The sequence below is a fragment of the Sphaerodactylus townsendi genome, linkage group LG05 (genome assembly GCF_021028975.2).
Source record: "Sphaerodactylus townsendi isolate TG3544 linkage group LG05, MPM_Stown_v2.3, whole genome shotgun sequence".
NCBI classification, from domain to species: domain Eukaryota; kingdom Metazoa; phylum Chordata; class Lepidosauria; order Squamata; family Sphaerodactylidae; genus Sphaerodactylus; species Sphaerodactylus townsendi.
Window position 1 is genome coordinate 20,721,121 of NC_059429.1, and position 70,587 is coordinate 20,791,707.

At 62.8% G+C, this 70,587-nt stretch overlaps 1 protein-coding gene across 1 annotated transcript; it reads right to left on the minus strand.

Moving 5' to 3' along the window:
- Positions 1-28,571: 28,571 nt before the first annotated feature.
- On the minus strand, positions 28,572-50,434 carry LOC125433302 (ADAMTS-like protein 5). The gene is made up of 10 exons (XM_048497805.1): positions 50,275-50,434; positions 48,418-48,478; positions 45,423-45,531; positions 44,997-45,124; positions 42,649-42,772; positions 40,958-41,041; positions 38,686-38,849; positions 37,720-37,975; positions 30,818-30,889; positions 28,572-28,723 (listed from the first exon to the last, which is right to left on the minus strand). The coding sequence occupies exons 2-10, from the start codon at positions 48,460-48,462 to the stop codon at positions 28,572-28,574; spliced, it is 1,134 nt and encodes a 377-aa protein (XP_048353762.1). The 5' UTR covers positions 48,463-48,478; positions 50,275-50,434.
- Positions 50,435-70,587: the final 20,153 nt, after the last annotated feature.

Consider the following 70,587-nt stretch of genomic DNA (forward strand, 5'->3'; position numbering starts at 1 on the left):
ATTTAGCTAAATGGAACTTCCATGCTCAAAAGCACTCTATCAGCTTGGGGGGCTAACAGTAGACGTTTGCTGTTGCTTTCACATCCTGTATACCTGCTGCCCATTGCTGGAGACAGCATGCTGCACTAGATAGACCTTTGGTCAGATCCTGCAATGTTCTTTTTTAATGACATTCTGTTGTTTTTGTGATTTAAGAAGAAGAAGAGTTTGGATTTATATCCCCCCTTTCTCTCCTGTAGGAGACTCAAAGGGGCTTACAATCTCCTTACCCTTCCCCCCTCACAACAAACACCCTGTGAGGTAGGTGGGGCTGAGAGAGCTCCGAGAAGCTGTGACTAGCCCAAGGTCACCCAGCTGGCGTGCGTGGGAGTGCACAAGTTAATTGAATTCCCCAGATAAACCTCCACATCTCAGGTGGCAGAGCGGGGAATCAAACCCGGTTCCTCCAGATTTGATACACGAGCTCTTAACCTCCTACGCCACTGCTGCTCCAAGGAAGTGGTCCAAGGAACACAAGCCTGTACCTTCACCCTTCCATGAATGCAAAGCAAATGCCTAGAAGACAGGCCTCTGCTGTGGAATATTAGGAATGAGAATAAATTTAACAGCATATGCAAAGTGGTATCCCCAAGTTTATGTCCTTCGCAGTTGGGCTAGGAGGCAGGCTTTTTCCAAAGACAAGCCGGGTTGGCATGAGCTACTGGTAGTGTACCTCACACTTGAAGGGGTATGCGGGGCACGTTGCTTTGGATCAAGCTCCTCAGACTAATTAAGCACTGCATCATCATCATCATCCAATCCATCATGCTAAGTAGCATATCGGGCAACAAGCGCTCTCCAGCATTCCCTATCTCGGGCGAGTGTTTCAGCCTCTTCCCATGCAATAATCAATGCCTTCAGGTCTTGCTTGAATGTTCTCCTCCAGGTGTTTCGGGGGCATCCTTGCTGTCGTTTGGCATCAGGAGGTATCCACCTCATTGCCATCTTTGGGATCCAGTTGTTCTCCATGTCAGGGAGGAAATCTGTCATTTTCTCCTTACAGGACTTAATTCCCCACCGCCATAACAAATATTTGAGTTTACAGACACCTCATTGACATCTGGAACAGAAGGATTCGTTTATAATTATTGCAACAGTATCCTAATTCAGGACTTACTGCTGTTGAGCACTGGGGTGGTTGTACAACCCTAGCCCACGCTTATAAGGCAGTAAGCCACACTGAGATTGGGAGGACAAAGCATCCATAAAATCAAGCTGCCAAAGATGTAGTGCTTTACTTCTGTGTTTACTCAGAAGTAAATCCCTCTCAGAGTTCAGCAGGGCTTATATACCTGGGAAACATACTTCCTAAGAAGTAAATTCAGTGGGGTTTACCATCAAGCCAACCTCGTGGCTCGTGTCCTCCTGAAAAGCCATGTTGAGCTGCTCAAAAAATGGAGGGCTGGTCTGTGTTTTGAAACGTTCAGCTGAATTTTGTTTGTTAATAAAAAAGGGATCTTGTTCCTTTAAATGGAGAGAGGAAGCCTTTCAGCCTAGTAAAGGTATTAATTCAAACCCTCTCCCTCCATGAACCATCTTGGTTGTCTTGGGAAGTTCAACTGAGTCCTCGCAGAGAGATTATGGTGAGGAGGCTCAGTGAGCTCCCAGCCAACTCCCTGGAAGGCACCTCTTAAGCACCCTCCTTTTTCTCTCGAAACACCCCATGCCTGCTTGGGCCTGGCTTATCATGGTGGTGGGCAAGCAGGTGCAGTATGGAACCACGTAAAAATGCCTGGGGCAGGTTGGGTATGATTACCTGGGCCACTAGCAGCCATAAAATGGAAGGCGAGAAACCAACATGGCATCCTGCAGCAACTTTTTTTTTAAAAAATCACATTTTACTGAACAATCTGCTATGTTTAGCCTTTCTCAGCTGCACAAAAAGACCATCTTACTCCAGGTACGGAGCGTGGGAGAATCCAAACCTGGGGACGTGTATCGCCACTGCTGTTCCCCTAAATCTTTCCCCCTGAACGCCTTCTCTTGCTTAATTTCATTATCGGCACCTGCTTGCGTACCCCCCAGTCCCTTTGGTGCTACGCCACTGCATTTTAGTGTGTAGGAACAAACAGATATATTGTTTTATAAAGTGATGCCACTAAACCAGGCTGCGTAAGTGAGATTTAGTGGGCGCATCTGACCGTGCTCTCGGGAGAAGGCAACACAAAACCATGGGACATAAATCTGATTGAAACATCACCTGTGGGGAAGAGCGCCAGCCCCTAGTTTTATCAGCCGGGATGCACCGACCCTCCACCCACCCCACCCCTGACCCCAGCCTCCTTGAGAAGCCTAGCCTGACCTGAGGTTAATTCTTTTTATTTTCCTGGTGCTTTCTGCTTTCCTAGCATGATTGGCTTTTCCAGTGACTCTTGCCTTCTAATGTGACCAAAGTACAATCGTTTCAATGTAGCCATTTTAGCTTCAAGGGAGAGTTTGGGCTTCATTTGATCTAGAATTTGGGGTTTTTTTGGCAATCCGCAGCATACGTAAAACTTTCTTCCAACATCATATTTCAAACTTTCTTCCTTTCAGCATTTGTCATTGTCTAACACTCACACCCTAAAACGTGAGTTTACAGAGTGAGGATACGCATGGCGTTGAATTCATTTATTCCGGTCACACGGGCTTTTCTCTTGGATAAGCTGGAATTATAACTCGGATATGACACAAACAATGCACTTTCAGCTGGTAAGGAAACTGACAGGCCAAGCTACAATAAGCAGGTTTAGGGGAAAGGGAAAGAGATGTTTTCCCCTCCCCTGTGATACTAAAACTCTAGGTTGCACAACAAAATTAATGGGCAGGAGATTCAGGCTAGACTTACTAGAAATATTTTCTTCATATGATGCATTACTCATTTTACTCACTGCTACAGTGACAGTCATTAATGTAAAGGGCTTTCGGGGGGGTGGACAAATCCATGGAGAGGGGAAAGAAAGGCTTTGCTAATTACTGTTAAGCTACAATGGAACCTCCATGTCTAGAAGCAGTCTTTCTGCATAGCAGATGCTGGGGGAAAACAAAGTATCCTGAGGTTATCCCACCTCAAAGTGCTGAAAACCAGCCAACCTTGGGTCTGAACCCGGGCTCTTTGAAGTGAGGAGCCAGCAAGCGCATCGCGGGAAAGGTAGATTTGGCAACTTTCAAACATCTTGCCAGTATGCATTGCACTACTGTTCTGATATTTGGCTCTATGGTACCTTCCAGAGAGCTGGGATATGGGTGTGAAATTTAAAATTTGATTTGAAGGTGGCAGAGATCAGGATAAACAAGGGAACTGTCTGAGTTTGCTTAAGTTATATACATTTCACGGTGGGTGGGTGAGAGGTAAATCTGTCCCTCTGGTACATTTTACCCTGCCAAGGAACTCAGAGTGGGATACGTGCTTCTCCCTTTTTTGTTTGGCCTCACAACAAATCTGTGAGGATGGTTATTTTTCTTTTTTTAAATTATATTTGTACCCTGCCCTATCCCCGAAGGGCTCAGAGCGGCTAACACAGGGGTCTGCAACCTACGGCTCTCCCAATGTTCCCAATTGGCCATGCTGGCAGGGGCTGATGGGAATTGTAGTCCATGAACATCTGGAGAGCCGTAGGTTGCGGACCCCAGGGCTAACATGATAAACAATACATTTCAACAATATAGCAACAATGAACAGTAATGAAATACATAAGACTAAATAGAACCAATTTTAGATGGCGACTAAGCATTTCAGGCTAAACAAGTTATAAGAACAAAAACAGCAGCATTAACAGACAATTCAGGTATCAACTAAATCCATACAGTATCTAATACATCAATATAAATCAATACATTAGCAACATCAGAGTAGCAATACACAACAATCAAGCAGAAATGTATTGATACGTTTCCAACCAAATGTTTCCAACGCATCAATATAAATTGCATGACAATACATAACCAATAAACTAATTTAAGCAACAAGGCAATACAATAGCAGTACAATATACACTATAAAAATTACCACATATAAACTATAAAACATTAGGCTGAGAGAGAGAGACTGGCCCAAGGTCACCCAGTGGACTTCATAGCAGAGTGAACTCAGACTACCAAGATCCAGTGCTCTAACCACTGTGCCCACTGGCTCCAAGTGGATCTAATTTTGGCAGATGGTGTCTCTTGAGGACCTACCACATTAACTTTTTAGAGCAGTAACTGCTCACTTGGCAACTTTTGCAGAGAGAAGGGGCACAGCAATGCATTTCTCCCTAGGCCAGGAATGCCCAATCCATTTCTGATTCTATGATCAGATTTGCCATTTCTTAATCAGATTTTGGGAATCTCTGCATGTTCCTGGTTCATTCAGTAAGTTAATTACTTTTAAATAAACTTGGATCAAAGGACAAGTCACACTTCTTGAAAAATAGAAGTTAACCTACTTGGCCTTTGCAATCTGCAGAGGTTCTTACCGGTACTTTCTGGGCCCTCACAGCCAGCCACTGGCTTCCACTCCGGGCCACAGGGCCTTTACTGCCTTGGTCTTCCCGGATCGGTGGAACACTCTTCCTTCGGCCATCAGGGCCCTGCAAGTCCTTTGACAGTTCCGCAGGGCCTGTAAAACGGAGCTGTTCCACAAGGCTTTTGGGGAGGCTGGTCACTCATATGCCACCCCCAGCCAACCCCTGTATACCATAGGTGTCAAACTCGCGGCCCTCCAGATGTTATGGACTGCAGTTCCCATCATCCCCTGTCATGCTGGCACCTAAAAATCCAGTCAGGATGTAATAGTTTAAAGTAAACACAGTGCTTTCCAGCCCCTCTCTCACACAAACAAACAAGGGAGGCCAACTAAGATGGACTATAACCCTCAACTATGCGCCCTGTGGAACAACTTTGTCCCTATGCAACAATGCAAGCCCTGTGAAACTGAGTTAAATCCTACTGGGCCCTGATCTCATTAGACAGAGCGTTTGGACTCTCAGACCGTAATTCGATATGTTTCTTTATTTTATTTATTTTAAATATTTATTCTCAGTCTTTCTGCCACTAGGGCACCTGAGACAGCTAAAAACAAATCCTTAGAAACATCTTAACAACTAAAAAGAGAGAGCGCAGAAGTAAAATGAAATTAGCAGAGTAGCATTAAACTGGCAAACCAGTTCTTCGAAAGGTCATGTAGAGGAATACAGTTTTCACCAAGTGGTGGACATGAGTAAACATCATGAGGCAAGAAGTTCCAAAGCCTTAGGCTGGCTCCCGATTGGTAAAGTGGACACCTTGTTTCAGATGGTAAGGATACAGAGGGCAAAGATCTAAGTAAATGAGTGGGCTGAAGGTTTCAGACTATTTATTTATGAGACAGGCCCCGGCTTTATCTTTGGAGCCGCCGATAATCTCCTCATAGAGATTGTACCTTTCGTGATTGGTGCTATGAGCGCACCGGAGGTTGCCAATGTTGAGAAGCATTTCCCTACGCGCTGCGTGAGGCTTTGGCACAATGTTAAACAGTCTAGTTACTGGTAGCTCTAATCTAATAAAAGGAGTATTTATTAGTGAACTCCATTCTGGATAGAAAGGTTCACTAATCTAATCTAATCTAATCTAGCTGTGTTACCGCGCTGCTCAGGATAACACTTTCCGTTCCAGAGGTATCCCGCTCTCGGCAGCGCCCAGGAACCCAAGCAAGACCCGACAAGGCTTGGATAAATAAAAGTGATTTATTGAGATGCTGACCTAAGTGTCAGCACCTCCTGGATGCACTCAGCATCCATCCTCTCTGCGCACATGGTGCTGTAGAAGGTTAGAGATCAAGAAGGAGTGAGAGAGTGAGCCAGAAGGAAGGAAGTCCCTGAGAGTATCCATCTAATATCAAAGGGATAGCACCAGCATGATAGAGTAAAGGTGTCAATCCCTGGGTCCAGTGGTGGGATCCAAAAATTTTAGTAACAGGTTCCCATGGTGGTGGGATTCAAACTGTGGCGTAGTGTAAGGAATTCCATCGAGCAGAAATAAAAGGCTTTGTTGGTTGAAAGACCGTTTATTCAGACATCTTAGAAAGCTCACGTACACGGCGTGGCAGGAATGAAGTCTTCCCGCCAGACCCACAGGTTATAACTTTCTCCGTCCCATCCCCCTCCCGGTTTCCCCAGTCCCTGGCTCATGTAATCCGCGGTGGGGATGCTCATCTCTCTCCGTGAGATAAGGCCTCTGCCAGAGAAATCGCAGCCGAGTTTGACGGCCCATCAGCCTGAAAGCTCTGGAATCTACTCAAGGCTAAGCGGCTGTGCTGAGAATCAACACCATTGAAAACTTTACACTCTGCTTCCCCTAAGAAACACTTCTCCCCCCCTGGTTTTTTTTTTTGTGTGGGTAAAGGTAACATGTGGAAAGCGTAGATAAGTCATGAGGGCGCTAATACTTTCTGAATGGACCCATTTGATTATAACCAGAGGAATAATTCCACCCAGGAAACTACAAATATTGTACGCTTTGGCGGCGTTAAAAATCTTAGAGTCCAGGATGGCGCCGTAATTTCACAATGCTTGTGGCCATCAATTATAGTCGGCAATATCTCCTCGAGTGGTCGTAAAGCCAGGCATCGTGGAAGCGGGAGCCCCCCCTTGAGCAAACGGGAATGAAAGACAGGATGGATATTACTAAAAGAATTAGGCAAAGTGATCTAACTGGGCAGTAACATCATTAATCGCAAATCTTCAGAATTCTAAAAGGTCCCACTCAATCTTTGCCCAGTTTTGAAAATTTATGCACGCCTCTGAGATTTTAGGTATTTCGCAGACCCAAGCCCTAACACGCGCAAAAGGGAAGCCAGACCGCATGTTTATCCGCCTGGAACTTTTGGGAATCTTTAGCTTGCCGCAAGGCAGTTCCTGAACCGAAGCCCACCCCTCAGCCAGAGATGAAATCCACTGCTGGAATTCTGGAGGATGCAGCGCCTCCGCGAGGTAGTTGTGGCAACGGTGGGCTGGAGCGGCCAGACACAATTTCAAAGTGGGTTTTTTGGCGCATCGCTATGAACGGTATTGTTATAGGTGCATATTCCGCGAAACGCCGAATTAAATTCCACTGTGTTGTCTTGGTGGATAGTTGGTGTAACATCAGAATACTGTTCAAGAGTTCTGTTCGTCCCTTCTGACTCACCGCTTACTTTGAAACGCGGGTAGGGGGCGGTAACTGCCGGGGTAGCCCCAAACAAACCCAGGAAAGCTTTCCAGAATTTTTGGTAAAATGAATTAGCCCAAGGGTCGGACACCAAATCTTGAGGGGGGAGGAGTGTAGATGGTATATATGTTGAATGAACAAAATCGCTGCCAGTTTGGGAAGCTGAAGGAAATGGAGGTGCAGGGGATGAAATGGGCTTGTTTGGAAAACAGGTCCACCCACCACCCACAAGATCAGGTTTCCTTTGCTCTCCCGTAAACTGCGTAATAAAATCCATTGAGATGACTTCCCAGGGGCTGCAGGCAACCGAGAGAGCCTTTAACAGGTCCAAGGGGCTTTCCCGGGATGGATTTGGCCTCCGCATACCAGAGCAATCTTTGATATAAGCCCTCACCGTCTTTTACGGCGCTACCACCAGAATTGACGGCGGGCTACGCAGCGGTGTCTTGAGAAAGCCAAAATGTCCAGCTGAGCTGGCATCATGGCAGGCTCTTCGAGAACCTGCTTGCGAGTGAAGGGGCATCGCGACCACCAATTTCCCCGCTTCCAAACACCATTCACTAAGCGCAGCTGGGAGTCACCTTCCTCCCACGGGTAGTTCATGAAGACCCGCTTCCCTCGAGTTCCCGCGAGAAAGGGGAGAGACAAGGTTGGGAACGGGCGTTTGAGGTGATGGAGCGGATGTCTGGGATCGAGTGATCGCCAACCCCAGTTGGGAGGGGGAGAGGACAAAAAAGTGCGCTGGATGTCTCGTAGCGGCAGCTCCACCCCCCCCAGGCTACGCGACAGCCGCGATCAGCCAGTTTGTTGGTTTTTCCGGGGAAAAAATGGACGCAAGTGGAAGGAAAAACGGGAAAAGAAATCGGCCCAGTTCCGCAGTTGTTTTGCAGACATTTTGAGGAGGGCAGAGAGAGCAGCTAAGTTCTTTGTGGATCCCACCAAACCTGGAAGGTATGTTTAACCCCCTCAAGCCAGTGACGCCAAGTGGAAAGCGCTGGCCTTGATGGCAGCAGTCTCTTTATCCCCTACGGTCCAGCTGTGGAGCTCATGCTCCGGAGAATTTTTTGGATAAATAAGCACACTTTGAACAACAAGCTCTACCATTTTTATTTCTCTGCATTAGGGTTGCGCCTGCGCTTTGTCCGAAGCATCCACGTGAACTACGCGAAGCGTGGGAAGGTCTGGGTCGGGGTGCTTTAAGACAGGCTCGGTGAAAGTGAAAGCCGCATTTCAAGTGCTGGAAGGCTGTTTGACATTCTTGGAGACTCAAGGGAGGGGAGCCTCGTGGCTTGGCAGCTTGTGAGTCTTTACTCCTTTAGTGCGTAATAGGTCTGTGAGTGGAAGTGGGTTAATCTTGCGCAAAACGGGGTATAAAGTCACTTATAAAAAAATTAGCAAACCCTAGGGAAAGATTGTAGCTCTTCCTCGTTGTGGTGGGGGCTGGGCCATTTAAGCGTGGATCAGTTTCCAACTTTGCAGGATCCCATTTTAAACCTTCGGATGAGATCCTGTAGCCCAAGGTCTATGGAGGGTTGATGAAAGCAGCACTTAGACAGTTTTATGAAGAGGGAGCTGCTCGAGCAAGCCGCTGTAATACTTCCCGAACCAAAGTCTCATGCTCCTCCACCGCTTCAGAGTAAATTTTAAAACATCATCTAAGTACACAACTACTCCTTTATATAATAAATCATGGCAAAAAACTTCATTGATGAGGGCCATGAAAGCAACTTAGGTGCCCCAGCTAACCCGAATGGCATAATTAAGTATTCATACTCGTCTGAATTTAGTACAAATGCTGTTAAATGCTCGTAGCCTTCTGCAATTCTGACCTTGCAGTATGCTTCTCTCAAATCCAACTTAGTAGTAACCGGCCCCTTGCCCAATGCATTTATCCGTGCCCTTGATTAAGGGCAAGGGGTATTTATTGGACATGGAAACAGCATTTAATCCCTCGGTAATCAGTATTAAAATCTTTAAAGACCCAAGGTCTTCTTCTTTACAAACAGGGACAGGAGCGGGCGTATAGCGTATGTTTGGTAGCCCGTCGCGATGAATCCAAGAGCAAGGTTTTTATCTAAGAAGGTACCGGAGTTCTTTTCTCCTCGCTAAAAGCCTTCATGCAATAAATTCTACCCTTTGGGTAGTTTGGAGCCTCGGCTTGCAAAGTGCATGATTTTGCAGTCAGTGTCTCTATGGGGGGGCAACTCATCACATTCCCGTTCTTGAAACACTCTGGCTACAGTCCTGGTAAGCTGGAGGAATGCCTGTGGAATTGAGAGCCAGCCGGATGTGCACCGCTGAAGAAACTGTATGGATTTATCTCATTGGATGGGGGGTTCTCCCTCCAATTCATATGCTCTCCACAGGGGGGATCAGCGAATTCTAGAATCCGTTCCTTCCAAATACGGTTCATGTAGCAATAACCATGGCATGCCCAGGACAATGGAATGTTTCGCCACCGAGCGCCAAGTGATGAAACCGGTCTTCTCCCAATGGTCAGCAGAACGGGTTGAGGACAGGCTTCTGCGCTTGAATCGGTGCCGGGCCCTCGGGTTCGAGTGGGCTTCGTCATCTCATTTGTGCGGAACGTGCATATGGGCTTTACTAGAGGAACTCCGGTTCAAACCGAAGCTCTTCAGCCACTTGGGAAATAATTTAAATGATTGTATAATGGAGCAACCAGAATTCCACGAGGGTCGAGGCTAAAATATCGCATGCTTAGCAGGGTTGGCCACAGAATCGCTTGAACAGTACTTAAAGCGCTGCCTTCACTCACCGTTGATCTGGAGTAGGATCCACATCCATGGCCGCCGATGAGGAGGCAAACTGCCACTTCCCCCTCCTCGGGTGTCACCCTTCGGTAAAATCTTTTAGACGAAGCCCTTGTGGAGGATACCGGATCTCCATGGTGGTTTCGGCAGAGGTGGTGCGTGGGGTCGGTGCGGTTGGCTTCTGTTTCTTCGGGCAGTTGGGTGCCAGATGGCCTCGTCCCCTAATAAAGGCACAACTCTAAACGCCGACGGCGCTCAGAGGTGGTTTCAGTGGAGACGGCTGGGCTTGGGTTTAAGGAAGTTGTAGAGGTGGTCGTAGTGGTATGGTTTCAAGCGCTGCCGCCCCCCCAAGCGAAGGTGAGTCCAAACGAGCCGCCATTTCATGCGATCCCAAGTCTATCCACTCTGGCCGATAGTGCGCGGGATACGGATGAGAAAACACCATCTCTCGAAGTTTTATGTCGTGATGGCATCAGAGAAGTATTCATTATTTCCCCATGCGTTCAGGCCACTCCGGAGGAATGAAAGCAGTCAGCTGTCCGGAAATTACGATGAAAGGGTTCTGGCGTAAAGAACGGTTATTCTGGTTGAATAGATTTTATGGTACTTTGATGGGCTTCATTTTCAGCGCCTGGATCTTGGAAGCGTGGCTCTTAGGGCTTGAAGTTAATGCAGCCATCAGGCGAGTATCATCCGCTCTGCAGCTCCCGTGCGGTCACAAAACCAGCTCAGCAGCCACCCCTCATCCAGGACAGACCCGATGTCCCCGGTGATTTTTCTCACGTGCTCAGATCGATATAAGTCATCATATTCCCTCCATATGTGCATCGAAGCCGTAAGATGAAGTAGGGAAGCTTGTGGGCTGGTCCCATCGTTAAACGGGCAGGGATCGGGGGCCTCAGTGACCTCACGCCACGGCCCTTGCAAGCCGCTGGGGCCGCGGTTGCACAGGTTGGGGCGGTGTGGAGCAGGAGGAGCAGGAATCGGGGGAGGCACCGGGCCTACGCCGCTGATCCCCGCTGAGCAGCAGGACCTTTGGGAGGCTGCAGGAGCGAAGTAGCAGGACCCTGCCGCCGCCCTCATAGGACGGGCAATGGTGTCGTGGGCGCCAGTAACAGTGTAGGCGCCAACTCGGGTCATCCTGTCCCGCTGCTTCTTCAGCTCCTGTTCTAAGGCAGCTAACTCCCTCTCTTTGCGAGTCAAAGCATCTTGATGCGCATGCAAAGCTGCCTTCTCCCGCTCCAGTTTGTCAAGTTCGTCCCGTTGAATAGCTGCAGTCAATTCACCTTGCGTCCGGATGGCCTTAATACCTTCGCGTTGACGTTCCAGGTCCATCCTAGAGTGCTCTAGGACCTTATTGTGGATCGATAAATCTTGCATATATTGCCATTGCAACGCGTCTTTGGCTCGGTCTAATTCAAGTTGGACGTCTTTGCGCTGTTGTTCACGATCTTTTTGCAGGTTTTCACGCTCCTTTTGCAGCTGTTCTCGTTCCTCCTCCCATAGCTGGCGTTCACGGGCCCACGCTTCTTGGGCATCTCGCAGTCGGGCCACTTCCTCGTCCCAATTTTCTTTGGACGGGAGGGGAAACAAATCCGGATGGGGAGGCAGACTTTCCTCGGATTCCTCCTCATCGGAAAGTAGCACCTCAAGTCCACCGACGGCCCCGCGGGGCGCCTCTTGTGCATCAGCTACCCTACGTCCGGGATCTGATGGGCCAGATTGGGTGTCGGCACGGAGCCCCCTTCCAATCATCGAACCCGATCTCGACAAAGACCCGGTGTTAACTGCAGTTTTAGGACGGGCTCCGGTGCTATGCCACTGTGGATTCTTGGGAGCATCATCGAAATACGAGTCCAGGAATCGTTCTATTGATTCCTGGGTTGCCGCATGAAAAGTGGTCAGGCCCATCTCCTCCGAGACAGGGTGCATCTGAGGTTTGTAATCCATACGAAAACGGGTAGAGATCCGATCCACAGGCGCACGATCCATAGACAGCGCCCCAAACGTCTCATGCCACTCCGCATGATCGCTTCCGCGTCCCTCATCCCAACGAAGTAAGGGAAGACTCGTGTCGAGGCGAGGACGGGAGAGAGTTACCAGCGAGACCCGTTCCCCCGCTGGTTTCTCCAAGTCAGGAAGGGAAGGCTCGGAGCCCTCTATGGGGGCTACCGAACCTTCCTCAGTTTCAGGAACATTCAACCTCTGCATGCCGGAACACCAGAGGTCCACTGATTTGTAGAAGTAAATGAGGATTAGGATTCCTGCCACAATGTAAGGAATTCCATAGAGCAGAAATAAAAGGCTTTGTTGGTTGAACCCCCCCCCCACCCCCCCCCCCCCCCACCCCCCCCCCCCCCCACACCCCCCCCCCCCCCCCCCCCCCCCCCCCCCCCCCCCCCCCACCCCCCCCCCCCCCCCCCCCCCCCCCCCCACCCCCCAACCCACCCCCACCCCCCCACCCCCCACCCCCCCCCCCCCCCCCCCCCCCCCCCCCCCACCCCCCCCCCCCCAAACCCCCCCCTCCCCCACCCCCCCCCCCCCCCCAACAACCCCCCCCCCCCCCACCCCCCCCCCCCCCCCCCCCCCCCCCCCCCCACCCCCCCCCCCCTCCACCCCCCCCCCCCCCCACCCCCCCCCCCCCCCACCCCCCCCCCCCCCCACCCCCCCCCCCCCCCACCCCCCCCCCCCCCCACCCCCCCCCCCCCCCACCCCCCCCCCCCCCCACCCCCCCCCCCCCCCACCCCCCCCCCCCCCCACCCCCCCCCCCCCCCACCCCCCCCCCCCCCCACCCCCCCCCCCCCCCACCCCCCCCCCCCCCCACCCCCCCCCCCCCCCACCCCCCCCCCCCCCCACCCCCCCCCCCCCCCACCCCCCCCCCCCCCCACCCCCCCCCCCCCCCACCCCCCCCCCCCCCCACCCCCCCCCCCCCCCACCCCCCCCCCCCCCCACCCCCCCCCCCCCCCACCCCCCCCCCCCCCCACCCCCCCCCCCCCCCACCCCCCCCCCCCCCCACCCCCCCCCCCCCCCACCCCCCCCCCCCCCCACCCCCCCCCCCCCCCACCCCCCCCCCCCCCCACCCCCCCCCCCCCCCACCCCCCCCCCCCCCCACCCCCCCCCCCCCCCACCCCCCCCCCCCCCCACCCCCCCCCCCCCCCACCCCCCCCCCCCCCCACCCCCCCCCCCCCCCACCCCCCCCCCCCCCCACCCCCCCCCCCCCCCACCCCCCCCCCCCCCCACCCCCCCCCCCCCCCACCCCCCCCCCCCCCCACCCCCCCCCCCCCCCACCCCCCCCCCCCCCCACCCCCCCCCCCCCCCACCCCCCCCCCCCCCCACCCCCCCCCCCCCCCACCCCCCCCCCCCCCCACCCCCCCCCCCCCCCACCCCCCCCCCCCCCCACCCCCCCCCCCCCCCACCCCCCCCCCCCCCCACCCCCCCCCCCCCCCACCCCCCCCCCCCCCCACCCCCCCCCCCCCCCACCCCCCCCCCCCCCCACCCCCCCCCCCCCCCACCCCCCCCCCCCCCCACCCCCCCCCCCCCCCACCCCCCCCCCCCCCCACCCCCCCCCCCCCCCACCCCCCCCCCCCCCCACCCCCCCCCCCCCCCACCCCCCCCCCCCCCCACCCCCCCCCCCCCCCACCCCCCCCCCCCCCCACCCCCCCCCCCCCCCACCCCCCCCCCCCCCCACCCCCCCCCCCCCCCACCCCCCCCCCCCCCCACCCCCCCCCCCCCCCACCCCCCCCCCCCCCCACCCCCCCCCCCCCCCACCCCCCCCCCCCCCCACCCCCCCCCCCCCCCACCCCCCCCCCCCCCCACCCCCCCCCCCCCCCACCCCCCCCCCCCCCCACCCCCCCCCCCCCCCACCCCCCCCCCCCCCCACCCCCCCCCCCCCCCACCCCCCCCCCCCCCCACCCCCCCCCCCCCCCACCCCCCCCCCCCCCCACCCCCCCCCCCCCCCACCCCCCCCCCCCCCCACCCCCCCCCCCCCCCACCCCCCCCCCCCCCCACCCCCCCCCCCCCCCACCCCCCCCCCCCCCCACCCCCCCCCCCCCCCACCCCCCCCCCCCCCCACCCCCCCCCCCCCCCACCCCCCCCCCCCCCCACCCCCCCCCCCCCCCACCCCCCCCCCCCCCCACCCCCCCCCCCCCCCACCCCCCCCCCCCCCCACCCCCCCCCCCCCCCACCCCCCCCCCCCCCCACCCCCCCCCCCCCCCACCCCCCCCCCCCCCCACCCCCCCCCCCCCCCACCCCCCCCCCCCCCCACCCCCCCCCCCCCCCACCCCCCCCCCCCCCCACCCCCCCCCCCCCCCACCCCCCCCCCCCCCCACCCCCCCCCCCCCCCACCCCCCCCCCCCCCCACCCCCCCCCCCCCCCACCCCCCCCCCCCCCCACCCCCCCCCCCCCCCACCCCCCCCCCCCCCCACCCCCCCCCCCCCCCACCCCCCCCCCCCCCCACCCCCCCCCCCCCCCACCCCCCCCCCCCCCCACCCCCCCCCCCCCCCACCCCCCCCCCCCCCCACCCCCCCCCCCCCCCACCCCCCCCCCCCCCCACCCCCCCCCCCCCCCACCCCCCCCCCCCCCCACCCCCCCCCCCCCCCACCCCCCCCCCCCCCCACCCCCCCCCCCCCCCACCCCCCCCCCCCCCCACCCCCCCCCCCCCCCACCCCCCCCCCCCCCCACCCCCCCCCCCCCCCACCCCCCCCCCCCCCCACCCCCCCCCCCCCCCACCCCCCCCCCCCCCCACCCCCCCCCCCCCCCACCCCCCCCCCCCCCCACCCCCCCCCCCCCCCACCCCCCCCCCCCCCCACCCCCCCCCCCCCCCACCCCCCCCCCCCCCCACCCCCCCCCCCCCCCACCCCCCCCCCCCCCCACCCCCCCCCCCCCCCACCCCCCCCCCCCCCCACCCCCCCCCCCCCCCACCCCCCCCCCCCCCCACCCCCCCCCCCCCCCACCCCCCCCCCCCCCCACCCCCCCCCCCCCCCACCCCCCCCCCCCCCCACCCCCCCCCCCCCCCACCCCCCCCCCCCCCCACCCCCCCCCCCCCCCACCCCCCCCCCCCCCCACCCCCCCCCCCCCCCACCCCCCCCCCCCCCCACCCCCCCCCCCCCCCACCCCCCCCCCCCCCCACCCCCCCCCCCCCCCACCCCCCCCCCCCCCCACCCCCCCCCCCCCCCACCCCCCCCCCCCCCCACCCCCCCCCCCCCCCACCCCCCCCCCCCCCCACCCCCCCCCCCCCCCACCCCCCCCCCCCCCCACCCCCCCCCCCCCCCACCCCCCCCCCCCCCCACCCCCCCCCCCCCCCACCCCCCCCCCCCCCCACCCCCCCCCCCCCCCACCCCCCCCCCCCCCCACCCCCCCCCCCCCCCACCCCCCCCCCCCCCCACCCCCCCCCCCCCCCACCCCCCCCCCCCCCCACCCCCCCCCCCCCCCACCCCCCCCCCCCCCCACCCCCCCCCCCCCCCACCCCCCCCCCCCCCCACCCCCCCCCCCCCCCACCCCCCCCCCCCCCCACCCCCCCCCCCCCCCACCCCCCCCCCCCCCCACCCCCCCCCCCCCCCACCCCCCCCCCCCCCCACCCCCCCCCCCCCCCACCCCCCCCCCCCCCCACCCCCCCCCCCCCCCACCCCCCCCCCCCCCCACCCCCCCCCCCCCCCACCCCCCCCCCCCCCCACCCCCCCCCCCCCCCACCCCCCCCCCCCCCCACCCCCCCCCCCCCCCACCCCCCCCCCCCCCCACCCCCCCCCCCCCCCACCCCCCCCCCCCCCCACCCCCCCCCCCCCCCACCCCCCCCCCCCCCCACCCCCCCCCCCCCCCACCCCCCCCCCCCCCCACCCCCCCCCCCCCCCACCCCCCCCCCCCCCCACCCCCCCCCCCCCCCACCCCCCCCCCCCCCCACCCCCCCCCCCCCCCACCCCCCCCCCCCCCCACCCCCCCCCCCCCCCACCCCCCCCCCCCCCCACCCCCCCCCCCCCCCACCCCCCCCCCCCCCCACCCCCCCCCCCCCCCACCCCCCCCCCCCCCCACCCCCCCCCCCCCCCACCCCCCCCCCCCCCCACCCCCCCCCCCCCCCACCCCCCCCCCCCCCCACCCCCCCCCCCCCCCACCCCCCCCCCCCCCCACCCCCCCCCCCCCCCACCCCCCCCCCCCCCCACCCCCCCCCCCCCCCACCCCCCCCCCCCCCCACCCCCCCCCCCCCCCACCCCCCCCCCCCCCCACCCCCCCCCCCCCCCACCCCCCCCCCCCCCCACCCCCCCCCCCCCCCACCCCCCCCCCCCCCCACCCCCCCCCCCCCCCACCCCCCCCCCCCCCCACCCCCCCCCCCCCCCACCCCCCCCCCCCCCCACCCCCCCCCCCCCCCACCCCCCCCCCCCCCCACCCCCCCCCCCCCCCACCCCCCCCCCCCCCCACCCCCCCCCCCCCCCACCCCCCCCCCCCCCCACCCCCCCCCCCCCCCACCCCCCCCCCCCCCCACCCCCCCCCCCCCCCACCCCCCCCCCCCCCCACCCCCCCCCCCCCCCACCCCCCCCCCCCCCCACCCCCCCCCCCCCCCACCCCCCCCCCCCCCCACCCCCCCCCCCCCCCACCCCCCCCCCCCCCCACCCCCCCCCCCCCCCACCCCCCCCCCCCCCCACCCCCCCCCCCCCCCACCCCCCCCCCCCCCCACCCCCCCCCCCCCCCACCCCCCCCCCCCCCCACCCCCCCCCCCCCCCACCCCCCCCCCCCCCCACCCCCCCCCCCCCCCACCCCCCCCCCCCCCCACCCCCCCCCCCCCCCACCCCCCCCCCCCCCCACCCCCCCCCCCCCCCACCCCCCCCCCCCCCCACCCCCCCCCCCCCCCACCCCCCCCCCCCCCCACCCCCCCCCCCCCCCACCCCCCCCCCCCCCCACCCCCCCCCCCCCCCACCCCCCCCCCCCCCCACCCCCCCCCCCCCCCACCCCCCCCCCCCCCCACCCCCCCCCCCCCCCACCCCCCCCCCCCCCCACCCCCCCCCCCCCCCACCCCCCCCCCCCCCCACCCCCCCCCCCCCCCACCCCCCCCCCCCCCCACCCCCCCCCCCCCCCACCCCCCCCCCCCCCCACCCCCCCCCCCCCCCACCCCCCCCCCCCCCCACCCCCCCCCCCCCCCACCCCCCCCCCCCCCCACCCCCCCCCCCCCCCACCCCCCCCCCCCCCCACCCCCCCCCCCCCCCACCCCCCCCCCCCCCCACCCCCCCCCCCCCCCACCCCCCCCCCCCCCCACCCCCCCCCCCCCCCACCCCCCCCCCCCCCCACCCCCCCCCCCCCCCACCCCCCCCCCCCCCCACCCCCCCCCCCCCCCACCCCCCCCCCCCCCCACCCCCCCCCCCCCCCACCCCCCCCCCCCCCCACCCCCCCCCCCCCCCACCCCCCCCCCCCCCCACCCCCCCCCCCCCCCACCCCCCCCCCCCCCCACCCCCCCCCCCCCCCACCCCCCCCCCCCCCCACCCCCCCCCCCCCCCACCCCCCCCCCCCCCCACCCCCCCCCCCCCCCACCCCCCCCCCCCCCCACCCCCCCCCCCCCCCACCCCCCCCCCCCCCCACCCCCCCCCCCCCCCACCCCCCCCCCCCCCCACCCCCCCCCCCCCCCACCCCCCCCCCCCCCCACCCCCCCCCCCCCCCACCCCCCCCCCCCCCCACCCCCCCCCCCCCCCACCCCCCCCCCCCCCCACCCCCCCCCCCCCCCACCCCCCCCCCCCCCCACCCCCCCCCCCCCCCACCCCCCCCCCCCCCCACCCCCCCCCCCCCCCACCCCCCCCCCCCCCCACCCCCCCCCCCCCCCACCCCCCCCCCCCCCCACCCCCCCCCCCCCCCACCCCCCCCCCCCCCCACCCCCCCCCCCCCCCACCCCCCCCCCCCCCCACCCCCCCCCCCCCCCACCCCCCCCCCCCCCCACCCCCCCCCCCCCCCACCCCCCCCCCCCCCCACCCCCCCCCCCCCCCACCCCCCCCCCCCCCCACCCCCCCCCCCCCCCACCCCCCCCCCCCCCCACCCCCCCCCCCCCCCACCCCCCCCCCCCCCCACCCCCCCCCCCCCCCACCCCCCCCCCCCCCCACCCCCCCCCCCCCCCACCCCCCCCCCCCCCCACCCCCCCCCCCCCCCACCCCCCCCCCCCCCCACCCCCCCCCCCCCCCACCCCCCCCCCCCCCCACCCCCCCCCCCCCCCACCCCCCCCCCCCCCCACCCCCCCCCCCCCCCACCCCCCCCCCCCCCCACCCCCCCCCCCCCCCACCCCCCCCCCCCCCCACCCCCCCCCCCCCCCACCCCCCCCCCCCCCCACCCCCCCCCCCCCCCACCCCCCCCCCCCCCCACCCCCCCCCCCCCCCACCCCCCCCCCCCCCCACCCCCCCCCCCCCCCACCCCCCCCCCCCCCCACCCCCCCCCCCCCCCACCCCCCCCCCCCCCCACCCCCCCCCCCCCCCACCCCCCCCCCCCCCCACCCCCCCCCCCCCCCACCCCCCCCCCCCCCCACCCCCCCCCCCCCCCACCCCCCCCCCCCCCCACCCCCCCCCCCCCCCACCCCCCCCCCCCCCCACCCCCCCCCCCCCCCACCCCCCCCCCCCCCCACCCCCCCCCCCCCCCACCCCCCCCCCCCCCCACCCCCCCCCCCCCCCACCCCCCCCCCCCCCCACCCCCCCCCCCCCCCACCCCCCCCCCCCCCCACCCCCCCCCCCCCCCACCCCCCCCCCCCCCCACCCCCCCCCCCCCCCACCCCCCCCCCCCCCCACCCCCCCCCCCCCCCACCCCCCCCCCCCCCCACCCCCCCCCCCCCCCACCCCCCCCCCCCCCCACCCCCCCCCCCCCCCACCCCCCCCCCCCCCCACCCCCCCCCCCCCCCACCCCCCCCCCCCCCCACCCCCCCCCCCCCCCACCCCCCCCCCCCCCCACCCCCCCCCCCCCCCACCCCCCCCCCCCCCCACCCCCCCCCCCCCCCACCCCCCCCCCCCCCCACCCCCCCCCCCCCCCACCCCCCCCCCCCCCCACCCCCCCCCCCCCCCACCCCCCCCCCCCCCCACCCCCCCCCCCCCCCACCCCCCCCCCCCCCCACCCCCCCCCCCCCCCACCCCCCCCCCCCCCCACCCCCCCCCCCCCCCACCCCCCCCCCCCCCCACCCCCCCCCCCCCCCACCCCCCCCCCCCCCCACCCCCCCCCCCCCCCACCCCCCCCCCCCCCCACCCCCCCCCCCCCCCACCCCCCCCCCCCCCCACCCCCCCCCCCCCCCACCCCCCCCCCCCCCCACCCCCCCCCCCCCCCACCCCCCCCCCCCCCCACCCCCCCCCCCCCCCACCCCCCCCCCCCCCCACCCCCCCCCCCCCCCACCCCCCCCCCCCCCCACCCCCCCCCCCCCCCACCCCCCCCCCCCCCCACCCCCCCCCCCCCCCACCCCCCCCCCCCCCCACCCCCCCCCCCCCCCACCCCCCCCCCCCCCCACCCCCCCCCCCCCCCACCCCCCCCCCCCCCCACCCCCCCCCCCCCCCACCCCCCCCCCCCCCCACCCCCCCCCCCCCCCACCCCCCCCCCCCCCCACCCCCCCCCCCCCCCACCCCCCCCCCCCCCCACCCCCCCCCCCCCCCACCCCCCCCCCCCCCCACCCCCCCCCCCCCCCACCCCCCCCCCCCCCCACCCCCCCCCCCCCCCACCCCCCCCCCCCCCCACCCCCCCCCCCCCCCACCCCCCCCCCCCCCCACCCCCCCCCCCCCCCACCCCCCCCCCCCCCCACCCCCCCCCCCCCCCACCCCCCCCCCCCCCCACCCCCCCCCCCCCCCACCCCCCCCCCCCCCCACCCCCCCCCCCCCCCACCCCCCCCCCCCCCCACCCCCCCCCCCCCCCACCCCCCCCCCCCCCCACCCCCCCCCCCCCCCACCCCCCCCCCCCCCCACCCCCCCCCCCCCCCACCCCCCCCCCCCCCCACCCCCCCCCCCCCCCACCCCCCCCCCCCCCCACCCCCCCCCCCCCCCACCCCCCCCCCCCCCCACCCCCCCCCCCCCCCACCCCCCCCCCCCCCCACCCCCCCCCCCCCCCACCCCCCCCCCCCCCCACCCCCCCCCCCCCCCACCCCCCCCCCCCCCCACCCCCCCCCCCCCCCACCCCCCCCCCCCCCCACCCCCCCCCCCCCCCACCCCCCCCCCCCCCCACCCCCCCCCCCCCCCACCCCCCCCCCCCCCCACCCCCCCCCCCCCCCACCCCCCCCCCCCCCCACCCCCCCCCCCCCCCACCCCCCCCCCCCCCCACCCCCCCCCCCCCCCACCCCCCCCCCCCCCCACCCCCCCCCCCCCCCACCCCCCCCCCCCCCCACCCCCCCCCCCCCCCACCCCCCCCCCCCCCCACCCCCCCCCCCCCCCACCCCCCCCCCCCCCCACCCCCCCCCCCCCCCACCCCCCCCCCCCCCCACCCCCCCCCCCCCCCACCCCCCCCCCCCCCCACCCCCCCCCCCCCCCACCCCCCCCCCCCCCCACCCCCCCCCCCCCCCACCCCCCCCCCCCCCCACCCCCCCCCCCCCCCACCCCCCCCCCCCCCCACCCCCCCCCCCCCCCACCCCCCCCCCCCCCCACCCCCCCCCCCCCCCACCCCCCCCCCCCCCCACCCCCCCCCCCCCCCACCCCCCCCCCCCCCCACCCCCCCCCCCCCCCACCCCCCCCCCCCCCCACCCCCCCCCCCCCCCACCCCCCCCCCCCCCCACCCCCCCCCCCCCCCACCCCCCCCCCCCCCCACCCCCCCCCCCCCCCACCCCCCCCCCCCCCCACCCCCCCCCCCCCCCACCCCCCCCCCCCCCCACCCCCCCCCCCCCCCACCCCCCCCCCCCCCCACCCCCCCCCCCCCCCACCCCCCCCCCCCCCCACCCCCCCCCCCCCCCACCCCCCCCCCCCCCCACCCCCCCCCCCCCCCACCCCCCCCCCCCCCCACCCCCCCCCCCCCCCACCCCCCCCCCCCCCCACCCCCCCCCCCCCCCACCCCCCCCCCCCCCCACCCCCCCCCCCCCCCACCCCCCCCCCCCCCCACCCCCCCCCCCCCCCACCCCCCCCCCCCCCCACCCCCCCCCCCCCCCACCCCCCCCCCCCCCCACCCCCCCCCCCCCCCACCCCCCCCCCCCCCCACCCCCCCCCCCCCCCACCCCCCCCCCCCCCCACCCCCCCCCCCCCCCACCCCCCCCCCCCCCCACCCCCCCCCCCCCCCACCCCCCCCCCCCCCCACCCCCCCCCCCCCCCACCCCCCCCCCCCCCCACCCCCCCCCCCCCCCACCCCCCCCCCCCCCCACCCCCCCCCCCCCCCACCCCCCCCCCCCCCCACCCCCCCCCCCCCCCACCCCCCCCCCCCCCCACCCCCCCCCCCCCCCACCCCCCCCCCCCCCCACCCCCCCCCCCCCCCACCCCCCCCCCCCCCCACCCCCCCCCCCCCCCACCCCCCCCCCCCCCCACCCCCCCCCCCCCCCACCCCCCCCCCCCCCCACCCCCCCCCCCCCCCACCCCCCCCCCCCCCCACCCCCCCCCCCCCCCACCCCCCCCCCCCCCCACCCCCCCCCCCCCCCACCCCCCCCCCCCCCCACCCCCCCCCCCCCCCACCCCCCCCCCCCCCCACCCCCCCCCCCCCCCACCCCCCCCCCCCCCCACCCCCCCCCCCCCCCACCCCCCCCCCCCCCCACCCCCCCCCCCCCCCACCCCCCCCCCCCCCCACCCCCCCCCCCCCCCACCCCCCCCCCCCCCCACCCCCCCCCCCCCCCACCCCCCCCCCCCCCCACCCCCCCCCCCCCCCACCCCCCCCCCCCCCCACCCCCCCCCCCCCCCACCCCCCCCCCCCCCCACCCCCCCCCCCCCCCACCCCCCCCCCCCCCCACCCCCCCCCCCCCCCACCCCCCCCCCCCCCCACCCCCCCCCCCCCCCACCCCCCCCCCCCCCCACCCCCCCCCCCCCCCACCCCCCCCCCCCCCCACCCCCCCCCCCCCCCACCCCCCCCCCCCCCCACCCCCCCCCCCCCCCACCCCCCCCCCCCCCCACCCCCCCCCCCCCCCACCCCCCCCCCCCCCCACCCCCCCCCCCCCCCACCCCCCCCCCCCCCCACCCCCCCCCCCCCCCACCCCCCCCCCCCCCCACCCCCCCCCCCCCCCACCCCCCCCCCCCCCCACCCCCCCCCCCCCCCACCCCCCCCCCCCCCCACCCCCCCCCCCCCCCACCCCCCCCCCCCCCCACCCCCCCCCCCCCCCACCCCCCCCCCCCCCCACCCCCCCCCCCCCCCACCCCCCCCCCCCCCCACCCCCCCCCCCCCCCACCCCCCCCCCCCCCCACCCCCCCCCCCCCCCACCCCCCCCCCCCCCCACCCCCCCCCCCCCCCACCCCCCCCCCCCCCCACCCCCCCCCCCCCCCACCCCCCCCCCCCCCCACCCCCCCCCCCCCCCACCCCCCCCCCCCCCCACCCCCCCCCCCCCCCACCCCCCCCCCCCCCCACCCCCCCCCCCCCCCACCCCCCCCCCCCCCCACCCCCCCCCCCCCCCACCCCCCCCCCCCCCCACCCCCCCCCCCCCCCACCCCCCCCCCCCCCCACCCCCCCCCCCCCCCACCCCCCCCCCCCCCCACCCCCCCCCCCCCCCACCCCCCCCCCCCCCCACCCCCCCCCCCCCCCACCCCCCCCCCCCCCCACCCCCCCCCCCCCCCACCCCCCCCCCCCCCCACCCCCCCCCCCCCCCACCCCCCCCCCCCCCCACCCCCCCCCCCCCCCACCCCCCCCCCCCCCCACCCCCCCCCCCCCCCACCCCCCCCCCCCCCCACCCCCCCCCCCCCCCACCCCCCCCCCCCCCCACCCCCCCCCCCCCCCACCCCCCCCCCCCCCCACCCCCCCCCCCCCCCACCCCCCCCCCCCCCCACCCCCCCCCCCCCCCACCCCCCCCCCCCCCCACCCCCCCCCCCCCCCACCCCCCCCCCCCCCCACCCCCCCCCCCCCCCACCCCCCCCCCCCCCCACCCCCCCCCCCCCCCACCCCCCCCCCCCCCCACCCCCCCCCCCCCCCACCCCCCCCCCCCCCCACCCCCCCCCCCCCCCACCCCCCCCCCCCCCCACCCCCCCCCCCCCCCACCCCCCCCCCCCCCCACCCCCCCCCCCCCCCACCCCCCCCCCCCCCCACCCCCCCCCCCCCCCACCCCCCCCCCCCCCCACCCCCCCCCCCCCCCACCCCCCCCCCCCCCCACCCCCCCCCCCCCCCACCCCCCCCCCCCCCCACCCCCCCCCCCCCCCACCCCCCCCCCCCCCCACCCCCCCCCCCCCCCACCCCCCCCCCCCCCCACCCCCCCCCCCCCCCACCCCCCCCCCCCCCCACCCCCCCCCCCCCCCACCCCCCCCCCCCCCCACCCCCCCCCCCCCCCACCCCCCCCCCCCCCCACCCCCCCCCCCCCCCACCCCCCCCCCCCCCCACCCCCCCCCCCCCCCACCCCCCCCCCCCCCCACCCCCCCCCCCCCCCACCCCCCCCCCCCCCCACCCCCCCCCCCCCCCACCCCCCCCCCCCCCCACCCCCCCCCCCCCCCACCCCCCCCCCCCCCCACCCCCCCCCCCCCCCACCCCCCCCCCCCCCCACCCCCCCCCCCCCCCACCCCCCCCCCCCCCCACCCCCCCCCCCCCCCACCCCCCCCCCCCCCCACCCCCCCCCCCCCCCACCCCCCCCCCCCCCCACCCCCCCCCCCCCCCACCCCCCCCCCCCCCCACCCCCCCCCCCCCCCACCCCCCCCCCCCCCCACCCCCCCCCCCCCCCACCCCCCCCCCCCCCCACCCCCCCCCCCCCCCACCCCCCCCCCCCCCCACCCCCCCCCCCCCCCACCCCCCCCCCCCCCCACCCCCCCCCCCCCCCACCCCCCCCCCCCCCCACCCCCCCCCCCCCCCACCCCCCCCCCCCCCCACCCCCCCCCCCCCCCACCCCCCCCCCCCCCCACCCCCCCCCCCCCCCACCCCCCCCCCCCCCCACCCCCCCCCCCCCCCACCCCCCCCCCCCCCCACCCCCCCCCCCCCCCACCCCCCCCCCCCCCCACCCCCCCCCCCCCCCACCCCCCCCCCCCCCCACCCCCCCCCCCCCCCACCCCCCCCCCCCCCCACCCCCCCCCCCCCCCACCCCCCCCCCCCCCCACCCCCCCCCCCCCCCACCCCCCCCCCCCCCCACCCCCCCCCCCCCCCACCCCCCCCCCCCCCCACCCCCCCCCCCCCCCACCCCCCCCCCCCCCCACCCCCCCCCCCCCCCACCCCCCCCCCCCCCCACCCCCCCCCCCCCCCACCCCCCCCCCCCCCCACCCCCCCCCCCCCCCACCCCCCCCCCCCCCCACCCCCCCCCCCCCCCACCCCCCCCCCCCCCCACCCCCCCCCCCCCCCACCCCCCCCCCCCCCCACCCCCCCCCCCCCCCACCCCCCCCCCCCCCCACCCCCCCCCCCCCCCACCCCCCCCCCCCCCCACCCCCCCCCCCCCCCACCCCCCCCCCCCCCCACCCCCCCCCCCCCCCACCCCCCCCCCCCCCCACCCCCCCCCCCCCCCACCCCCCCCCCCCCCCACCCCCCCCCCCCCCCACCCCCCCCCCCCCCCACCCCCCCCCCCCCCCACCCCCCCCCCCCCCCACCCCCCCCCCCCCCCACCCCCCCCCCCCCCCACCCCCCCCCCCCCCCACCCCCCCCCCCCCCCACCCCCCCCCCCCCCCACCCCCCCCCCCCCCCACCCCCCCCCCCCCCCACCCCCCCCCCCCCCCACCCCCCCCCCCCCCCACCCCCCCCCCCCCCCACCCCCCCCCCCCCCCACCCCCCCCCCCCCCCACCCCCCCCCCCCCCCACCCCCCCCCCCCCCCACCCCCCCCCCCCCCCACCCCCCCCCCCCCCCACCCCCCCCCCCCCCCACCCCCCCCCCCCCCCACCCCCCCCCCCCCCCACCCCCCCCCCCCCCCACCCCCCCCCCCCCCCACCCCCCCCCCCCCCCACCCCCCCCCCCCCCCACCCCCCCCCCCCCCCACCCCCCCCCCCCCCCACCCCCCCCCCCCCCCACCCCCCCCCCCCCCCACCCCCCCCCCCCCCCACCCCCCCCCCCCCCCACCCCCCCCCCCCCCCACCCCCCCCCCCCCCCACCCCCCCCCCCCCCCACCCCCCCCCCCCCCCACCCCCCCCCCCCCCCACCCCCCCCCCCCCCCACCCCCCCCCCCCCCCACCCCCCCCCCCCCCCACCCCCCCCCCCCCCCACCCCCCCCCCCCCCCACCCCCCCCCCCCCCCACCCCCCCCCCCCCCCACCCCCCCCCCCCCCCACCCCCCCCCCCCCCCACCCCCCCCCCCCCCCACCCCCCCCCCCCCCCACCCCCCCCCCCCCCCACCCCCCCCCCCCCCCACCCCCCCCCCCCCCCACCCCCCCCCCCCCCCACCCCCCCCCCCCCCCACCCCCCCCCCCCCCCACCCCCCCCCCCCCCCACCCCCCCCCCCCCCCACCCCCCCCCCCCCCCACCCCCCCCCCCCCCCACCCCCCCCCCCCCCCACCCCCCCCCCCCCCCACCCCCCCCCCCCCCCACCCCCCCCCCCCCCCACCCCCCCCCCCCCCCACCCCCCCCCCCCCCCACCCCCCCCCCCCCCCACCCCCCCCCCCCCCCACCCCCCCCCCCCCCCACCCCCCCCCCCCCCCACCCCCCCCCCCCCCCACCCCCCCCCCCCCCCACCCCCCCCCCCCCCCACCCCCCCCCCCCCCCACCCCCCCCCCCCCCCACCCCCCCCCCCCCCCACCCCCCCCCCCCCCCACCCCCCCCCCCCCCCACCCCCCCCCCCCCCCACCCCCCCCCCCCCCCACCCCCCCCCCCCCCCACCCCCCCCCCCCCCCACCCCCCCCCCCCCCCACCCCCCCCCCCCCCCACCCCCCCCCCCCCCCACCCCCCCCCCCCCCCACCCCCCCCCCCCCCCACCCCCCCCCCCCCCCACCCCCCCCCCCCCCCACCCCCCCCCCCCCCCACCCCCCCCCCCCCCCACCCCCCCCCCCCCCCACCCCCCCCCCCCCCCACCCCCCCCCCCCCCCACCCCCCCCCCCCCCCACCCCCCCCCCCCCCCACCCCCCCCCCCCCCCACCCCCCCCCCCCCCCACCCCCCCCCCCCCCCACCCCCCCCCCCCCCCACCCCCCCCCCCCCCCACCCCCCCCCCCCCCCACCCCCCCCCCCCCCCACCCCCCCCCCCCCCCACCCCCCCCCCCCCCCACCCCCCCCCCCCCCCACCCCCCCCCCCCCCCACCCCCCCCCCCCCCCACCCCCCCCCCCCCCCACCCCCCCCCCCCCCCACCCCCCCCCCCCCCCACCCCCCCCCCCCCCCACCCCCCCCCCCCCCCACCCCCCCCCCCCCCCACCCCCCCCCCCCCCCACCCCCCCCCCCCCCCACCCCCCCCCCCCCCCACCCCCCCCCCCCCCCACCCCCCCCCCCCCCCACCCCCCCCCCCCCCCACCCCCCCCCCCCCCCACCCCCCCCCCCCCCCACCCCCCCCCCCCCCCACCCCCCCCCCCCCCCACCCCCCCCCCCCCCCACCCCCCCCCCCCCCCACCCCCCCCCCCCCCCACCCCCCCCCCCCCCCACCCCCCCCCCCCCCCACCCCCCCCCCCCCCCACCCCCCCCCCCCCCCACCCCCCCCCCCCCCCACCCCCCCCCCCCCCCACCCCCCCCCCCCCCCACCCCCCCCCCCCCCCACCCCCCCCCCCCCCCACCCCCCCCCCCCCCCACCCCCCCCCCCCCCCACCCCCCCCCCCCCCCACCCCCCCCCCCCCCCACCCCCCCCCCCCCCCACCCCCCCCCCCCCCCACCCCCCCCCCCCCCCACCCCCCCCCCCCCCCACCCCCCCCCCCCCCCACCCCCCCCCCCCCCCACCCCCCCCCCCCCCCACCCCCCCCCCCCCCCACCCCCCCCCCCCCCCACCCCCCCCCCCCCCCACCCCCCCCCCCCCCCACCCCCCCCCCCCCCCACCCCCCCCCCCCCCCACCCCCCCCCCCCCCCACCCCCCCCCCCCCCCACCCCCCCCCCCCCCCACCCCCCCCCCCCCCCACCCCCCCCCCCCCCCACCCCCCCCCCCCCCCACCCCCCCCCCCCCCCACCCCCCCCCCCCCCGACCCCCCCCCAGGCCCCCCCCGGCCCCCCGGCCCCCCCCCCCCCCCCCACCCCCCCCCCCCCCCCCCTCCCCCCCCCCCCCCACTCCCCCCCCACCCATTCCCCCCCCCCCCTACCCCCGCCCCCCCCCCCCCCCCCCCCCCCCCCCCCCCTCCCCCACACACACCACCCCAACCCCCCCCCCCCCCCCCGCCCCCCCCCACCCCCCCCCCCCCCCACCCCCCCCCCCCCACACCTGTATCTATAAGACAGGCAGAGCTAACAAAGAAGACAGATTTTGCTCACTCACACAAGCGGAAGCTATGGAATCCCCTCTTACTTATGCTTAGCTTCATGTATGCAAGTATTAAGCATTAGATTTTGTTATGCTTGCTAGAATACTGCTTGTACTCAAACCTTTTATTTTATACTGAAATAAAGTCTAAAGCTTTTACAGGAGTGGTTTAGCTGTTTGCAAGGGTGGTGGGATCCAAAAATGTTAGTAACAGGTTCCCATGGTGGTGGGATTCAAACTGTGGCATAGCGCCAATGGGGATGGGCGGGGCATGACGGGGGCATGGCCGAGCATTCCGGGGGCGGGGCTGTGGCAAGGACGCAGCCACTGCGCCGGTCCTTGGGCGGGAAACGAATGCACGCAGGCGCAGGCTGCCACGCACGACGGTGCACCTCCTGCTAGACTGCTTCAAGTTCTGCGCGCTACTGCTGAGAGGAGGGCCGTAACTAAGGCAAAAATCACGTGGCAAAATCACCAAATAATTAGTAACCTACTCGTGGGAACCTGTAAGAACCTGCTGGATCCCACCTCTGGTCCAGATGTGTCCATGACTACCTTAAAAGTGGACTAAACACCGGAGTCCACATAGGGGACAAGGGACTTAAAATTACCCAGGCTGGTGAGGTACTACCAGCAAGGTTCTGAGACCCTGGGTACGTGAAGCATGTGGTCAGCCCCGGAGCTACAGCTCAAAGTGGAACAGCTTTGCTGCTGAACTATGCATGTGAGCATAACATAGCAACCCTAAGCAGGATCAGACCCTTGGAGCATACAGCTCAGTGCTGCCTGTCGACTTAATCAGATCTCCCTAAAGTCCCAGGAAAAGGAATGACTTCCCAATACCTGCTATTGGGGAGGGGGGGCACTCACAATCTGTCACCCTGATTCTGGGTCCCGCCTGGGCCCTTTCAAATCAGGTGTGTGCTGATCGTTTCACGTTTTGAACTCCCAGCAAATGTCAAACACACTTCGCAGGCCCAATTCAGAGTGGTAGACTGGGCTTCAGTTTATCCACCATGCTATTTTCCTAATCTGCAGAGGTGCTGGGGAGACACCATTCGCCCCATGGTGTCATGGCCCAGACCCCTGGTAAGCAGAAGTCAAGACAGCAGTCTGGTACTTCACTGTTTATTGGAGTTTAGTCCACGGCAAGGATCAACACAAGCAGAGGCTCACTCATCCCAAAACAACGTTGCTGCCACGCTGAAGCTCTCTTCCTACAGCCTGACATACAGAATGGCCTTCCCACTAATTGCCAACCTCCCCCAGCTGTGCCCCCTTTGGCTGGCTCCTGCAAGGACTCGCAGCTTGCTCTAATGCTGCCAACCTGCTGCTGTGCCTCTGCTGCTGTAGGTGGCTTCGCAGCTGCCTTCGCCGTTGTTCCCAGGGTTCAGGTGACCCTAGGGGTGTAGGAGCTGATGGGACTGAACAACCAGGTACTGGGGAAGGACAGAGTTGGGATCTGACAGTAGCTTTCGGGAAGCAGTTTCCATCCCAGGGGTTGCTTCCTCAGGTGTTGCCTGAACCCCTGGTCCTGATCCTGTGCCCGCTACTGAAGGCTCGGGCTCTAAGTCTGCCTGGGTTGGCTGGACCTCTGATGGCCCAGCCACAGCCTCCTCTACTTTGAGGCTTCTGCCATGCTGTGAGTCCCCGATGGCCCAGCTACAGCCTCCTCTGTAGCAGCAGTGGTATAGTGGCTAAGAGCAGTGGCTCTGTAGCAGCAGTTGCATAGTGGCTAAGAGCAGGTGCACTGTGATCTGGAGGAACCGGGTTTGATTCCCCGCTCTGCCGCTTGAGTTGTGGAGGCTTATCTGGGGAATTCAGATTACCCTGTGCACTCCCACACATGCCAGCTGGGTGACCTTGGGCTAGTCACAGTTCTTCTGAGCTCTCTCAGCCCCACCCACCTCACAGGGTGTTTGTTGTGAGGGGGGAAAGGCAAGGAGATTGTAAGCCCCTTTGAGTCTCCCACGGGAGAGAAAGGGGGGATATAAATCCAAACTCCTCCTCCTCTTCCTCCTCCTCCTCTTCTGTAGGCTCACTATGTGAGTCTTCTGCCATGGTGCGCAGGGACCTTGCACATGGGGAACCTGGCATAAAGTCGAAGGCCCTTTATGCATGCAGTGCTTACCCTGTGGCCATCAGTGTTGCCGTGAGTTTTTTCCGCTTGTTTTGTTTATATAGGATTCTCCTGCTGCAAAGTGTCCCCAGCCTAGTGATCTGCCATTCTACCCGTCCATTCTCTCCAGGCAACCTTAGCTAGGGGAAGTTGCTCTCTGCTGCCTTTTGGGGTGTGCGACCCGTCTTCGGTCTAGCATTATTTTGCTAAACCCATGTACATTTCATGTAGATTTCACCAGTCTATTGTTCCAGTGATAGACCAGTCATGTTTTTTTAAAAAACAAAGCTATTCTGATCACTCTGATTTGCTGCCCCAAAGAGTGGTTGAAACTGTTATGTGTGTGTAGGGGGGGGGGGGGCAGGGAAGAGTGAGAAAACCTGATGCAAGTCAAACGTATGCCACCTCCCTTTGCTTTCCCTGCAAAGCAAGAGCAAAAGTCACGCTCCTGGACGTTTTGGAAACTGTAGAGATTCTCTGATCTGAGATGCAGTGAGTGGGAGAGGGGAAACAGTGTACAAGTGTCAGAATGCCTAGTGGGAGCTGGGGGCTGCTTCAGTTTTCTGGGCTTTGGGGGGGATGGGATAACATACTATGGGTATGCTGTGTGATACTAACCGTTTCTACCACCAGGTGCTGGTCAAGGCCAGCTCCAACAGACTACCGCTCTTATCATACTGACTGCATATTTTCTTGCACTGTTCACGTGAGGAGGGTGTGACCCTCACAGATATACTATATACACGGGAAAAGCTCAATTCTGGCTTTTCCAAGCTGTCCTCAGGATGAATACACCTCTGTTCTTTACAAGGTGTTGTTTCAATCATTGGGGATCTGACAACATTACACAGAATTCAACCCAAGGGGAATGTACGCTCAATACGAAGCAGACCACAAATGTATAAATGGCCTATAAGTCTACATAAGCTTTCCCCAAGAAGCCAAGGGTCATTTCAGGTTGAGAAAATGGCATGGTGGCGGATGGACAGAATTAAGACCCTGCATGCCATAGTCCTGACCTGATTGGGTCTCATCCATATCTGATAATTAAATTTCAAATTTCCTGGGAGCTCTGAACTTGGAATTCCCAACAACGTCTGTTTCTCTAGTTCTGCCCTGGGTCCAGTCAATTGTGTAATGTGCCCCTAGGCCTGCTGGGATTGTGACTGATGCCAAGAATCTTCTGCATGCAAAAGCCCCATGCTATCCATTCCACCATCTGCTCTGTGATGCAAGAAGACACCTCTCCCCAAACTCTTGTGTTATCGGAGAGCTCTGACTACTAGAGTGAGTTCCAAAGGGGCGGTGGGGCAATTTCTCTGTGGGGGTCACATTCCCAGTCTTCAACCCATCTCTGAAGAGGAGTGATACATACCAAAGTCACTCTGGCAGTAGTGAAGAATGCGCTGGGATTTCCCTTTTGGTGTTTCACAACGTCCGCATCTCCCTGCAGGACAAGAAAGGCAATGAGCTTTATGTGAAGTTCTGGTGCAGAGATGCAGGTGTTGGGAGCCGTTGTACCAGTGATGTAGGTATAGATTTTTTAATGGGGTGGGTTTGGGGGGTGGGGCCACACACCCCACCCCTGGGGGCATAGATTATCCCCCACCCTGAAACAGCATCACTTTCAATGTTTAAACTGGGGACCTCAGATTCTCCCTTTAAATCCATGCTGAAGGGGGTGGATTTAAAAGGATAATCTGGGGAAATTTGGGGGGTGCCTGCTGTCAGGGGTGCAATTGTTAAGCTAGCAGCACCAAACTTTCTGGGTATCTTTAGGAGACCCTCCTGATGATACCACCCAGGTTTGGTGAAGTTTGGTTGAGGGGGCCAAAAGTTATGGACCCTCAAAGGTGTAGCCCCCATCTTCTATTAGTTCCCACTGGAAACAATGGGGGATGGGGCACCCCCTTTGGGAGTCCATAACTTTGGACCCTCTGAACCAAACCTCACCAAACCTGGGTGGTATCATCAGGAGCGTCTCCCAAAAAATCCCTGAAAGTTTGGTGCTACTAGCCTAAAACTCCACCCCCTGCAGGCCAAAAACTGAAAAAAAAACACTTAAAATACAAAAAACACAAACGGGGGCGAAGCTTTGGAGATGTAATGGGGGGTTTGAACCCAGGAAAAAAACTCCTTACCTACATCCTTGCTTTCTACTTCTTTCGGCCTCTACCAATCCAATCAATTAACCTCACCTAGGCTATTTCCGCATGGTCCAAATATCCTGGGATGGGCAAGTGAAATATCCCTGTTCGTGCAAGTTTTATGCACGGTTCCTGGCGCTAAAGCAGGCCTGCCCGGTGTTGCCCTGTGATATTTCCCTTAGCCTGGGATTTTCAAAAATCACCAAATTGGCAATTCTTTTCAAATATCCTGGAGTGACCCTACTGCCGTGCAAACACCACGGGAGCAGAACCAGTTTATTGTTCCTGCCTCGCCACTCTCGACCAATCAAGAGGTTTGTGAAAGCGGGGATGCACTTGCAGTATTAATACAAAAGACCCACGCTTGTGCGGAACAAACTGGAGTATTACCTCCCAGTCCTAACTCAGCTCCTGGAAAGAAATGGGCAACTGTGCGGAGGGAGAAACCGGGATAAAATAGATCCAGGTTAAAAAAAACCCAGTGGTACACAGGTATAATTTTGCCGTGTGGAAACAACCCTCCAACCTACTGTCATTCTAGCCCGTTTATCCTTATTCCTCTTTGTCATGATCCAAACATTACAGCGTACACTGGAATATTCCCGCCTTTTGTAACAGTTAGGTATGAATTGCAGGTTCTCTTCAATTCCTCTGTGGGTGATGCCCTATTTTGATTGGGACTGTGGCACACCTGAGGAATAAACTTCAGTCTTCCTACCTCTGCCATGTTTCCAACTTGAAAAAGTCCTGAGGGGCCTTCTTTGTACTCAGTGATTTATTATCAGTGTTCAGTATCCCTGGATGAGACAGCTACCCGGTTTTCTCACTCCCAATCCTCCACCAGGAATTAGCCTTCTCTCAATTCCTGGTAGCCACCTCCCAGTCTACCTTTCCCTCTCCTTCGACTCTTTCATCGCCCTGTCCAAACATATCCCACTGCTTCTCTCATTCTCCAAAAATGCTGCCTTGACCCAACCCCCGTATAAAAATGATTAAGCAAACGGAACCAGATTTCTTCCCAGGCAATGCTTTGTTTTGCTAGAGGGATAGGAGGAAATTTGGTTTATAATTTCTGAACATGTGACATTAGCTTACAATAATGTATGGTGCCGAAACCAGAGGGGGGGCAATTCTGTAACATCAAAGATCTCCCCGTTGCCAAAATAAGCCTTTTATTTGTTGTTTTATTGGTTCTGTGGCAAAATGTTCCAGTCGCGCTAACGAGGGTACAATTGGGTGAAAAGCCCATACTTGCATGAGTCAGAAATCTCGTTGTGAATTATGGAGTAAAACACCGGCGGCTGGAAAGAAAAAAAACCTTCCAAAGTTCTGCTTGACGCAGCAAGCAAAGAAATGTGCCTCCAGATGTTTGGGCTGACATAATGCTAAAACTCACTGACAGACTTTGATTTTCATTTCCACCTTTTGGTCAGGCTGACTTACGAGCAATCAGGAAAGGAAGGTGACAGGGACACAAGCCGTGATCCTTTTGTTGTCTGGGTTCACCAGCATTGGCAGAACCCAACCTGCCTGACTTGTCAGTATGAAGATGCAAAGCTGGACGGGTGAAGATGACCATCAAGCAAAAACAACTGATATCTGAGGTGCTTTCTGGAGGCAGGAATCCATAACACTGTCTTCTAGGGTGTTATCTGCTAAATGAAGTCCCCATGCTGTATCCACTCAACCAGACATGCTCTGGGAGTCCCATGCTGTTGGGTCCAATGAGGAAACTTAGCATGTACTGATGGGCTACATGTTCCCTCAGTGGTGAAACAGGGGCTCAGAAGCACCATCCTCATGATCCAAATTGATCCTCCATGCACTTGGGAAATAATTTCCGCATGCAAAACTAACAGAGCCCATCAAATTAACAGGAGCCTGTGGGAGGGACATGGGGACTTGGTAAAACTTCAACTGACTTGAGAAAAGGGTTTGTTTTTTCATTTTTTGTTCTGTAGAACAGAGCACATGTTTCATTTAAAATGAAGATGGCTGACCATTGCTGCCAAAATGCATCTTTTTGCATTTACCTTATATACTCGCGTATAAGTCTACTTTTTCAGCACATTTTTGTGCTGAAAAAGCCCCCCCCTTGACTTATACGTGAGTGAGGGTCCCACTTAATTCTTGTGTGGTGTTCCCCCTCTCCCGTCTTCACTCTCCTCTGCCTTCTTTTCTGCCTCCCCCCTTTCAGCCGCTTTCTCAGCCTCCTTCTCTGCTTCGCTCTCCTCTGCCTTTTTCTCTGCCTCCCCCCTTTCAGCCGCTTTCTCTGCCTCTGCCTTCTTCTTGGCGGGTGACAGCCAGTCGACCTGGGTGAGCTGGACAAGCTGTGGGATGGAGAGGTCGGTGGCAGAGACCTTGGGATTGGTGAGAAGGGGGGTCAGTGGCAGAGACCCCCAAATAGCGCCCGACCATTTTTTTTTATTTTTGTAATTTACCAGTAACTGCTGCATTTCCCACCCTAGACTTATACTCGAGTCAATTAGTTTTCCCAGTTTTTTGTTGTAAAATTAGGGGCCTCAACTTATATTCGCGTCGACTTATACACGAGTACATACGGTAGATGACATTTGCTTTGCCTACTGTGATTCTTGGACACCAAAATTTTTGTGTTGTGATAGTGTTGTTGTGCTGCAGCTCCCAGAACTTTCTCCCCTTTCCATTTCCTATATTTTGACAGGTGCTGTTGACAGTTTAAGATTGTCTATTTAGTGTGTGTAGCACTCTTTTACCATATATTTTAATTGTGGGTGGCATTCAGGACAATTATTTAAGTGGAGAAGCTGCATACGAATGCTTCCATTCATCCTCCTCACCATACTAAAACAACAGGCTGGATTTAGCTGTACACACTGTTGTCATTTATAACGGTGAGGCTTTTTTCAAAGGGTTGCAAGCCTGAATTGGTTTGATCAGTGTATGAAATGCTTTCAGCTCGGCTTTCAAACACGCCTGAAATCTGAGCTGCTCCTTATTGAATGGAGCGATTTGACAACCTGATGGCTCAACAAATGTGGTTCACAGTTCATTTTTTCTATGGGCTAATGGGAGAGCAGAAAGGCTGTTGGGGGAAAAAAACCCTATTCAAAAGCCTGTTATGTTTGGGGGCTGGCTGCACTTTTTATTGGGGACAGTATACATCTGATGCCTGATGTACCCTTAAAATCCAGAGCCAAAGATGTACCTGATTAACAGATTTCTATTATCGAAGGCTTTCATGGCCGGATTCAACTGGTTGTTGTGGGTTTTCCAGGCTGTGTGGCTGTGGTCTGAAGATGCCAGCCACAGATGCAGGCAAAACGTTAGGAACAAGATCTATCAGACCACGGCCACACAGCCCGGAAAACCCACCACAACCAGATTTCTATTAATTTCCTTCTCAAATTAAAAATGAAAAGTTTCCTTTAGATAAACCCAAATGTGCTTTGCCTTAAACCCCAGATGTCTATGGACTTCTCGTAATGATTGAGGAAGGGAGCCATATATTCATTCATTCATTCATTCATTCATTCATTCATTCATTCATTCATTCATTCATTCATTCATTCATTCATTCATTCATTCATTCATTCACCTTTTATTGGCAAAAAAGGGAGCCATATATTTAAAGGCTGGCATCATTCACCCCAGCTTAGATCTTGCCTTTTGTATGAACTTGCCAGGCGCCCGTCAGTCAGCCACTCCCCTTCCAACATTGTCTCTGCATGACAGTAATACTGATCTACCTTACCAAGTTGCTCTAGAGGCCATGGAAAGTTGGGGGCTGTGGCTTAGAGGTAGAGGATCTATGGTGATGGTTCCAGGTGCAGCACCTGGAATGTTCAGTTAATGTCAGGCAGAGTCAAGCAAGTCGCACCAGGGGGGATGGGGAATGAACAACTGATGGCAAATTAGTTAAGTTTTCCCTGGGTAACCAAGTAGAGGCGCCCAGGGCCAGGCAGCTTTATCTCAGCCTTCTGACCTTGAGTCCATCCTGCATTCCTGGGTTCTGCTGCTCTCCTGGGAGAGCAGCAGTGGCATAGTGGTTAAGAGCAGGTGCATTCTAATCTGGAGGAACCGGGTTTGATTCCCAGCTCTGCCGCCTGAGCTGTGGAGGCTTATCTGGGGAATTCAGATTAGCCTGTGCACTCTCACACAAGCCAGCTGGGGGACCTTGGGCTAGTCACAGCTTTTTGGAGCTCTCTCAGCCCCACCCACCTTACAGGGTGTTTGCTGTGAGGGGGGGAAGGGCAAGGAGATTGTAAGCCCCTTTGAGTCTCCTACAGGAGAGAAAGGGGGATCTAAACTCCTCCTCCTCCTCCTCCTCTTCTTCTTCTTCCTCGCCTTTTATAGTGTGGGATATCACGGGGAGGAGGATATGGGATTGATATATTGGGGTGGTTTGAGTGTTCCAGCAGAACTAGCTTTTCCCCTCTAACCCATGTGTCTGCCAATAAAGACTTCTAAACCTTCAAGTTGCAAAGTCTGGTTTGAGTTATAGATCCGGGGTTTGACAAAGGATCAGGCAGAAGACAAGACCCCTGGAAAGCTGTTCCTGGTCAGAATAGGTGGTGCTGACCAAGAGTCTGATTGACTGCAAGCAGCTTCATGTGGTTTCTAAGTGGGCTGCTACCCTGGCAAGAGCTGCTCTAAAACGTCTTGTGAAACAACTGACAAGAGGTGGGAATTCAGTTCTTAAGAAGATCCAGAAAAAGAAGGTAGCCATGCTGGTCTTCAGTGGAACAGCACAGTTCAAGTCCAGTCATGCCTTAGAGCAGAGGCCCTCCAGATGTTCATGAACTACAATTCCCATCAGTCCCTCCCAACATGAGCATTAGCTATACTGGCAAGGACTGATGGCAATTGTAGTTCATGAACATCTGGAGGGCCGCGAGTTTGACACCTGCGCCTTAGAGATACCAGCAAGATTTCAGAAGTATTTTGAGAGTCAAAGCTCTCTTTGCCAGATGTTGGTCTCCATTGGCAGAGTAGTGAACACAGGAAAGGTATACAACCTGGTTGAAGTCTAGATAAAGCTTTATTCAGGAACCCACTTGATCATGAAAAGCAGAGAGAGAGATAAGTTCTACCTACATGACTAGCTGAGAGAGAAGGTCCAAGTCAGACTGGAACTTCTGAGGTGGAGGAGGATATTGCCCTAAGGCATGCGTGTCAAACTCGTGCCCCTCCAGATGTTATGGACTACAGTTCCCATCATCCCCTGCCAGCATCATGCTGGCAGGGGGTGATGGGAACTGTAGTCCATAACATCTGGAGGGGCGCGAGTTTGAAACCTGTGCCCTAAGGGTAGCAATCTGGAGACACACCACAACCCATTATGCACAAGGTGTCCGCTGCGCAGCAGGGGCAAAAGTCCACTGGGGCAAGATATCTTGTATGGATGTATTTCCCCCAACCCCACTTTCAATTTCCATTCTCCCCACCCCAGACGATACCACTTTTAAGTGTAACTTTAATTTCTTCACCGCCAGAGCAGGGGAAATTTGCCAAGAAGCAGTTTCCCCCTGGGCATCTTCTCTCTGCCCACCGCCAGCAGACCTAGCTTCACCCCCCCCCCACTCCCTTGTGCTGATGTACACGCCTTCCTCTCGTCTCTGAAGTCTCCAAGCAATATAAATTGTTATATACGCTGCATACAATATTTGAATTATAATAGCCCCTGGACTAGTAAGATGTGGTGTTTTGTTTTCTTGGAAGGGAGGAGAGTCTGATCACATCCAATTGGAGCATGCATGCAGCTGGGCTGGGCTGATCAGGTCAGAGCTATCAGTCCGATGAACAGGATGCCATTCAGCCCTGCAACAAGAAACACTGAACTGCAGGATAAAGGGTAATGCCTGCCCCTCTGCAGCCAGGCTGAAAAGCACAGGGAGATAGAGCTATGGGTAATAACAGTGAACATGCTCCAAAGCAGAGACCGCATGGTGAATACTGGTAGCAGTAAGCATAGTAGACCAAGGAAAGGCACTTAACATGAGAGAAAGCACTGATTTCACTATCCTAACTGCCCTCTTGCTGCCCCCTTCAGGGCTTTCTTCTCTGAACCCCAGACATTGCCTATTCCAACAATCTCTACATTGCTACTGAACTTGAATGTAGCAGAAAAAAGTAATCAGTCAGATGTTACCTGACTGGTTGGGCACTCTGGCTGGCGAAGACACGGCCACCTCTTGTGACACCTTCTTGGCTGCACCTCTGGCCTTTTGAACTGGTGGGGCTGTTGTAGCTTGTGGGAATTGCTGGGGTTCCCCCTCTGGGTTTCCTTCTACTTCCCTGGTCTGTTGCTGGCGCAGGGGGCTGGCATCACTCTGGACGTGGCGGAACTGTTCCCTTGGCAGCCAAAACTGGTATTCAATGCCTGAGTTCTGCTCCTGGAAGAGAACCTGACAGGAAAGTTTGGGCTGAGACTCTATGGTAGAGGTAGCTCATAAGCTACCAGTAGCTCTCTGGCTGCTAAAGAGTAGCTCATGCATACCAAAGAAGATCCAGGAAAAGATCACAGAAAGATCTATTCTTAGATTATAAACACCCAAAGACTTTTATTTCATAGATTTCATAGGATTTTCCTCTGAGCTGGTTGGTTTTCTGCTGCTCTTCCGAGTCCACACTCTGTTTCTAAGACAGAACAAAACTTCATAACATGCCATGAGTAGGTGGGGTGAAATAGGTTGGGACATTTTTTCCACTGCTCTCATTAAAGAAATAGCTGCAACGCTTGCTGTACAATATCTCTGATCGTTCCAGGAGGGGAGGCACAGAACCTCAAATGTTTCTCCTAAAGACAGCAAATATAGAAGAAGGACTAGGAAAAAAAAGCATGTTCCATTCCACCCTGTTGTGTTGGGTGGAACGGAACGGTCTGGGGCTGAGAACCAAGCTGAGAGTGGGGCTACTCGTTGGGGAATGGACCCTTTGCAACGATGTAGTTGTTATTGTGATCTCTTTTCTGTATTGATAAACAAACCTCTGCTGGGCTCCAAAGGAGTGATTCAGGGAGTGGAATTTTAGTCGCAGAAGATAGCTTTGTGCTGACAATTTTAATGGGGAGGAATGCATAGCCCCTTTTCCCGGAGATCCCACTTTCCTCTCTTACCATCACAGACAAATCCTCCTGGGTGGGCCCAGTGGCTTCAAAGCTCTCGTGCACGTCGGCGGTGCGGGCGTAGTGCACTTTGGTGCCTGCCACTTCATACACGCCTGGCCAGTCAATGGCCCAGTCCCCGTTGATGACATAACGCTGGTTTGCATTCATCAGAGCTGTGGAAGGAAGCCAATGGGAGAGATGAGGTGGCCCCCAGCTGGGTGCTGATAATCCAAGCAGGTAAATTAGCAATGAAAACTGGTGAGGAAGGAGTAGATCCATGCCAAGCCCTAATAGCCAAGGATTGGAATCTAGTGGTTAGAAAGAATGTCTAGGCTCTGACCTCCTTAGAAGGCAATAGAAACCATGTGCTCATGTTACACTGAGCACATGTACATCCTACATGCACGTGCATAGATCTTTTTGTAAGATGGACCCATGAACGTTCACTCAACAGGTAGGGATGGTAGGTCTCCAAAGGCCTAGTTCAGGAGTCTGCAACCTTCAGCTCTCCAGATGTTCATGGACTACAATTCCAATCGGCCATGCTGGCAGGGGCTGATGGGAATTGTAGTCCATGAACATCTGGAGAGCCGAAGGTTGCAGACCCCTGGCCTAGTTCAACACCACAATCACTGTCTACATGCATCCTTCCTAGTTATTCAGTAGACCCCACTAGAATCCCAGTTCCTTTATTTGTTTGCAGAGAGGTGTTCTAGACCATCTTTCAACAACAACAAAAATTCATAAAGCATACTACAAAAAAAACCTGAATATTTTTCAAGCACAATGTAAATGCTGTAAAAAGGATAGTGTAAAACTGTATAAAAGTAATAGTAAAGAATCTCTCCCCTACCAAACCACAAAGATCTAGCAGACCTGAAAAAGCAGTGGCGTAGGAGCAGCAGTGACGTAGGAGGTTAAGAGCTCATGTATCTAATCTGGAGGAACCGGGTTTGATTCCCCACTCTGCCTCTTGAACTGTGGAGGCTTATCTGGGGAATTCAGATTAGCCTGTACATTCCCACACACGCCAGCTGAGTGACCTTGGGCTAGTCACAGCTTCTCGGAGCTCTCTCAGCCCCACCCATCTCACAGGGTGTTTGTTGTGAGGGGGGAAGGGCAAGGAGATTGTAAGCCCCTTTGAGTCTCCTACAGGAGAGAAAGGGGGGATATAAATCCAAACTCTTCTTCTTCTAAATAAAAATTCACAAATTGGTAATGGAAACCAAGGTGCTTCCATTGAGTTTTCTTAAAAAACACATACTGGATCTAATGATGTGAAACTGGTCACAACTTTGGTTACTTTGGCAAGAGTGTGTGTTGCTGCTGTACAGAAATCAAAGAATTTCTGATCATGAACAGACTAGCACAAACATATTGGGACAGTCACACTTTTGACAAAACTGACCCATAATAAAATGGAACTAAGAAGACGGTAATTTCACAGATTTACCAAAACTTTCACAGATTTACATTTTTTTTTGTTTATTGAACACTAGAACACAACCAGAGGCATAGCTCCAAGGGGAAAGGGGGGGCACAATGCCCCGGACGCACGCCCCTGTGGGAGTGTGGCAAGGGTGTTCTGGGGCGTTCCAGGGCGGGAAGAGGGTGGAGGATGCACCGGTGCACTGTGCACTTTCCCCCCTTGCAACGCCTCTGAACACAACGTTTTTTTACAGTGTTCAAACAATTAAAATAAAAACAGGGAGGGGAGAAACATATATTGCACCTCAAACACCTTAAGGAAAAGTCGGATGTAGATTTGATAGACAGATAGGTATGTAGCGAGTAGATTGCAGGCGCCAAGGAATAAGCGAGCAGCTATATATCATCGGTGGAGAAGCCGAGCGATATAAGGCATTGATCCGATGAATCTGGCTACTCTGGCCGAGCTGGCAGTCCCTGGCACCTTTTATTAGGGTTTTCGGGAAGGCGGGAGAGCGGGAGAATGTTGCACAATACATGAGTCATAGGGGCTGCGGACGTGCGAGAGGAAACGTTCCTGTCTGGGCCTAATCCATACCTGGGGGTATGCACCTTTTGTCCCTTTGTCCAGGACATCTTGTGACCCGTGAGTCACGGGGTCTTGTGACCGGCGAGGATGCTTGCCCAGAGGGCAACAGATGGCGCAGGCATTCCTGTGCACTGTCTGAATCTCTGCCGGGTTCGCAGGCTCACCCCAACAGGTATGTGACCCACAGGGAAAAGGCCAGTGGAAGGAAAGGAGACTAACTGAAGAACAGGACAAGGCAACCAGCCCAAGGAATCTGCTTCTTACCCAGATAGTTGCGGCTGCGATCTGTCACCTTTATATGCCTTGCGCCCGCTGGGATCCGGGTCACATTCTTGTACCCAAAGAAGCCTGTCAAGAGATCAGAGAGGGAGAGAGTCAAGTGTAGGGGGAGAGGAAAACCAGTACCAGGAGGTGAGGAGGAGGATGCCATCAGTGGTACGACAGGATGTGTGGGTCCAGGGTGGATAAGAACTTTACTGGGATGGTGGGGAGGGGGATGGCTTATAGCGTGACACAAAGCAAGAGAGCCTTCCTGAGACACCAAACCTGTGGGCTCAGACCTCAAGATCATTCCCCAAATATTATCTGACAACCTCCTCTTTCTGAGACCAAAACAGGTACAATAAATAATTATGCATTTCAGTTGACTAGAATTTTGGATGAAAGATGAGTGCAGAATTAATCTGGAGTCTTAAAAAACAGAGCATCGTTTTTAAAAGGGAGCAGCAGCCTTCTAGTCTTTATTGTTACAAAGATAGTTTAATAGGGCAGGGAGGAACCAATGTGTATGGGCCAAGCTAAACTTGATATTGGGGGTCTGTTATCCCCAGAGGTGGCAGGTGGCTGGACACTATCACTGCGCTGTCCTTGAGATGCTCGACCCCCAAACATCTTTCTTTACGTTGTATGTTCTCACATTCCATGGGAAACAGGGAGGGGGTTTTATGTTGGGAATTCTAAAGGGGATATATGTAACTATACTTCCATAGTCCGACAGAACTGGCTTTGCAAAAGCCAGATACTATGTCCAGTAAAGACTTCTGATCAAATATCCAGAGTCCGTTTATTGACTATAGTCCAAAGACCTGACAGTGTGTGACAACGTCACGTAGGAAGTTTCCATGGCAGAGTGGGGATTTGAACCTGGATTCTCCCATTGCCTAGCCTGACAATCTAAGCACTACTCCACAATGGCTTTTGTATGATTATGGATTCGCAGTGATGTATACAGGTTGATCCCACACGTTATTTTTCAAATTACACCTGGAGTCCTACCCAAAGGCCTAAATAGGGAAATAATTCTAAAGTTCAACTGCAAAAGGTGCATCAGTCTGCAGTTCTTTCTCTGCCTTAAGTAAAGGAAGTATTTAAAATGTTGCTTGTAGAAAACTAACCTAAGGCCCGCTGTTCCCTCTTGGAGGAGTTTTTAATAGTTGGATGCCATCTGTATTTTAATTGGTTTATGGAAATTGAACGCTGCTTTTAACTTTATATGTATTTTATGTATCCACTTGCTCTGTCATTGTTGTAAACCGCCCTGAGCCCTCCGGGGGAGGGCGGTATATAAGTGGAACAATAAATAAATAAAAATAAATAAATAAAATAACAATTACATCCTTCTAAGCCCAATAACCATTTGTTTAGGACTGGACTGCAAGGCATTTATACTTTTAAATACCATAAATATCTCCAACAATACAATATATTATTATATATTTCATTTCCCTGCTTAGGATGGCACGGCAGTAATTAATTAATTTAATTAAAAGAGTGGCTTTTTTTCAGGACTGTTGTACTCCAAGCAAGGCAGTTGTAAGCAGAGAGGGGCTTGGATGGATGGGGCTGGGGGATAGGGAAGAGATGGAAGAGGGAGAGAGAAAGAAAGAGCAAGGGGAAAGCATTAAAGCCAAAGGCCAAAGCATTCACCCACGGAGAACGTCAGGGCATTCAATCACCAGAGGTTGGGAACGCCGCCCGGAACACCTGCTGCACGAAGACGCAGGACTCGTTTTTGCCATTGCACACACCGCAGGCATCGGCTTGGGCCTCAGAGCCCAGAATACCATCGCAACCAGCTCTCTGGCGAAGGAGACAAAAGCACAGTTTTAGTTGGTGAATCATGGGAGCTTTCCCTACTCACCTTCTGCTGCGCGCCGCTCTCGCGCCTCCTCAAGGCAGCGATGAGCTGGCTGGCGGCTGGGGTTTGTTGGCAGCTCCGTCATTCCTGGCGTGCTCTCGGGGTTCCCCATGACCTCTGCGCGGGGTCATCAAAAGGTGCCGTTTCTTCAGCGCCAGGAATGACACGCACTGAGGTGGTGCAAGAGCGGCAGCGTCGGGGCGGCTGTGTAGTTGCCGCCCTTGCAAGTGGGGAGCGCCGCTGGACCCCGCACTACTTTCCCGGAGTAGCGCGCAGCAGAAGGTAAGCGGGGAAAGCCCCCTTGCGAGCTTAATTTTACCTTCAAGCAACCCTGAAACTGTTTTTTTTTTCCTCCCTGGTTTTTAGCCATTTTCGCAGAAGCCAGAGCAAAGTGGTTCTAGAACCTTCTTCTCTTAGGACATTGTCACTCATACAGTAAGTAATAACGAATGCACCCACTCTTTATTACTCACTGTAATTTTCTTATCATTTTCTTATAATTATAAGCCTGTTAATAATTTTATTTTTAGAGAAACCTATCTGAGGTAAAGGAACCTCCTCAAAAATCAATGCATTTCGTCACTGGGCTATTTTTTTTAAAACCCTGCCCACATAATGCACGGGAGTAGAAAAAAATAAATACCTCTGTTCCAAGAAAGCCCTTTTAAGGTGCTCTGGATAGACACAGCTCTTCCTTCCTGCCACAGAGAGACATGTCCTTGGGGTACAAAATACTCCCCAAGGTACAAAAACGTTAGACGTTATTCCTTTTAGATATTGATAGAGGCTTTCCTTTAAAATTCATGAAGTTCATCTTCATTTTCTAACAGGTTCGAAACATAGGGTTTTTTTCCCTAGCGACTGGAATTTGGTGGGAGGTAGTAATACAATCCCAAGGGCAATATGTGTACACATTTTTAACAGGGCTTCAGGGGTTTAACCTACCATTTAGAGGGCACAGCAGTTTCAGTGCTTGAGGAGATATGAGGGGGAAATGACCAGAGCACAGCATTCCATTCCGCTATGGGCCCAATCAGGATCGGACCCTCGTGGAATTTTAAATAGCTCATTTTAAGTTTTAAAATGGCGGTGCACCCCCATGCCAGATATGAGGGCAGTGTCAATGTCCAGTTTGGTCCCAAGCCTGAAAAGTCTGGGGATCAAAACAAAGTTTGCAAATTAGTGCTAGCATGATGTTAATCCATAGTCCCACTCTGAATGGGTTTCCATGCCATGCACATCCTAAGTTTAAACTACCTGTTTGGCAGGATCCAGGGCATTAGCCCAAATAAACTCAAAAATACACACGTTGCACTCTGGCTGTGTCTAATCTTATATATCTTAATAATTTATATATGGTTTTAACTGAGATAAATGCGGAATGGATTTTAACTTTTTTATATATTGATGGACACCGCCCTGAGCCCTTCGGGGAAGGGCGGTATAGAAATTCAATAAAATAAAAATATAATAAATAAATATATTAATCTTATATATAATTGAACAACTCAACACTTCTATTTGTATTTACATTTCCTTATTTCTCTGACAAGGTTCTTAAAAATTCTCTATTCAGAACCTACAGAATTGATACATGGACTATATGGAACTGAAGTTTTGTTTCTGAATAGAGAATTGAATGGACTAAGTGATTATTTATGTTTAGTTATAAGAGTTGGAAGACTTATGCTGTATTTTTAAGAACCTTGTCAGAGAAATAAGGAAATGTAAATACAAATAGAAGTGTTGAGTTGTTCAATTATATATAAGATTAATATATAAGATTAGACACAGCCAGAATGCAACGTGTGTATTTTTGAGTTTATTTGGGCTAATGTTGACATTGCACTCTTAAAGATAGTTGGTGATTGTTAGGATCCAGGGCGTGCCTGAGGATGGACTCAGAAACAGTATATCATGTACTAAAATTGCCTTATTAGATCAAAGAATCATTGACTGCGACTATCAGGGGCTCTCCCAGGTCACTGGCAGAGAAAAGTCACTCCCAATGCCTGCTCCGTGAGATTCTTTAACTGGAAATTAATCTGGCTCCGCCTGCATCCAAAGTAGGTACCTAATCTCCCCAAACAGCTGGTACCACAGTTAAAAGGCAAGGGTGTGTGTAGTGCCACTGAGCCTCTCATCCCAAAGTCTGACACAACTCACCAAACACCGACCACTGATGCAGAGATCTCGAGACTCTGGGTTGCAACGGGTCCCGTCCAAAACCCTTCCAAAGGTGTAGTAAAAATTGTGTCCCACTGCCAGACAGTTAAGATCACAGAGGTTGGGTGCTAGCAAAGGGAGAGTTGATGAGAGAGAGGTGAGGTTTGTGCCCCAGCATGGAACCAAAACCAGAACAAAATATTTAAGTTAAGGTACATTTGAGAGGTAGGCAGGTCCCTAGAATAATCAGTATGTGAAGGGAATACCAGGCAATAGTTTTTATGGGATTAAAGGGCTCCTTAAAGAGGTTTTGCAAAAAGGGAAATGGGAGAGAGGTGAACAGTTGTCAGTATTCCAAGTACAAGCCATGCACAGATTTATGCCAGTGCACAGTGGGGCTGGGGGCAGAATCCTGGCCAGGCTTACCTCCATGAAATGGGACCCATTGATATGGTGTCTGGCTCCCCAAGATGGGCTTGCCGTTGTAGAGGGAGCACTGAATGGCCCGGAAAGGTGTTGATCCAGAGGGGCAATCCTGCAGGTAATGGGGGAGGGGAGGGTGGAGAGACATAGAATCATAGATTTGGAAGAGACCAAAAGGGCCATCATGCAACCCCTTGCCATGCAAGAATACACAATCAAAGTGCCCTTGACAGATGGCCATCCAGCCTCTGTTTAAAAACTTCCAAAGGAGACTCCACCACACTCCGAGGCAGCACGTTCCACTATCGAACAGCCCTTAACATCAGAAAATACTTCCTAATGTTTAGGTGGAATCTCTTTTCCTGTACCTTGAATCCACTACTCCTTGTCCTAGTCTTTGGAGCAGCAGAAAACAAGCCTGCTCCATCTTCAACATGACATCTTTTCAAATATTTAAACTTGGCTATCATGTCACCCCTTAACCTTCTCTTCTCCAGAGTAAACATCCCCAGCTCCCTAAATCTCTCATCATCAGACAGGGATTCCAGACTTTTTACTATTTTGGTCACCCTCCCCTGGACTTGTTCCAGCTTGTCAATATCCTCCTTGAATTCTGGAGCCCAGAACTGATACAGTATTCCAGGTGAGCAGGACAGAATAGAGAGGTACGAGTATGTCCTTTGATTTAGACACTATACTCCTACCGACGCAACCCAGAATTGCACTGATTTTCTTGGCTGTCGAATCACATTGCTCACTCATGTTCACTTTGTGGTCTACTAAGACTCCCAGATCCCTTTCACGTGTACTGGTATCAAGCCAGACGTCACCCATCCTATATCTGCGTATTTCTCTTTTGTCTGCCTAAGTGTAGTATCTTACATTTGTCTCTGCTGAAATTAATTTTGTTAGTTTTGGCACACCTCTCCACTCTGTCAAGGTCACTTTAAATTCTGATCCTGTCCTTTGGGGTATTAGCTACCCCTCCTAATTTGGTGTCATCTGCAAATTTGATTAGCATGTCCTCTAGACAGAAAGGCACCATGGAGTAATGCAGATTGCAGCATGCCACGTTCATATGCATGACCACTGAGTAGTTGAGGATCATCACGTCACTCAAAGAGCAGACTGGCAGAAAGGGGAGAAATACTCTTCAACTTCTTTATCACCATCCACCTAGGGCTAGCTTTATGTCATAAGCCAGTCCTGGGAGACAAGAAATCCGACATGGAGTCTGAAGACACCGTGGACCAGGAGCTGCAGGCAACAGAGCCAGAGTTCCAAGACCTTCCCTGCAGAGCCAGCAACAGAGCCTGATGCTGTGCAGCTGGGAGAGCCATCAGTTACTTCAGACAATTCAAGTAATGAGCCAGCTGCACAAAGAAGGCAAAAACAAAGGCAGCAGCTAAGTGTGAAAAGGAGATGTGTCCACATTGCTGCTCGCTATGGCAGAAGGCTCTGTGAGCTGGAGGCATCTGCTTCTGAGGAGGACAGAATCATCACATGATTCTGGAACCATTAGCAGGGGCATCTTACTTAAGACCTGTCTTGGGGCATAGCTTGGCCTGGGTGTAATGAGTGTACTTCCTGGTAAGTTCCATGTACTAGGTCTTCCTCTGAACTCTAGCTCTCAGCTCACCTGCCTGCCTGGCCCCCTACCTGTGCCTTGATTCTGGACTGCCTGACTATGCCTTTGCTTGCTGCTCACCTTGACTCTGGACTGCCTGACCATGCCCTAGCTAACACCTGCCAGCAGTACACTTTATGCAAGTCCACCACAGGGACTCAAAGCTATTCTTCAGCTGCGAGTTTCTGGTGATGACTCCATTTAGAAGTTCTGCAGGGACCCGTTTGGGATCATGGTATGGGAGAAGGGAAGGCTCCTTCCTGCTGCCACCTGTCCCCTTCACACATCAAATAATGCTCCCTGGATTGGGAAAACTGTGTGTGTGGAGCAGCAGGAGCAGCTCGATGCTGTGGTACTAACCTGAGTCAGGCCCCTAAGCAGAGGTGGGATCCAACCAGTTCTCACCACTTCTCTAGAAGTGGTTACTAATTTTTTCTGAGTGTCGAGAAGGGGTTACTAAAGCAACCTCCCTGCCCAATAGGGATTGGAGGTGCGTGTGTGCGGCGGCGCCACTGTTTGAATCCCACCACCATTGGAACCTGTTATTTAAATTTTTGGATCCCCCCACTGCCCCTAAGGCACTTCTAATTGGAGCTGTCACCAGGAACTCGCAGCTGTACTATGGCTCCAAGTCCCTGTAGTAAACTCGTGTGAATATAATGTGTAGCCTTTTGATCATTAGACTTGATTTTCATTTCAGTGGTCAGGTAGGGTTCCCATTTATCTACTTTCTTTCTTTCTTTCTTTCTTTCTTTCTTTCTTTCTTTCTTTCTTTCTTTCTTTCTTTCTTTCTTTCTTTCTTTCTTTCTTTCTTTCTTTCTTTCTTTCTTTCTTTCTTTCTTTCTTTCTTTATTAAATTTATAGGCCGCCTCATCCCCGAAGGGCTCGAGGCGGCTCACGACATGATGGGAGGTCTCCAGGCAAATGGGGGGGGGGCATTTTCTAGGGAGGAAACATTAAAGAAGACAAATAAGGCCTCATCTACTTATAGGAAGTTGAGACCACAGAGTTTCTGACAATTGCTAGAGTTACCTAGAAGTTACAAGCTCTAGCAACTGCCAGGAACACTATGGTAATTCTAGCATAAAGTTTCTGGCAATTGCTAGAGGTGCCCTTGTCACTTCCAGGTAGCTCTGGGAATTGGCAGGACTCTTATGGCCAGACCTTTGGGTAAATAGCCAAGGTTTCTTCTCCTGTTTTTTTCCCCCAGGATGCTGCCCTCCCTATTGTCCTGTCAGCTGCCAGGCCTTGCTTCACTACCCTAGTGGGCAGCCTGGGTTTGGCACCAAAGCTTCCAAATGCCATTTAGCATCTCAGCCAACACACAAAATGACACACAGTGTAATCGCTCACATAACAGCCAGTACTCACATCCAGTTCACAGACTCGATACTGCCGGGGCTTCCCTTTGCACATCTCCTCCTCAGGAAACCTGCAACCAAAGAGGATACCCACTGAGTAGCCAACCTCTACAACAATCACTGGCTTTTGTTCCATTAAATGGGGCAATTAACTAGCCCATAACGTGCCACAATTGATTAGATTCCCACAGTACCGTGTGGCTGAAAAATGGCACAGCAGAATTTAAACACTTTGCTAAAACTATTTATTTACAAAGTATTTTTATTCCTGAGGTAAAAAGGCTGGTATTTACCAAGATAACTTTTCTTATTTAAAGTGGCACACAAGCTACATTCCACTCGTTATTCTGTTAATAGGATTATATATATACATATATACACACACACATAGATATACAAGTAGATACACACATACACACAAACACATATACACATAGATATACATATAGATATAAATATATATACATACACACACATATATATACGATACACAAACACACACATATATACATACACACATATATATACACACACACACATACACACACATATATATACACACACATAGATATATATAGACAGACAGATAGACATAGATATATAGATATACACACATGATAGATAGATAGATAGATAGATAGATAGAGAGAGAGAGAGAGAGAGAGAGGGAGGGAGGGAGAGAGAGAGAGAGAGAGAGAGAGAGAGAGAGAGATTTATAAATATACCTGTTGACCTTCAGATCTTAGGGCTAAAACATACAGGGTGAAAATCACCCCTCACAACCCATCTATCTATTGCCAATGGCAGGCTTCTGCAGTCTCCATTTTTTCAGTTTTACAGGAGAAAAAGTGGGGTTAATCTTTCAATCTCTGCTCAATTTCACCGTTTGAAATGGGCTCCTCCAGCTCTGCTGTTAGCAATAAAATATATAGCATTAAAATGTTCACAGCAGAGCAAAGGAACCTGTCAGAAATGGTAAAATCGAGTAGATGCTGACGGATTATCCTTCATCTCCGTTTTCCGCACGGCCCCAAGACAAATTGAGGGTTTAGAACAGATGCATCTAGTCTGCTAGTGGTGAAACTCTCCTCCAGTGCAAGAATGTTTCCCTGATACAAGAATCTCTTGCATCAGGGAGGACTCCCTACACCAGAGGACAGCACCATTGCTGCAGGAATGGATCCAGAGGTTCCAACCCTGGGGTTACCTGGCCCTGCAAGTTTGTACATGCACTGAGACTCATAATTTTCATTTCATTGTAAAAAGATTTTACAGCACTGGAGAGCTGTGACAAATGATGTGCATGAGAGGACAATTCCAATCTCTCTACTAATTGTATTATCACTTTTCCAGAAACACTGGGTTACCTCTGAAGATCTAGAATCGGCATGTGATCCACCTACCAATCTGACATTGGCATGTGATCGACTGATAAATGGCTTGCAGCATAACCCTCACTTAAAAAGAATTGGCAAAATTATTGGCTGCAGCAGTGGAAGAATAAAAAACGTGAAGGATTTGGCAAATGCTGACAGTTTTTACATTGGCTGACAGTTCTAACCAGTGGTGGGATTCAGCCGGATCGCATCATTTTGGTAGAAACGGTGGTTAAAATGGTGTTTGTAAACAATCAGTTGTTAAATTATTTGAATTCCCACCACTGGTTCTAACTCTTTGCAGGCATGCGCCCAATGCTGGATATTGCTGGAATAGCTTTCAAGCTTTTTCTCCAAAACCCCTCTCTAGAGGGCCACAAGTCCAGGTTTCACAACCACATCTTTTGCTCACTGAAAATTGTGGAAGACTCCCAGAGGCACATTCGAAGATTTCATGGGCACGGTCCACTGTCCCTCTTGTGCACACTCACCGGATGCACCGCCTGGTCCGGAACGAAGCGCCGTCTCCACAGGTGCTAGAGCAGGCACTCCAAGCTCCCCAATGTGTCCACGTCCCGTGGCCCGGCTGGCGTTTGAGACGGGGCCGTGGGGACAGGCTGGGTCCCAGAGTCCTGCCGTCTGTCCCCTACTTAAAGGAATATGGCAAAGTCACAATTCTCAAGACGGTCAACAGCTTTTCTTTTGTCTTGGGGAAACATCTGCCTTTCACTGAACCAAGATCTGCTGCTTGTGGAAGCACGCCAGCCTCCGACTTACACAGGACTCTGGCAAAGCAAAAAAAATGTGGTGTCTTGAGTGCACAAAGACTCAGTGTTGGCCTAAGGCAGTGGTGGTGAACCTATGGCACAGGTGCCAGAGGTGGCACTCAGAGCCCTCTCTGTGGGCACGCGCGCACAGAGTTCATCATGTGGGAGGTGGGTGGAAAATCACCCCCCCACACACACATCTAGGCTGGCCTGGGCATGATCCTTTACCTGGGAGTAAGCTCGGTTGCTGGCAATGGGACTTGCTTCTGAGTAAACCCTCCTAGGATTGTTATTCACCCGCTGGAAGCGTTGCACAGTTGCTTCACTAAGCTTACTCCTGAGTAACATGTGCCTTGGAGACAACTGTTTTTTCTAAACTAAAACCTCAGTATTCAGGTTAAATTGCCGTGTTGGCACTTTGCGGTAAATAAATGGGTTTTGGGTTGCAATTTGGGCACTCGGTCTCGAAAAGGTTCGCCATCACTGGTGTAAGGCTTCACTAGCTGAGTAATGGATTTCTAAGTACAGGCCTTGGAAGACTGCACCTTTGGCACACAAATGGCCTAGAACAGGGGTGGGGAACCTTTAACACTCAAAGAGCCATTTGGACCCATTTTCCATGGGAAAAGGAAACACTTGGAGCCGCAAATAATTTTTGACATTTAAAATAAAGATAACACTGAATATATTGGGTTTTTTTTACCTTTTACTCCGCTCATTCTGAGAAGTGCATGGATGCGTCCGCCCTGCTGCCTGCAGGGCGGGCAAGGATGGGTCAGCGGCTCGGCCTTGCCAGCCGCCGGGAAAGCGCCTGCCCAGCTCCAACGGGGCAGGCGAGGGGGGAAGCCCGCGGCGCGGCCCAGCCTACCGCAGGCAGTTGGTGCGCCCATCCTGCTTCCTGCAGGGCGGGCAAGGATGGGGCCAGCTGCTCGGCTCGTGGAGCCGCAGTGCAAGAGCAGAAGAGCCGCATGCGGCTCTCGAGCCGCAGGTTCCCTACCCCTGGCCTAGAACAGTGATGGCGAACCTTTTTGAGACCAAGTGCCCAAATTGCAACCCAAACCCCATTTATTTATTGCAAAGTGCCAACCCGACAATTTAACCTGAATGCTGAGGTTTTAGTTTAGAAAAGACTGGTTGGCTCCCTCTTCCTCCGCCCCACCCACTCGACCAGGGGCCAGCCTGCTCTAGCCTGCAGCAAGTCCCGCGAGCACAGCTCTGTGCCTCTCAAGCATCTCTGCCTCCTCTGCACCACCTGCCCCCTTCGGGCAGCAACCACCCAGAGCACAGGCACCAGGCCCACCAGCCAAGTCCTCCCTGCTCACCACAGTGCATGCATGTCGTGCTCAGTGCCCCAGGCCAGCCTAGATATGTGTGTGGGGGTGTGTGTGATTTTCCGCACCCACATAATGAACTCTGTGTGCCCACAGAGAGGGCTCCGAATGCCACCTCTGGCACCCGTGCCATAGGTTCACCATCACTGGCCTAGAAGGCTGCTTAAGGTAGGTGTTGACACACTGAGAGAGGTTTTCTGCAAATTACGTAGGCTTAGGATTCCCAGGTGCTCCTTGGTTACTGGGGCACATAGAGTTAGTTGCCAGATCCAGGTTAGGAAACCCTGGAAATGTGGGGGGTGGAGCCTGGGGGGAAAAGAGACTTCAGTGGGGTTCAGCCATAGACCCCACCCTCCAAAGCACCCATTTTCATGGGAACTGATCTCTGGAGCTACATGCATTTTTCTGACCTGGTGACCACGGCTCCCTACCTCTTTCAGTGGCACAGGAAGACTGGAAGAGGTCTGCGTGCAAGTTGCATGTAATTTTCAGTTCTGTTCCCAAATTTTGAAGACCCTTTCACACACCAGGCTGAACCGGCCTCTCTCTGTGTTTACGTGAACATCTGAAGGTCACTCCAAGGGCCGCCAGAGATGTGTATGCAACCCACCAAGCATCCTGGCTTGTGTGGGATGCAGTGAATGAAGAAAGAACACTTGAAGTATTGTATGAAGGCATCCATACAGAAAGTGGAGATCCTCAGCAACAGAGGCATAGCTATGAAAAATGGAGCCCGGTGCAATATCTGAGGCTCCCCCTTGTTCGTTTGTGTTTTTTGTATTTCTTAGTTTCTTTTAGTTTTTTGCCTACAGGAGGCACAGGTTTTAGGCTAGCAGCACCAAAAATTCAGGGCATCTTTAGGAGACTCTCCTGATGATACCACCCAGGTTTGGTGAAGTTTGGTTCAGGGGGTCCAAAGTTAGGGATCCTCAAAGGTGTAGTCCCATCTCCTATTCACTCTCATTGGAAACAATGAGGGTTGGGGGCACCCCCTTTGGGAGTTCATAACTTTGGATCCCCTGAATCAAACCTCACCAAACCTGGGTGGTATTATCAGGGGAGTCTCCTAAAGATACTCCGAATTTTTGGTGCTGCTAGCCTAAAAGCTGCACCACCTGCAGGCCAAAAACTGAAAAAACACAAAAAACAAAATTTTTGTGCATGCCCCAGGTGCGCGCCTGGTGCAACGCGCACCCCCTCGTCCCCTTGTAGCTTTGCCTCTGCTCAGATCAGGCAGTTTAAATTAAGGGAGAGGACCTGTTTGCATGCAGAAGTCCCGGGTTCAATTCCCAGCATCTCAAGTTAAGAGTGATGCAAAGGTCTCAACCTAAGACCCTGAAGAACTGCCGAGAAGGCAAGCTAAGATTCTGAACGGACAATACGAGACTTGGTGGACCAATGCTAATTCAGTATCAAGCAGCTTCATGTCTTCAAGAAATGGAGGTGGGGTATGAAATGGCTCTGGAATCAGCAATGTCCATCACATATCCCCTTGCATGAAGTCAAGCGCTGTCCAATGATAAACTAGTCTCCAACACATGGATTTTCCACAAGGACTTTCAGTCAGATGCCCACTGCAGATCCTCCACTGAGAACACTATCTGTCTGTCTGTCTGTCTGTCTGTCTGCCTGCCTGCCTGCCTGCCTGCCTGCCTGCCTGCCTGCCTGCCTGCCTATAATTATATATACTGCCCTTCCCCTGAAGGGCTCTGGGAGCTGCATAACATAAAGTACAACAACAGAACAGATGGAGCACATAAACAAAATACAAATTATGAGATAAATAATATAGGCTTCAGTAAGTAACCATAAAATACTAAAACCCATTACAATTCAGCATTGAATACAAAATTATCGGCATCCACCATTAAAACCCTTCTTAAAACCCTCCCCAAAGGGGGGCGGGATGGTGGGTCCCATTGATGTTAAAGGGACCCAAGATGTAAGAGAGAACAGGAGGAGGGGGCACATCAATTCAAAGGTACATGGGGGGATAAGGGGAGAAATTCTTATTCACCCCGAGACCAGGGGCAAAGAGACTTCAGCTTTCAGCTCCCCGTGCTGATTTCTTGACCTAAAATAGCCTGGGGGCATTCTTTGCTCAGTTGGAGGCTTCATATTGTACCAGTGGGATACATATAAGGTTTCCACAATGAGGTAATTAATGACCTCATCTCCTCATGAGGGAAAATCTAAGTACTGTCTCTCCACAGTCTCTGGTTCCAATCTGAATCGGGTCCCCAGTAGGTTTGCCAGCCTTCAGATGTAGCTTGGAGATCTCCTGGCAGAGGCATATCTAGGAAAAATGTAGCCTGGTGCAGAATCTGAGTTTTCCACGCCCCCCTCCCCCCCATATGGGTGGCCCCCATCTTACACCACATCCAAAACTCTTTTTTTGCACTAGGTAATCTCAAAGTCACCATCACATTATGGACCCAGGGGAAAGGAGGAGGAATGTGGGGCGCGATTTGACCCCATGTGTCCCCCTGGGCAGTACGCCCCTGTAGCTCCTGGAATTACAATTGATCTCCAAACATCAGTTCCCCTGGAAGAAATGGCTGTTTTGGGGAGGGGACTCTGTGGCATCACAACCCACTGAGGTCTCCTCTCCTCCCCCACCTTCCCCAGTCTCTGCCCCCCAAATCTCCAGAAATTTCACACCCTGAAGTTGCCAGTTCTAGCCAGGCACCTGGGAATTCTGCTAGCAGAGAATTCCAGACACATGTCTGTCTGAAAATGTCTGGCCGATCCAGATGCAATGACTGAGGGGCAGCGTGGTGTAGCGGTTAAGAGCAGGTGCACTCTAACCTGGAGAACTGGATTTGATTCTCCGCTATGCCACTTGAGCTGTGGAGGGTTATCTGGTGAACCAGATTAGCTTGTGCCCTCCAATACATGCCAGCTGGGTGACCTTGGGCTAGTCACAGTTTTTCAGAGCTCTCTCAGCCCCACCCACCTTAAAGGGTGTTTGTTGTCGGCGGGGGGGTGAAGGGAAAGGGTGGGGTGGGAACTGGGAGCGCCCCAGAAGGTAGTGTGGCAGCACGGAAGGCTGCCGCACTGCTTTCTGGGGCGCTCCCTGGCAGGAAAAGGGGAGCACCCCAGAAGGCAGTGCGGCAGCCTTCCCAAAATCGGGACAGTTAAAAAACCCTGCGGGATGCGAGACAAATTGGATTAAGGCGGGACTGTCCCGCCAAAAGCGGGACATCTGGTCACCTTGGTATAAATCCAAACTCTTCTACTAATGGGTCCTGAGACCCTCAGAGAGACTTCAGGCTCCAGAAATCCAACCCTCCCAACAGCTTCTCTCATGGCCATGTTATTTTTGTTTCTGTTTTGCATCTCTTTCACTCATCGGGTTAAATTCTGGATGTTCTTTCCACTGTCTGCTTTACCTCTTCCCAGACTTTTGGAATGGAATCTTGTAAGTTCCCCCTCTTTTTTTCTTGTTCTTTTTTGAGATGCAGCAGAAAACACACTCAAATGCATCTTCCAAATACATATATTTAGAGAAGGGGAATTGGGGGATAATACCCCCACGGCCCCACTCCCATCAAAAATATCCAGATGCAGGTTTAGGAGTGGGTGGGAAACATCAGTCCCAGAGCACTGGATTGGGAGAGGGACTACCTCTGTTTATGCAGGAAAGGTCAAAAGAATTAAATATTTACCGCTGGACTAAGCAACCGCTCACAACAAAAATAAAGCGTGGCGAAGGTGATGGGCTTGACCGTTGGAAGGAGGGGAGAAAGAGGCAGGACCAGGAGGGAGCAAGGGAGAAGCAGAGCAGCCAAAGAGGGCTGGGGCCTCTTCTTGCACCAAATCTCCCCATGCAGAATCTCTCAGCTATATTAGCCTAACTCTGGCTGTAAACAATCCACCATAGATGACGTGAGTCCACTTAGCCCAGCTTCCTGTTTCCAACTGGGATCAGCCAGGTGCCCCAATGTGAAAAACACAAGCAAGGCAGGAAGGCAAAAGTGCTCCCCTGCACTTTGCTCTGCAGGTAGACTATCACTGAACATGGAGGATCTATCGCACCTCATACCAGCCTCCCATTTTTAAAAATGGTACAGTACTGAATTTGTTGGATGCACAAGCTGGAGTCACCAATTGCTGGTGTACTGGTGCATCTTCCACCCCGCCCTGCCCTGGAACGTCCCACCATACCCCACAGAGGCGTGCACCCAGTGCGTCGCGCACCCCCCTGTCCCCTTGGAGCTACGCCTCTGCAGAGACGGGAAGGATGAGGGGAGGGGGAAGCTAGGAACTCAGTGTTTTAATTATATTGTGTTTATGTTTATATTGTGTTTTAATGTATTATATTGTGTTTATATTGTGTTTTAATATATGTTTTAAAATTGTTGTTCACCGCCCTGAGCCCCTAGGGCAGTGGTTCTCAACCTGGGGATCGGGACCCCTTTCACAGGGGTCGCCTAAGACTCTCTGCATCAGTGTTCTCCATCTGTAAAATGGACAAATGTCAGGATTGGGGGTCACCACAACATGAGGAACTGTATTAAAGGGTTGCGGCATTAGGAAAGTTGAGAACCACAGTTTATAAAACTAATAAACTAAACAAAACTACTGAAACCTGGAAGTGGTTTTGCCCAGTGTCCACAACAGTAAAGTGATGCTATCCACCAGGTGGAACCTGGAGATCCCCTGAAATTACAGCTCATCTCCAGATTACAGAGATCAATTCCCATGGAGAAAATGGATGCTTTGGAGGGTGGATCCTATGGTCGGACCCCACTGATGTCTCTGTGTGGTGTAGTGGTTAAGAGCAGGTGCACTCTAATCTAGAGAACCGGGTTTGATTCCCCTTTCTGCCACTTGAGCTGTAAAGGCTTATCTGGGGAACCAGATTAGCTTGTGCACTCCAACACACGCCAGCTGGGTGACCTTGGGCTAGTCACAGTTCTTGGGAGCTCTCTCAGCCCCACCTGCCTCATGGTGTTTCTCTTCATGAGCCTCTGATAGTCTGAGGAGAAAACATAAGGCTCAACAGCCTGAATGAGGCAATAATAAGGCAAACTCCCACAATTTCCAGGAAGGGTTGGGCTCCAGGAGTTCTCCTTTGCTAGAAACAACACAAAGCTTAATTTACTTCATGTGTCTGCAAATGTGCATTCCCACAGTTCTGTGGAAATCCAGCGGGATTCCGGAGAGTCCCCGGGGCTTGGCTGCCAACCCCTCCCAACACTTGACGGGTTTAATGAAGTCAGGCTGAAGCAGAGGATAAATACAGGTCAGGGGCTGGAGGACCAGGGAAGAACAGCTGGAACAGAGCCTCCAGGCAGAGAAGAGACGGGCCAAGTTTGTTGGGCCGCAAGCCGGGTGCTCAGCTGGGGGTCTCCAACCAACTCTCCCAAGGAGAGACAGACCATCTTCAGAGGGGAAGGGGCTTAACCCACCCGGGAGGTCTCCTCACAAAACCCTCAGAGAGCCTTGAAGAGGCCCTTGAAAACAAGAACCAATTATTGCTAAAGCTGTGCTTCCTCCCACATCTTTTGTGCAACTAGGAGAGGTCTTGAGAGAGCTTTGTAGCACAGAGAACTTCTTCCACACCCTGAACTTACAGGGAATCAGCAAGTTCGTTCACCCACAAACCCTCCCAGGTTTCTTACAACCTTGGGATCTATATCAAGGGTTGTAACGTGTGGTGGGGTTAAATAGGCACAGTTTTTGAGATGTTGGAAGCAACTTTTCAGATGCGTTCGTGGATCCAGGCAGCAGGCCCCCCCCAGTTCATTCAAGGATATTCCGTTTTTGTTTTGGGGAAAAATATCAAGTTTCAAGTCCTCTTAAATTTAGGAGATCTTAGCAAAATGAATGAAAAAGCACACAGTTGAAAACAGGGACTTGCTTGTAACCTTTGCAGTTTTCTTGAGAAAGAAGGATCCCATGGTCTGTCTCCAGCCCACCTTTAATACACTCTGTCTGATGCCTGATGCAGATTTACTTATTTCATTTATACCCTGTTTAACAGGGACTTCAAGCAGATTACAATATTCTCTGATTCCCCATTTTATTTTTGTGGCAATCCTGTACGGCAGATTTGGCTAAGAAAGAGCAACTGGACCAGGGGTAGGGAACCTTTAACACTCAAAGAGCCATTTGGACCTGTTTTCCATGGGAAAAGAAAACACTTTGAGCCACAAATAATTTTTGACATTTAAAATAAAGGTAACACTATATATAGGGTTTTTTTTAACCTTTTACTCCGCTCATTCTGAGAAGCACATGGATGTGCCCGCCCTGCCGCCTGCAGGGCGGGCAAGGATGAAGCCGGCTGTTCAGCCTCACCAGCCGCCGGGAAAGCACCCACCCCGCTCCAAAGGGGCGGGCGAGAGGGGAAGCCCGCGGTGCGGCTCAGCCGACCGTGGGCAGTTGGTGCGCCCGCCCTGCTGCCTGCAGGGCGGGCAAGGATGGGGCCGGCGGCTAGGCTCGTGGAGCCACAGTGCAAGGGCAGAAGAGCCGCATGCGGCTCTTGAGCCGCAGGTTCCCTACCCCTGAACTGGACGAAGGCCACTGACTGAGCTTTCAAGGCTAAGTGGGGAATTGAACCAGGGTTTCCCTGGTCCTACTGCAATACTCCAGCCATTATGCCACACTGGCTCTCAGCTTACTATCAGTTCAAAAGTTAAGATGTGGGCTGGTTAAAGGTATACTAGGGCTATTTCCCACTGGCGATTGATCCTGGGATAGTCACCCGAAATATCCAGGTTTCCTCGCAATCTCCCCACTGCCGAACTGCGGAACACAGATCAGTCCCGTTTCTGGCGCTCCCCAGATGGGGGCTACACATTTGAGGGTCCATAACTTTGACCCCCATGAACCAAACTTCACCAAACCTGGGTGATATCATCAGCAGAGTCTCCTACTGATACCACCCAGGTTTTGTGAAGTTTGGTCCAGGATGTCCAAAGCTATGGACTCCCAAAGGGGGTGCCCCATCCCCCATTGTTTCCAATGGGAGCTAATAGGAGATGGGGGCTACACTTTGGCTGCCATAAACCAAATTTCACCAAGCCTGGGTGGTATCATTAGCAGAGTCTCCTACTGATACCACCCAGATTTTGTGAAGTTTGGTCTAGGGGGTCCAAAGTTATGGACTCCCAAAGGGGGTGCCCCATCCCCCATTGTTTACAATGGGAGCTAATAGGAGATGGGGCTGCAAATTTGAGGTTCCATAACTTTTGTCCCCATGAAGCAAACTTCACTGAATCTGGGTGGTATCATCAGGAGGGTCTCCTAAAGATACCCTGAAATTTTGGTGCTGCTAGCTTAACAATTGCACCCCTGACAGTAGGCACCCCCACCCCAAGGGGGGCAGGCCTAGACATCTTCACTAGAAACATGCTGCAGTAAGGATGTTGGAACCTTGATGAAAAGGTGCCAATTCTTTTGAAACTTGGTTGTATCTAGATTAAATTTTCAGTGGGAATTCGGCCCTAGTAAAATCCACAATTATTCTACAACAGATCAAAATGAAGATGGCATTAGGAATAAGAAGAGTTGGATTTATATCCCCCCTTTCTCCAGGGGCAGAGCGAGGGGGAGCCCAGAGAACGCGTGTGCCCTGCACCCCTGCCAAGCCCCCGCCCACCCCTGGAACGCCCCCACACAGGCACGTGCCCGGTGCATCATGCGCACACATCCCCGCCCCCTTGGCACTACACCACTGCCTTTCTCTCCTGTAAGGAGACTCAAGGTGGCCTACAAGCTCCTTTCCCTTCCTCTTCCCACAACAGACACCTTGTGAGGTGGGTGGGGCTGAGAGAGTTCTGAAGAACTGTGACTAGCCCAAGGTCACCCAGCAGGAATGTAGGAGTGTAGAAACACATCTGGTTCACCAGAGAAGTCTCTGCCACTCAGGTGGAGAAGTGGTGAATTAAACCTGTTCTCCAGATTAGATTCCACCTGCTTTTAACCACTACACCATGCTGGCTCTCTCTTGAGGATGCTTTTTAAAACCCTTTTTAAAAAGCATCCTCAAAAGGCAAGAATATAGGAACAGAGGTATGTTAGGGACAGGGAACAGAAAAAAATTCACTCTCTCCAGAAAAATGTCAGGACATCTGGAGTGAGCAGTTTCCACAGTTCCAGAGTGAGACTAAATCTTGCACTAGATCTACTGCCAGATTTACAGTCAGTTGGCTAGAAAGGATGCTGAAAGGGTGAACAAACACTTGGCTCTTAAATAAGAATAGTAAAATGAATTATATGGAATAACTTTAAACATACACAGTTTAGGTTTTGGTTGAAAGATTTACAAGCATCTTACTAACAAAAGAAACTAACGGATGGTTTATGTATATATTATCTCCCTCATATATCTTAAGCATCCTGAATTTAATAATAAAAACTTACCCAGTCTTTTTTAAAATGAATGTTTGGTTTTCTGTGTCTGGGAGATAGTTTGGACTTTTCAGCTTATTTCTACATTTTGACTATCTCTTCTTCCAGGGCAGGGGGTGGGGGAGGAGTGAGGGTTATGATGACACTATGCATTTGCTACCAGGATTTTGGCTATGGATAGCAAATTCCAAAACTTTTTGTAATCCTAAAAACATTGTCCAAGAAGCCAATGAAAATACTCAGCGGATTTATCTGACAAAGCCTAGAGCATCTTTTGGCTAATGCTGCATAAAACCTTCTTCCAGGAAGTCTGAATCTTGGGACATTCCCATCATACATGTATTAAACTGGCTTTGATTTGCTACAGTTTCAAAGTGCATGCCATTTAATATCAACTGGGGGAAAAGGCTGCCATCAATTGAGCAGTATTGTGATAAATGAGAAATGTGTTTTCCACTAGGAATGAGGAGATAAGAACATAAGAGATGAGTCATAAGGGAGGATACTTGTGGCAGGACAAGATAAGATCGCTGGATGACGAGGCTGAAGAGCAAGGCTTGTATCAGATTGTACGTATCGAACATACTTAATAGGCTAATACATATTAACTTCTCCTCCTGCTCTGACAACAAACTGTTTTATAATAAACATACAGGAAGAATATGGGAGGGGGCCACATATTACCGTAAGGAGGAACATGTAAATAGGCAGACTGGAAAATTGTGACTGTAAGTACCCTTAGCCAATGGGGGAACAGAGAGGATGTGGCGAATTCGGGAGAAAGGAATAAACATGCTATGGATATACTGTTTCGGTGGAGTCTGCCCATCTGGGGACGGCTCCCCTTTCTTTGCAAATAAAGCTTCTTAAAACTCTCTTCTGTAGGTTTGCTATTTGGTAAAGAAATATTGGGCACCACAGTATGAACTATATAAGCCACTTTGGATCTCTGTTGGGTAGAAAGGCAGGTTACGAATAAATACACATTTTGTAAGACTTGTAAGTCTGTAAGTCTTGTAACATAGTTTGTAAGTCTGCTGTTTCACACTGACTTACAATTAGGGGCTCCATTCCTGGCAACTGCCGGATATCAGCCTCTTCCAACAGTATATTAATCAAGGCAGGTGTACAACACGTACTATCAAAAGTAATTACACCAATGCGTACTCAAACTCACAGTGAGTATCATTTAAATCACTGAAATATAACATATAATTCTATCTTTCATTCACTGATAACAATTCCAAAAAGTTCAAAAATAATTCAACTAGTAAGTAGAAAGTCTAGTTTGACTATAAAACCTCTAGACTTCCAACAGTATAGCACTCCCTCACAGGAAGTGAGAGTTCAGACTGGAATCTGTCTGGACAGCTTGTGAAAATTCAAAGCTGCCATATTCCAAATCAGCCCGCTAGTCCTTCCAGCTCTATATTGATTCTGCAAGCTGGCAGCAGATATCTTGGGTCTCTGGCCTTTCCCAGCATCTGCGCCCCGAAATCTGTTTATTTGGGAGCAACTGAACTGGGACTTTCCCCCTCTAGCAAGCATGTGCTCCGCCACTGAGGTTTGGCTCAACCAGCAGAGGAACAGAGTTGTGGAGTTTTGCTCGTGAACCCACCAGCTTGCCTTGCGCCATTAGACTCAAAGGCCTTTTGTTGGGCTAGGCGCAGGGGTAGGGAACCTGCGGCTCTCCAGATCTTCAGGAACTACAATTCCCATCAGCCTCTGTCAGCATGGCCAATTGGCCATGCTGGTAGGGGCTGATGGGAATTGTAGTTCCTGAACATCTGGAGAGCCGCAGGTCACCCCCCCCCCCCCCCAACACCTCCCCCCCCCAACCCCACCCCCACCCCCCCCCGCCCTCCCACCCCCCAAGAGGCCCCCCCCCCCCCCCCCCCCCACCTCCCCCTCCCCCCCCCCCCCCCCCCCCCCCACCACCCCCCCCTCCCCCCCCCCCCCCCCCCTCACCACCCCTCCCCCCCCACCCGCAACCCCCCCCCCCCCCCCCCCCCCCCTCCCCCTCCCCCCCCCCCGCCCCCCCCCCCCACCCCCACGCCCCCCCCCCACCGCCCCCCCCCCCCCCCCCCCCCCCCCCCCACCCCCCCCCCCCCCCACCCCCCCCCCCCCCCCCCCCCCCCCCCCCCCACCCCCCCCCCCCCCCACCCCCCCCCCCCCCCACCCCCCCCCCCCCCCACCCCCCCCCCCCCCCACCCCCCCCCCCCCCCACCCCCCCCCCCCCCCACCCCCCCCCCCCCCCACCCCCCCCCCCCCCCACCCCCCCCCCCCCCCACCCCCCCCCCCCCCCACCCCCCCCCCCCCCCACCCCCCCCCCCCCCCACCCCCCCCCCCCCCCACCCCCCCCCCCCCCCACCCCCCCCCCCCCCCACCCCCCCCCCCCCCCACCCCCCCCCCCCCCCACCCCCCCCCCCCCCCACCCCCCCCCCCCCCCACCCCCCCCCCCCCCCACCCCCCCCCCCCCCCACCCCCCCCCCCCCCCACCCCCCCCCCCCCCCACCCCCCCCCCCCCCCACCCCCCCCCCCCCCCACCCCCCCCCCCCCCCACCCCCCCCCCCCCCCACCCCCCCCCCCCCCCACCCCCCCCCCCCCCCACCCCCCCCCCCCCCCACCCCCCCCCCCCCCCACCCCCCCCCCCCCCCACCCCCCCCCCCCCCCACCCCCCCCCCCCCCCACCCCCCCCCCCCCCCACCCCCCCCCCCCCCCACCCCCCCCCCCCCCCACCCCCCCCCCCCCCCACCCCCCCCCCCCCCCACCCCCCCCCCCCCCCACCCCCCCCCCCCCCCACCCCCCCCCCCCCCCACCCCCCCCCCCCCCCACCCCCCCCCCCCCCCACCCCCCCCCCCCCCCACCCCCCCCCCCCCCCACCCCCCCCCCCCCCCACCCCCCCCCCCCCCCACCCCCCCCCCCCCCCACCCCCCCCCCCCCCCACCCCCCCCCCCCCCCACCCCCCCCCCCCCCCACCCCCCCCCCCCCCCACCCCCCCCCCCCCCCACCCCCCCCCCCCCCCACCCCCCCCCCCCCCCACCCCCCCCCCCCCCCACCCCCCCCCCCCCCCACCCCCCCCCCCCCCCACCCCCCCCCCCCCCCACCCCCCCCCCCCCCCACCCCCCCCCCCCCCCACCCCCCCCCCCCCCCACCCCCCCCCCCCCCCACCCCCCCCCCCCCCCACCCCCCCCCCCCCCCACCCCCCCCCCCCCCCACCCCCCCCCCCCCCCACCCCCCCCCCCCCCCACCCCCCCCCCCCCCCACCCCCCCCCCCCCCCACCCCCCCCCCCCCCCACCCCCCCCCCCCCCCACCCCCCCCCCCCCCCACCCCCCCCCCCCCCCACCCCCCCCCCCCCCCACCCCCCCCCCCCCCCACCCCCCCCCCCCCCCACCCCCCCCCCCCCCCACCCCCCCCCCCCCCCACCCCCCCCCCCCCCCACCCCCCCCCCCCCCCACCCCCCCCCCCCCCCACCCCCCCCCCCCCCCACCCCCCCCCCCCCCCACCCCCCCCCCCCCCCACCCCCCCCCCCCCCCACCCCCCCCCCCCCCCACCCCCCCCCCCCCCCACCCCCCCCCCCCCCCACCCCCCCCCCCCCCCACCCCCCCCCCCCCCCACCCCCCCCCCCCCCCACCCCCCCCCCCCCCCACCCCCCCCCCCCCCCACCCCCCCCCCCCCCCACCCCCCCCCCCCCCCACCCCCCCCCCCCCCCACCCCCCCCCCCCCCCACCCCCCCCCCCCCCCACCCCCCCCCCCCCCCACCCCCCCCCCCCCCCACCCCCCCCCCCCCCCACCCCCCCCCCCCCCCACCCCCCCCCCCCCCCACCCCCCCCCCCCCCCACCCCCCCCCCCCCCCACCCCCCCCCCCCCCCACCCCCCCCCCCCCCCACCCCCCCCCCCCCCCACCCCCCCCCCCCCCCACCCCCCCCCCCCCCCACCCCCCCCCCCCCCCACCCCCCCCCCCCCCCACCCCCCCCCCCCCCCACCCCCCCCCCCCCCCACCCCCCCCCCCCCCCACCCCCCCCCCCCCCCACCCCCCCCCCCCCCCACCCCCCCCCCCCCCCACCCCCCCCCCCCCCCACCCCCCCCCCCCCCCACCCCCCCCCCCCCCCACCCCCCCCCCCCCCCACCCCCCCCCCCCCCCACCCCCCCCCCCCCCCACCCCCCCCCCCCCCCACCCCCCCCCCCCCCCACCCCCCCCCCCCCCCACCCCCCCCCCCCCCCACCCCCCCCCCCCCCCACCCCCCCCCCCCCCCACCCCCCCCCCCCCCCACCCCCCCCCCCCCCCACCCCCCCCCCCCCCCACCCCCCCCCCCCCCCACCCCCCCCCCCCCCCACCCCCCCCCCCCCCCACCCCCCCCCCCCCCCACCCCCCCCCCCCCCCACCCCCCCCCCCCCCCACCCCCCCCCCCCCCCACCCCCCCCCCCCCCCACCCCCCCCCCCCCCCACCCCCCCCCCCCCCCACCCCCCCCCCCCCCCACCCCCCCCCCCCCCCACCCCCCCCCCCCCCCACCCCCCCCCCCCCCCACCCCCCCCCCCCCCCACCCCCCCCCCCCCCCACCCCCCCCCCCCCCCACCCCCCCCCCCCCCCACCCCCCCCCCCCCCCACCCCCCCCCCCCCCCACCCCCCCCCCCCCCCACCCCCCCCCCCCCCCACCCCCCCCCCCCCCCACCCCCCCCCCCCCCCACCCCCCCCCCCCCCCACCCCCCCCCCCCCCCACCCCCCCCCCCCCCCACCCCCCCCCCCCCCCACCCCCCCCCCCCCCCACCCCCCCCCCCCCCCACCCCCCCCCCCCCCCACCCCCCCCCCCCCCCACCCCCCCCCCCCCCCACCCCCCCCCCCCCCCACCCCCCCCCCCCCCCACCCCCCCCCCCCCCCACCCCCCCCCCCCCCCACCCCCCCCCCCCCCCACCCCCCCCCCCCCCCACCCCCCCCCCCCCCCACCCCCCCCCCCCCCCACCCCCCCCCCCCCCCACCCCCCCCCCCCCCCACCCCCCCCCCCCCCCACCCCCCCCCCCCCCCACCCCCCCCCCCCCCCACCCCCCCCCCCCCCCACCCCCCCCCCCCCCCACCCCCCCCCCCCCCCACCCCCCCCCCCCCCCACCCCCCCCCCCCCCCACCCCCCCCCCCCCCCACCCCCCCCCCCCCCCACCCCCCCCCCCCCCCACCCCCCCCCCCCCCCACCCCCCCCCCCCCCCACCCCCCCCCCCCCCCACCCCCCCCCCCCCCCACCCCCCCCCCCCCCCACCCCCCCCCCCCCCCACCCCCCCCCCCCCCCACCCCCCCCCCCCCCCACCCCCCCCCCCCCCCACCCCCCCCCCCCCCCACCCCCCCCCCCCCCCACCCCCCCCCCCCCCCACCCCCCCCCCCCCCCACCCCCCCCCCCCCCCACCCCCCCCCCCCCCCACCCCCCCCCCCCCCCACCCCCCCCCCCCCCCACCCCCCCCCCCCCCCACCCCCCCCCCCCCCCACCCCCCCCCCCCCCCACCCCCCCCCCCCCCCACCCCCCCCCCCCCCCACCCCCCCCCCCCCCCACCCCCCCCCCCCCCCACCCCCCCCCCCCCCCACCCCCCCCCCCCCCCACCCCCCCCCCCCCCCACCCCCCCCCCCCCCCACCCCCCCCCCCCCCCACCCCCCCCCCCCCCCACCCCCCCCCCCCCCCACCCCCCCCCCCCCCCACCCCCCCCCCCCCCCACCCCCCCCCCCCCCCACCCCCCCCCCCCCCCACCCCCCCCCCCCCCCACCCCCCCCCCCCCCCACCCCCCCCCCCCCCCACCCCCCCCCCCCCCCACCCCCCCCCCCCCCCACCCCCCCCCCCCCCCACCCCCCCCCCCCCCCACCCCCCCCCCCCCCCACCCCCCCCCCCCCCCACCCCCCCCCCCCCCCACCCCCCCCCCCCCCCACCCCCCCCCCCCCCCACCCCCCCCCCCCCCCACCCCCCCCCCCCCCCACCCCCCCCCCCCCCCACCCCCCCCCCCCCCCACCCCCCCCCCCCCCCACCCCCCCCCCCCCCCACCCCCCCCCCCCCCCACCCCCCCCCCCCCCCACCCCCCCCCCCCCCCACCCCCCCCCCCCCCCACCCCCCCCCCCCCCCACCCCCCCCCCCCCCCACCCCCCCCCCCCCCCACCCCCCCCCCCCCCCACCCCCCCCCCCCCCCACCCCCCCCCCCCCCCACCCCCCCCCCCCCCCACCCCCCCCCCCCCCCACCCCCCCCCCCCCCCACCCCCCCCCCCCCCCACCCCCCCCCCCCCCCACCCCCCCCCCCCCCCACCCCCCCCCCCCCCCACCCCCCCCCCCCCCCACCCCCCCCCCCCCCCACCCCCCCCCCCCCCCACCCCCCCCCCCCCCCACCCCCCCCCCCCCCCACCCCCCCCCCCCCCCACCCCCCCCCCCCCCCACCCCCCCCCCCCCCCACCCCCCCCCCCCCCCACCCCCCCCCCCCCCCACCCCCCCCCCCCCCCACCCCCCCCCCCCCCCACCCCCCCCCCCCCCCACCCCCCCCCCCCCCCACCCCCCCCCCCCCCCACCCCCCCCCCCCCCCACCCCCCCCCCCCCCCACCCCCCCCCCCCCCCACCCCCCCCCCCCCCCACCCCCCCCCCCCCCCACCCCCCCCCCCCCCCACCCCCCCCCCCCCCCACCCCCCCCCCCCCCCACCCCCCCCCCCCCCCACCCCCCCCCCCCCCCACCCCCCCCCCCCCCCACCCCCCCCCCCCCCCACCCCCCCCCCCCCCCACCCCCCCCCCCCCCCACCCCCCCCCCCCCCCACCCCCCCCCCCCCCCACCCCCCCCCCCCCCCACCCCCCCCCCCCCCCACCCCCCCCCCCCCCCACCCCCCCCCCCCCCCACCCCCCCCCCCCCCCACCCCCCCCCCCCCCCACCCCCCCCCCCCCCCACCCCCCCCCCCCCCCACCCCCCCCCCCCCCCACCCCCCCCCCCCCCCACCCCCCCCCCCCCCCACCCCCCCCCCCCCCCACCCCCCCCCCCCCCCACCCCCCCCCCCCCCCACCCCCCCCCCCCCCCACCCCCCCCCCCCCCCACCCCCCCCCCCCCCCACCCCCCCCCCCCCCCACCCCCCCCCCCCCCCACCCCCCCCCCCCCCCACCCCCCCCCCCCCCCACCCCCCCCCCCCCCCACCCCCCCCCCCCCCCACCCCCCCCCCCCCCCACCCCCCCCCCCCCCCACCCCCCCCCCCCCCCACCCCCCCCCCCCCCCACCCCCCCCCCCCCCCACCCCCCCCCCCCCCCACCCCCCCCCCCCCCCACCCCCCCCCCCCCCCACCCCCCCCCCCCCCCACCCCCCCCCCCCCCCACCCCCCCCCCCCCCCACCCCCCCCCCCCCCCACCCCCCCCCCCCCCCACCCCCCCCCCCCCCCACCCCCCCCCCCCCCCACCCCCCCCCCCCCCCACCCCCCCCCCCCCCCACCCCCCCCCCCCCCCACCCCCCCCCCCCCCCACCCCCCCCCCCCCCCACCCCCCCCCCCCCCCACCCCCCCCCCCCCCCACCCCCCCCCCCCCCCACCCCCCCCCCCCCCCACCCCCCCCCCCCCCCACCCCCCCCCCCCCCCACCCCCCCCCCCCCCCACCCCCCCCCCCCCCCACCCCCCCCCCCCCCCACCCCCCCCCCCCCCCACCCCCCCCCCCCCCCACCCCCCCCCCCCCCCACCCCCCCCCCCCCCCACCCCCCCCCCCCCCCACCCCCCCCCCCCCCCACCCCCCCCCCCCCCCACCCCCCCCCCCCCCCACCCCCCCCCCCCCCCACCCCCCCCCCCCCCCACCCCCCCCCCCCCCCACCCCCCCCCCCCCCCACCCCCCCCCCCCCCCACCCCCCCCCCCCCCCACCCCCCCCCCCCCCCACCCCCCCCCCCCCCCACCCCCCCCCCCCCCCACCCCCCCCCCCCCCCACCCCCCCCCCCCCCCACCCCCCCCCCCCCCCACCCCCCCCCCCCCCCACCCCCCCCCCCCCCCACCCCCCCCCCCCCCCACCCCCCCCCCCCCCCACCCCCCCCCCCCCCCACCCCCCCCCCCCCCCACCCCCCCCCCCCCCCACCCCCCCCCCCCCCCACCCCCCCCCCCCCCCACCCCCCCCCCCCCCCACCCCCCCCCCCCCCCACCCCCCCCCCCCCCCACCCCCCCCCCCCCCCACCCCCCCCCCCCCCCACCCCCCCCCCCCCCCACCCCCCCCCCCCCCCACCCCCCCCCCCCCCCACCCCCCCCCCCCCCCACCCCCCCCCCCCCCCACCCCCCCCCCCCCCCACCCCCCCCCCCCCCCACCCCCCCCCCCCCCCACCCCCCCCCCCCCCCACCCCCCCCCCCCCCCACCCCCCCCCCCCCCCACCCCCCCCCCCCCCCACCCCCCCCCCCCCCCACCCCCCCCCCCCCCCACCCCCCCCCCCCCCCACCCCCCCCCCCCCCCACCCCCCCCCCCCCCCACCCCCCCCCCCCCCCACCCCCCCCCCCCCCCACCCCCCCCCCCCCCCACCCCCCCCCCCCCCCACCCCCCCCCCCCCCCACCCCCCCCCCCCCCCACCCCCCCCCCCCCCCACCCCCCCCCCCCCCCACCCCCCCCCCCCCCCACCCCCCCCCCCCCCCACCCCCCCCCCCCCCCACCCCCCCCCCCCCCCACCCCCCCCCCCCCCCACCCCCCCCCCCCCCCACCCCCCCCCCCCCCCACCCCCCCCCCCCCCCACCCCCCCCCCCCCCCACCCCCCCCCCCCCCCACCCCCCCCCCCCCCCACCCCCCCCCCCCCCCACCCCCCCCCCCCCCCACCCCCCCCCCCCCCCACCCCCCCCCCCCCCCACCCCCCCCCCCCCCCACCCCCCCCCCCCCCCACCCCCCCCCCCCCCCACCCCCCCCCCCCCCCACCCCCCCCCCCCCCCACCCCCCCCCCCCCCCACCCCCCCCCCCCCCCACCCCCCCCCCCCCCCACCCCCCCCCCCCCCCACCCCCCCCCCCCCCCACCCCCCCCCCCCCCCACCCCCCCCCCCCCCCACCCCCCCCCCCCCCCACCCCCCCCCCCCCCCACCCCCCCCCCCCCCCACCCCCCCCCCCCCCCACCCCCCCCCCCCCCCACCCCCCCCCCCCCCCACCCCCCCCCCCCCCCACCCCCCCCCCCCCCCACCCCCCCCCCCCCCCACCCCCCCCCCCCCCCACCCCCCCCCCCCCCCACCCCCCCCCCCCCCCACCCCCCCCCCCCCCCACCCCCCCCCCCCCCCACCCCCCCCCCCCCCCACCCCCCCCCCCCCCCACCCCCCCCCCCCCCCACCCCCCCCCCCCCCCACCCCCCCCCCCCCCCACCCCCCCCCCCCCCCACCCCCCCCCCCCCCCACCCCCCCCCCCCCCCACCCCCCCCCCCCCCCACCCCCCCCCCCCCCCACCCCCCCCCCCCCCCACCCCCCCCCCCCCCCACCCCCCCCCCCCCCCACCCCCCCCCCCCCCCACCCCCCCCCCCCCCCACCCCCCCCCCCCCCCACCCCCCCCCCCCCCCACCCCCCCCCCCCCCCACCCCCCCCCCCCCCCACCCCCCCCCCCCCCCACCCCCCCCCCCCCCCACCCCCCCCCCCCCCCACCCCCCCCCCCCCCCACCCCCCCCCCCCCCCACCCCCCCCCCCCCCCACCCCCCCCCCCCCCCACCCCCCCCCCCCCCCACCCCCCCCCCCCCCCACCCCCCCCCCCCCCCACCCCCCCCCCCCCCCACCCCCCCCCCCCCCCACCCCCCCCCCCCCCCACCCCCCCCCCCCCCCACCCCCCCCCCCCCCCACCCCCCCCCCCCCCCACCCCCCCCCCCCCCCACCCCCCCCCCCCCCCACCCCCCCCCCCCCCCACCCCCCCCCCCCCCCACCCCCCCCCCCCCCCACCCCCCCCCCCCCCCACCCCCCCCCCCCCCCACCCCCCCCCCCCCCCACCCCCCCCCCCCCCCACCCCCCCCCCCCCCCACCCCCCCCCCCCCCCACCCCCCCCCCCCCCCACCCCCCCCCCCCCCCACCCCCCCCCCCCCCCACCCCCCCCCCCCCCCACCCCCCCCCCCCCCCACCCCCCCCCCCCCCCACCCCCCCCCCCCCCCACCCCCCCCCCCCCCCACCCCCCCCCCCCCCCACCCCCCCCCCCCCCCACCCCCCCCCCCCCCCACCCCCCCCCCCCCCCACCCCCCCCCCCCCCCACCCCCCCCCCCCCCCACCCCCCCCCCCCCCCACCCCCCCCCCCCCCCACCCCCCCCCCCCCCCACCCCCCCCCCCCCCCACCCCCCCCCCCCCCCACCCCCCCCCCCCCCCACCCCCCCCCCCCCCCACCCCCCCCCCCCCCCACCCCCCCCCCCCCCCACCCCCCCCCCCCCCCACCCCCCC

Coding starts and splice junctions, on each gene's coding strand:
- LOC125433302 (XM_048497805.1), bottom strand. CDS start 48,462: ATGTGCAAAGGGAAGCCCCGGCAGTATCGAGTCTGTGAACTGGAT. Junction 41,042..42,648: donor GGCGGCGTTCCCAACCTCTG/GTGATTGAATGC, acceptor ATCTCTTGACAG/GCTTCTTTGGGTACAAGAAT. Junction 38,850..40,957: donor TCGCAGCCGCAACTATCTGG/GTAAGAAGCAGA, acceptor TTCCTTCCACAG/CTCTGATGAATGCAAACCAG.